General features: G+C 40.0%; 5 protein-coding genes across 13 annotated transcripts; all 5 read right to left on the bottom strand.

Annotated features, from left to right (window-relative positions):
* Window positions 1–4,231: 4,231 nt before the first annotated feature.
* Window positions 4,232–7,504, bottom strand: LOC9270400 (ABC transporter I family member 11, chloroplastic). 8 transcript variants are annotated; one of them, XR_003239556.2, is made up of 10 exons: window positions 7,175–7,504; window positions 6,656–6,735; window positions 6,528–6,579; window positions 6,310–6,443; window positions 6,079–6,193; window positions 5,839–5,925; window positions 5,687–5,735; window positions 5,155–5,326; window positions 4,810–4,949; window positions 4,232–4,671 (listed from the first exon to the last, which is right to left on the bottom strand). XR_003239556.2 is itself a non-coding variant. In XM_015760022.3 (10 exons), exons 1-10 carry the CDS (start codon window positions 7,322–7,324, stop codon window positions 4,421–4,423), a joined length of 1,179 nt encoding a protein of 392 aa, XP_015615508.1. In that variant the 5' UTR covers window positions 7,325–7,504; the 3' UTR covers window positions 4,232–4,420. The 8 variants fall into 8 exon arrangements, 4 of the variants coding, with proteins under 4 accessions (XP_015615508.1, XP_025877431.1, XP_015615510.1 ...); XR_010737852.1 differs by having other exon boundaries at window positions 4,232–4,685; window positions 5,155–5,239; XR_003239558.2 differs by having other exon boundaries at window positions 5,155–5,239.
* Window positions 7,505–12,677: 5,173 nt separating this feature from the next.
* Window positions 12,678–18,200, bottom strand: LOC4350543 (protein LAZY 1-like). The gene is made up of 5 exons (NM_001423387.1): window positions 18,168–18,200; window positions 17,732–17,801; window positions 14,897–15,765; window positions 13,234–13,519; window positions 12,678–13,017 (listed from the first exon to the last, which is right to left on the bottom strand). Exons 1-5 carry the CDS (start codon window positions 18,171–18,173, stop codon window positions 12,998–13,000), a joined length of 1,251 nt encoding a protein of 416 aa, NP_001410316.1. The 5' UTR covers window positions 18,174–18,200; the 3' UTR covers window positions 12,678–12,997.
* A 19,101-nt stretch (window positions 18,201–37,301) lies between these two features.
* Window positions 37,302–38,412, bottom strand: LOC4350542 (uncharacterized). Its single transcript, XM_015760439.3, has one exon. It carries the CDS (start codon window positions 38,369–38,371, stop codon window positions 37,646–37,648), a length of 726 nt encoding a protein of 241 aa, XP_015615925.1. The 5' UTR covers window positions 38,372–38,412; the 3' UTR covers window positions 37,302–37,645.
* A 4,049-nt stretch (window positions 38,413–42,461) lies between these two features.
* On the bottom strand, window positions 42,462–46,472 carry LOC4350541 (probable LRR receptor-like serine/threonine-protein kinase At3g47570). 2 transcript variants are annotated; one of them, XM_015759689.3, is made up of 3 exons: window positions 46,348–46,472; window positions 43,396–46,149; window positions 42,462–43,317 (listed from the first exon to the last, which is right to left on the bottom strand). In XM_015759689.3, coding segments are annotated over exons 1-3 (3,180 nt in total). In that variant the 5' UTR covers window positions 46,349–46,472; the 3' UTR covers window positions 42,462–42,892. The 2 variants fall into 2 exon arrangements, with proteins under 2 accessions (XP_015615175.1, XP_066161686.1); XM_066305589.1 differs by lacking the exon at window positions 46,348–46,472 and having other exon boundaries at window positions 43,396–46,164.
* A 5,295-nt stretch (window positions 46,473–51,767) lies between these two features.
* LOC4350540 (arabinogalactan O-methyltransferase 1) lies at window positions 51,768–53,153 on the bottom strand. The gene has a single exon (XM_015760920.3). It carries the CDS (start codon window positions 53,056–53,058, stop codon window positions 52,150–52,152), a length of 909 nt encoding a protein of 302 aa, XP_015616406.1. The 5' UTR covers window positions 53,059–53,153; the 3' UTR covers window positions 51,768–52,149.
* Between the last annotated feature and the right edge of the window lie 18,936 nt (window positions 53,154–72,089).

Below are 72,089 nucleotides of genomic sequence, written 5' to 3'. Positions count from 1 at the left end.
TACCGTCGTCAATGTTGCTCAATATAAATCCAAGAATATAATTACCTGAAACCTTGTCTACCAAAAATAACCAAAAGTGGAGCTAGAAACACTATAAGTTTTTAAGTTGAAGGGGCCAATAGTGTTAGTTTCTATGAAATTTACTAAATCTACAGTAAATTCAGTGCGAGATTTAAAGCCATGGGAGAGGCCAAGCCTGCTCACCTCCATCTAGATTAGGCTTATAACTTCATATCTAAACCCTTTGCAAAAATGAGAAAAAAACGATGGACCAGACGTGTGCAAACTAACTACAATTATAATATATTATAGGTATAATTTCAATTCCAATTTTCTCACCCCTATTCGGTGGGTGGGTTAACTATTTTGATTTGAGGGATTTTATATTGAAACTGCTTTGTTAAAAGTCTTACGGTGGTTCTCTTAACCAATACATCACTTTTGAGACAAAATCTAATAAAATGATCATGCATGGAATCAACCGAACCGATCAGCGAGACAGAAGCTTCGTTGGAATAATCCAAAAAAAAAGAAACCATACTGTTCCCAACAGGAAGTACACAGGGTTTCCTTCTCCTGCAGTTGTTGTTGTTCCATATGAACCCAAGGCTAGCTAAGATCATCTGAAGAACTATTCATCTAAAAAACCATAGATTTACTCTAGCTAAGCTGCTGTAGTTTCAGATCTAAGCACTTTGAAAAAAAAATGAAACAACAAAAACAAAAAGAGATGGACGAGGTCATGCGCAATCCTTAACGTGTGAACTAGTCATGGTGATCATGATATATTATACTCCTTCCTTTTTTAATATATGACACTGTTAGATTTTTAACATATGTTTGACCATTCGTCTTATTAAAAAATATTTAATTATCATTTGATTTATCGTGAGTTGATTTAAGCATGACTTAAATATTTTTATATTTGTATAAATATTTTGAATAAGACGAATGGTCAAATGCTTGTTAAAAAGTCTACGGCTTCATCTCTACTATTATAAAAATTGAAGATGTTTTTTGCCGGTATTTTGGTACATCATCCGTATTTGAGTCGGTTTTTAAGTTCTGTCGTTTTTGAAAATACGAATCCGTGTTTGAGTTGGATTTTAAGCTTGTTTCCTTTTGAAAGTATAAAAAGAGTCATATAAGAAATCTTTTGAAAAAACTCACATACTAACTTGAGATGAAATGCATACTCCTAATTGCAGCTGATGATTTTCTGAAAAAATATCCAAGCGAATTTTCACAGTGAATTTTACCCTAGCTAAACCGTGTAACAATAATAAAATTAAAATAGCAATTACCCGTTGCAATGCACGGGCATTTTTTATAGTATATTAAAAAGAGGTAGCATGTGCGTGATTTGAGTTCCGATCCTCTCGCCTATGCTTAATTGTTGGGTGGGTTAACTATACATATTTCTGGGATTTTACCTCGATGTCACTAGGTTAAAAGTCTTAAGATGGTTCTCTTAACCAATATGCCAATTTCAAGACAAAAACTAGTAAAATGTGATCATGAATGGAACGCAAAGTCGCTGCTTTTTCTCAATCCTCGTGAAGAAAGGGAGATTATGTATCTAAATTGAATTTGACAGCACAATGGTATCAATATAGAAGACAGTAATTTCACAAAGAAGGAATAGAGTTAACTGAAAAATAGCTATTCACTCGGTAAGATTAATTAAATCAATTCCGATTATGGATAATCTATTCAAAAGCATATTCGTAAACCAGAGTTGCTTCACTAGATCAAAGAGGCAGCGTATATATGCCCATGAACCCATCACATCATCAACATATCATATATAAAAGTCTAACTTTCCAATATTCAGGTAATTAAGTTTTATCCTACACGAAACTTCTATTTTGTTACAGCTCTCCTTTTCGGTGTGCTAAAAATGGTGCACCCTCGATACATAGGATAATTAATTCGGGTAATCAGTTTTCAAACATCACATCAACCGTTGGTATTAATTTTTTGGAATAACATCCAGAAAACAAATAAATCTCACAGAAGAAGAGAAAGAAAAAGACAAAAGTTAGGAACCAGATGCAGCTGGTATATATGGAAATTTCTCCAAGACATTTGCTTTTACCATGCATCTCTCTCTCTCTCTCTCTCTTTTCTTTCATCATAGACTGGAAATTGTTGGCACCTGTATGCGCAAGCAGACATGGTTGTGTTGGACTTGTAAAAATTACTGGTCTACTTAGGCATTAAGCAAGGATCAAAAAGTCATTGTCACCTAGATATGCCAGTGTTCATCTTTGCCATTGTGAGTCGACCATGTTAAGTAGATCCTGCATATCTTGTAGACTGGTATACGTGCTAACTCCGATCCAAATGTAAGTTTCATCAACTTGGAGAAAGGCGTTTTGTCGATCAGTACCGGATCTTTGATATTCTGTTTGATTTGTTGTTTGTTTGTCCAGCTACTTGGGTTTGTTCCAAGGTCATAGCAATTGAATTGTGTGTCCCTGTCAACTTTAGAAGATTTCAAATCATACCATACCAAAGTGTTGGATATATGCGTAGGTTTTGTAGGTAGGTAATTATACTCATACCATAACCGAAAACAAATTATTGTGATTTCACACATTCTATCATACTAATAGATGAAAAGCCTTGCTGTGGGAGTTTGCAAATTAAAAATAGTACAGTATATACAATGGAATGATGTCCTAAAAGTAGGGGCAATGGAGAGAAGTGAACAGGAACTCTTGAGGGCTAAGATGAAACAAATGGAAATTCGACCGGGTGTTCACAATTTTGGAATGAAATTTCTGGCCTACTGGTAGGATGTGCCTTTGGCCAAAAAAATTTGTTTGAGTTGAGCAAAAAAAAAAGGTTCAAATTTAGTGAAAATATATTGTAAATTTCAAATTTTCAGTACCACCCGAAGAGTTATTTGCATTCTGAAGTGTAAAACGCTGCTAGGGACAAATTAATGGGTGAACAAAGATCATCTTAATGATTTCTGTTTCCTCAGCAAACAGAGACAAATACATGTTAAGGTACATATAACCTAGGTATTGTTGAACATAGTCTCAGGCATAAATTGTAGTACTTTTTAGCTCTCTAGTATGGAGGTACTTCTACCGTAAAAAATCTTACTATATACAACGGTATATTTAATTAGCCTAATATACAATTGCAAAGATTGTCAGCTAGACATTAACACTGATCCAAATATAAGTAGTCGACCCCAGGGGCACGTTATTAGTGTCACATTAATGCTTTTCACCACCAAATATTACTGTCCAACATTAGCTGCACACAGAATGTCTGTTTCTACTGCAAGTATAGGAACATAAGAATTTTTTAAAAAGCAATTCAGTTCATGCAGGAATATGGGAAACGGCCTACAAACCTTCCAACAAAATAAATGCATGGACAGGAAATTCAGACATGCATTCCTACCCTCAGAAGTTCAGTCACCATTAGTGTTTCCCTTTGAGAAGGTCCAGGTCACCTACATAGCTCCATGTGTGATGACCGATGTCGACATATTGCAAGACTGATGAGCAGACAATAGGAAGAAGCAAAGGGGAAAAAAACCCATAAATTATACCAACAGGTAGATGGTCCTTTCATGATGGAAAAACTGACACCACAATTCAGATCAGAGAATGACCCCAACCTACCAAAATCCTTCCAACCTTCTCACCTTCCTGGAGCCTTCCTACAATACATTAATAATTAAGAACTAATTAGCAATGCCAAGAGTTGATAATTGTTAAAAGATTACTGGCCAGAAATGACATACTTTGGATAAGATCACTTGTTTAGCATTTTTGCAGCCTTGACTTGTTCTTGCATTGCATACATAAGTCCCTTCTGGCAGGTGGTGACAGGGACTCCAAACACGTGGGGTTTACAAAGGTTGGAATATATGAGTAAAGGGATGAGCTGTGAAAGTGACCATTGTAGTCTAGAAGGGATGGAAAAGTGATACTCCCTGACTTGAGAATTGCAAATGCTCATATATATATGTGGTCCATAAGTAGAGTAAATGCAATTTACAGTACAACAGAAATGTCAATTCTTTCCCAAAAACACGTTACATATAGCACACAAGATCAGGAATGGTATGCATGAATTCACAGTGGGAACAGAATTTGTTGACCACAAGGTGTACCTATTTCCTGGATTATGGTGGAAATATATTATGTTATGATATCCGTAACATCGTTGCATGAATGGGACATTTCAACAGACATCACACAAATGGAGGGAAGCACGAAAATAAGGATTCATGCATTATTTAGTACAATATAGAACAGATCAAAGAAATCTGGAGGAGAACGGGTTGTACATACGCGAATGGAATAGTCAGGCAGTAGAACAAGGTTTTTTATGTTTCCTAACAGTAGCACAATCAGTTAGCTCCTCTTCAGCATAAATGTCAGTGTGATGTTCAGTGTTGTTTTGCTCTGCATTCCAAATTATACAGGTTTTTATGCGAACCCTGCATTTTTTTGCAGAACCCTGTCCCGGAGGAATGGCTTATGCAGTTCTGGAGTTGGAATTCAGCTACCTGGCAGACAGGCATCTTACCCTTACCCAGGCAAAAATCTGCATCAGACATTGTTTCTTCGTTCCAGCGGTGGGAATTTGGAGAAAAATCAATTATCTCTCCATTGAAGTTCTGCTTGCATTTGCTTGCTCCTGAAATTCTCAAACTGCACAAGTCATACTTATGACCAAATAATTTAGTTACGACCATCCTTGATTTGTAACTGTGAAAAAAGTATTACAGACCAATATAACATAAGACTACAGATACAGCTGTCTAGTTGACCGAACCTGATCTGGAGACAGCTAGTATACAGTGCCAGCTTGATTGACAGTACAAACAGAAGCATCCTTACACAGATAAAGCTTCTTCCTTCAAAACTCCCCCCATTTCCATTCTCCATGAGCGGTCAACTAGTGGGTACAATTCCCTACAGAATGTTTGCAAGGCATTCAAAAACTTACTAGTCAAGATTATCAACAAGCCAACAAATAACTTGTAAAGTGCTCAAATATGATTCTGATGGAGCACAAAGGAAGAATATTTCTTTTTGAGTAGAGGGCAAATAAACTACCTACTTATCTGAAGAAAGTGGACAAAAACAACATATTTCATTTATGTAAGTTTTAAATTACCTTAGGTCATGACTTACAGCCAGTATAGTATGATCCTTCTTTAGGTCCTTGAGAAGATTCACAACGTCAGCACGAGCTTTCCAATCTGATATTGAGGGAAAAGTTTTGATATATGCCACAGTTATATAATACTTTCGCAGCAATACTTGGCTATCAACAATAATCACAGCAACTGTCAACAGAGATGATACGATGCCCACAAAGAAGTGCATTAGACAACAGATGGATGACCTCAACACACCATTAACAAATAGTATTTCACAAAAGAATTAACAAATGGTCGCTTTAATACTAAATAATGTCATTTCAGATATCAAAACATGACCATTGAATTTATGTAATATTTTGATGGTAAATTATTGAAAATACATCATCATTTATAATTATTTTAATAAAAACTACACGTATTGTTTCTAATATAATTATTTTTCTTTTTGGTAGCATCCTTGTGCTGCAAAGAAATGCATGTTTGGAAACAGACTATGAAATAGAGCAATACTGAATGCTTCAGTATAGGCATTCAATCACATACCAAGACCAGCAAGAGGCTCATCAAGCAATAATAGATCAGGAGTTTGGACCTATAAAATTATAAAATTAATAAAGGAGGCAGAAATATATGACATCTTGCTTTTTTAAAAAAGACACAAAAGAGTGTCATTAATAAACCACAACAAACAATACCAGTTGAATTGCCAAAGCAAGTCGCCGTTTAAACCCACCACTTAGAGATTGTGGATCTTCTTCCAATGAAATGCCATTCAGACCAACCTAGCATGTCATGCATAGCACAAATTATGTCAAGGGTAAATAGTTCGTGTTCCAAGCAAGAGCTCACTTAACAGTGGAAAGTATGATAAAATGTTCTATTAGGTACAAATCGAAATCCTAAAGAACTTTTGAAGGATAATCATTAGTCATTACCGAGTTAATGGCATTTTGAAGTTTTAAAGCAAGCTTCTCCCTAAAAAGAAAGTCTGTATTTTGCCGTGGCCATCCAAAAGTAATTTCCTCAAGCACAGTATCTGCTAAGAAGTACCTACATGAGATATGTAAACGATCTTATTGTTTACTGGAACAGTTTAAACATTTCAACTGACCATATACAAACTTATTGAGTTTATATTACTTAATGGTGAAAGTGGCAACTCAAACCTCTCAGGAAACTGAAACACGATACCAACTCTTTGAGCAGTTAATAATTCTGGTGGACCCATAGGATTTCCACTATCGTTGTACTTCTGTATGCAAATTGTCCCATGGGTAGGTTCCGATAGACCTGCCAAAAGCTGAGAAATCAAGAATCAAGATGTCACCTTAAGATGGAGGATAAGAGGGAATTCAACAAGGCATGCAGTATTTTTTATGCAAACCTGCAAAAGAGTAGTTTTTCCGCTCCCGCTTCGTCCAAAAAGTAATCCAAAACTGCATGAGCATGCAACATTCAGAAAAAGAGTCACCCCAGAAATAAAATTACTCTACAACAATTATACCTGCTTACCTTTTCTCCTTAAGATTGAGGCTAATTTCATTCAACAAGTTTTGTTCGGTTCCTGGAGGTCGATAGCTAACTCTTCTGACCTAAAATAAGGTGATGTTCAATACATTTCACAATGATAAAAAATGGTAAAAATGCATACACAGAGCAGAAAAGAGCACATGGATCATAGATAATCTACATGACTCGTAGAACGGCGAATCGGCAATAGCTCAAATAGCACACCAGCATGTAAATTTGTAATGAACGATCCTCATGAACATCATTTTTTTAATCCATCCATCATTTACTTTCTTCCTAAAACAAACACATTTGCTTTACTCCTACTACCAAACAGCAAACTGCAAAATATATATACAAACAATATAAACAACAACTAGACACCAAACAACGAAGATAGAACTTGCCGGTGCCACATCTCATTTCAAGCTGTTCTACACTTGTTACATAACAAAAATAAATAATTCTTAGCACCGAATTGTAAAATGGATAAGGGGGGAATAAAAAGAGAGAGCTTTGCACCTCCAATTGGGAGTACCCAACTGCTGAGACTGAAACTCTCCCCGACCGACAGCTTCGAGAAAACCTCCTCCCTGAATCCACGGCCCGCCTCCTCGCCGGAGACGGCGTCACCGCCGGCGAGAACGCGGCGGCCGTCCCCACCACCTGCATGGCCAGCTCAACGCGGAGCCTTCGGCCGGTCGGCGCGTCGCTCAGGCCGCCGCAGAGAACGCGGGGGCGGAGCGAGGGGGACGCCGCCGAGGACCCTAGATTTCCGCAGGGGCGCACGCGGCGGCGGCGGCGGCAACGGCGACGGCGGCGGTGAGGTTTGGGTCGGGTCGGCTGGACTCTGGAGTATGGGCAAGCGCAGCAGCGAAGTCGAGAGCTAGGTAGCTTGGGTGGGCCGGGCTTCAGGATTGGGCCGAGCCGTCGAGGTGGGCTGGATTGGGCTTGTTAATGGGCTTGTCAACCCATGGGCTAAATAAGCCGGCAGACTAAGGAAAAAGTACACCGAAGGTCCCTCAACTTGTCATCGAATTACAAAATCGTCCCCCAACCGTAAAACCAGGTATATGACATCCCTCAACTTACAAAACCGTTCAATTTAGGTCCTTCGGTGATTTTGGTCCCGGTTTTGTCCGACGTGGCGGCAAAGTCAGCGTGGAACCCACGTGGGTCCCACACGTCAATATGCCACATCATCATCATCTCTCTTTCCCCTCCTCTCTCTCTCGCCTCCTCGGTTCCTCCACTTTCTCACTCTTCTCTACCTCTGAATGTAGGGCGGCCAGTGGGGAGGCGGGAGAGAAGGAGGGCGGCGCTGCGGCAGTGGCGGGTGGCGGCAGCGGGGACGGTGATGGGGGAGAAGGGAGGCGTCGGTGTCAGCGACGACATGGGAGAAGGGGAGGGCGTCACCGCGCTAGTGAGGTCAAGGACGGAGACCCCGTCGGCGGCCCAATGGAGTTCCGCGATAACCGAAGATGGGCCCGGAGAGGCGGTAGCGAGGCGAGAACGACGTGGGCATGTAGCGGCCGTGCGCGTGCATCGTGGGCGGGTGCTGGGTAGTGGAGCTCGAGGAAGGCGAGCGCGCACCCGCCGCCGCCTTGTTACCCTCCCGCCGCATCGCCGGGCGCCGAATGTTCTCTCCCGCCTTGCTGCCGCCGCCGCCACCTCATCGCCTGATGCCGCGTCGCCGAGGGCTGGATCTCCTCTCCCGCCTCGCAGCCGCCGCATTGCGGGGTGCTGGATTTCTTCTCCCTCCTCGCAACCGCCGCCTCGTCGCCCGCTGCCGTGCGCCGGGTCTCCTCACCCGCCTCGCAGCCGCCGCCGGAGCAAAGTGACAGGAGAGAGAGAGGAGGAAGGGTTAGGAGGGGAAAGAGATATGGTGATGATGTGGTATATTGACATGTGGGACCCACATGGGTCCCACGCTGACTCAACCGCCACGTCGGATAAAACCTGGGTCAAAACCACCGAAGGACCGAAATTGAACGATTTTGTAAGTTGGGAGATGCCATATATCTGGTTTTACGGTTGAGGGACGATTTTGTAATTCGATGACAAGTTGAGGGATCTTCGGTGTACTTTTTCCACATAAGATTAATGATCTGCAATGTAAGGCCATACGTAGGCCATAACAAATACCTCTGCTACTACTTTGTTCTCCTTCGGTCCCCTTCTCAACATGCGCAAAGGTCTAGCCTTAATGATCTGAAATTGGTTGGTTGAATTTTTTTCTCAATAAATTTACTCAGCCAATTCCTAATTATATCAGCCTAGCCTAGCTATGATTTATTATCCTTAATCCATATAACAAACCAATTCATAATTATATATACCTGGCCTGTTGTAAATCATGTATATATTACCAGTGGATTGGAACATTCTCAGTGCCATACGTACGTTACAACTAAAGGAGCAAGCGGGCAAACCCGTGAACCCACTTATAGTATAAATAAGAAGGTTATCTGCCTGCTTACACCCCCTAGTTGCAACGGAGTATGTTTAGTTGATTTAGTTGAACATAATAACGATTTTCGTGGAGCAGTTGACCTGGTATATTGGCCAGAGGCCCTGGATGAACTCTTCTCCTGACCGAAATTCATCATGGCTCTGTACTAAGGGAGATGTAATGTAAAAGTGAACAGCTGTACGGAGATCTCTCACAATTAGTTGATTCTTGGCATCTTATGTTAAGCCTCTGTTACATCAAAGTTAATTCGCACTTACACATGCATCATACTGTTAAGTGTTAAATCCAAAAGGTCAAGGAGCTAGCTTTGATACTGAATTAATTGATCACCCAAAAAAAAACACAAGACTGCAGATAGATGCCTGCCAGGCCTCATCCCAAAATCCAAGGGCTATTGCCTGCCTGTTCGTTAGCACACAAGATTTACTTTAGCAACATGAGGAAACCAAACAAACTTAGGCCACAAGAGCTGATGAACACGTTGCACAATATATATCACGGAAAAGCACGGTCAGATGTGCTTCCCCACCGTTGTCGGCCTCATCTCACAAAATGCACAAAGTGGTTCATGTAGCAACGGATATAGATCAATGGAGATGGCATCATGCAATTAATGACAATGGTATCCTTCATTTAAGACCAAACTATACCAGATTGTATTTTTTGTTATTTTCTCTACTGTACTACTTTTATAGGAGATTGTTTTGTTTACTTTTCTCAACTAGTTAAAAGTGGAGTTGCAACTCCACTACCTAAAAAAAAAAGAAGAAGAAAAAAAGCAGTTAGTCAACAAATTGACCGTTGCACAGGCATGTTACTAGTATTGTATGTCTGAATGCGTGTTGCTAAAAAAAGATGGTCATGCCACTTTCGTGATAAGATTATTAGGAAAAAAACACATTTGTAATAAAGTGTGAGTAATTTTAGGTTCAAATTGTTGAGGCAAATATTAGCACCAATATATAAGACAACCTTTAGTCTCTACTATAATGTAACTAAAACTAATTAATACAGTTGCCACTACCAATCAAGCTAGTCTACAAAAGGCATCAAGCACATTAATAGTCTTCCCCCAACAATCCATATATATGGCATGTCAAATTTTTGGGTGAGTTGGAAGAGAGAGAGGAGAGGAAAGAGAACCGTATAGTCGGCGACTAAATTAACGTCGGCTATATATAGGCGCATGCTACGACACCGGGTAGACCCCACCTTTGTTCTCCCAAATCAGTTCGTGAAAGAAGATCTATGGTGGGCCCAACCTAGTAAATAAAATAGAGAAAATGTGTAGTGTATGTCTATAGATTCAAGCAAATCTATTGTAGCAATAATTAACCTCTAATCTATAGAGCAAGTTTATTTTCATCATAAACGCTTTCATGGAGTACTCCTCCAATCCTCTATTTTTTTTGAGAACTGATAAACTGATATGCCCCACCATAAATTGATAGCCTACCTACCAAACTAGAGAAACTTTTCTGAACGGTCTATTTGTGTTTCCCAGTGCCATATAATCATCAGAACCATCCTTTTGCAGACACTAACACCACCATGGTTTTAAAAACTCATGGTTACCGGTCGTCAGGTCGGTAGCTAGGTAGCCAGTTGAAAACCGGGGATCGGTTAGTAGGCGGCTAATGGCGGGAATGATAATGATACGAACCATGAATAAAAATTTTGAACCCTAAATTTAGAGTTATTCTAGCCTAATACTAATAAAAAAATATCCAAGTTGTTGTGCAAAACCGGTATTCATAACCCTTGGATAAAACCCAAGCAGCTGGGGTCAGCATGCTACCACAGCTGGAATCCTTGTTTGCTGGAGAAAAAGAAGGAACGATGGTCACACATGTTTTAGTCTCTTTCTGTGTACAGGGGATTTGCAGGGATGCATGTCTCCACTGATCATATCTTTAACTCAACCTATACATTGCCAGTAAGGACCAACAAATGTCCTGATAAATTCTTCCTGTTTGTGAGAAGTCATGTCGGGAACTGTACATCGATCGATCATCATAGTTCAGAGAGCTGTCACTAGCTCGTGAATCATTCAGAGTAACTGGATTGGATCTCGAGTGATGGTACTCAAATGAGCAGTGCGATTCATTGCTGGTGCAGAGTATCTTTTAATTTGTCCACTGCTGCAACAGTTAGGTTTATAGCTGTAGCTAATTTTGGTTCATGGTCTAAATTTTGAGATTGACATTCGTCCTAAATAAGATCGGGTTTAGGAGTATTTAACTTCTTCTGCTAATTAGGATTTGCCATTTTGAGAGTAGGCCGGGATTGTAAGAGCGATTAAACGAGTAGCCCTAGTGAGAAGAAAACGCGAAGACTATTATCATTATTTATTAATGATAATTAAGTTTCGTTTAATCTTGGATTAATAATTGGAAAGCATTAATTATCAGTATCATGGATTTTGGTCCTATTTATTTGTTGTAATTATATTTTAACGAACCTCTGATACGAATCAACACCTCCTTGCCTTCTTATTCCCCACACTGCATCAGCTGAGTGACGTACGGCTTTATTTTTTGTGTGTGTGGGGGAGGGTTGTTAGTTAGGATTCCTTTTAAATAATGAAAATCAATTCAGCATCTACATCAATTTATGTGCCCAGCCTACCTATGGAAGATAAACACACAAATACCATATAAATTTTCGCTCTCAATGGCATAGAATGAAGATTTCATTTAAAAAAAATGAAGAAACCTTCAATTCTCAAATGGTTGTTTTATAACAATTTCTTTTACTTGAAGACCATATCATTAAACTTCAGTACTCTCTACTACTTAAAAGACAAAGTCGTCAGTCCGCCCTCCCCCTCTTGTGCGCACAGCACGTAACTGCCATGAAAACCAAACCAATAAACTAAGCAGTTGTTTTTAAAAAAAAAAAATTGGTGCCATGATTTCTGCTAGATTCATAGCCCTAGACATATGAGTATGTTGTAATGCATATGCTAGTCTATGTAATCTAGAATTCGCAAGAGATATACTATTCCTACTACCACAAATATACTAGTCCATATGAAGTATTAAAAATATTAATTTAAATTTAGTCTACCAGAATCTCCCTAAACATGAGGCCAAAATGTAAGTGGCCAAAGTAAGCATCTGTATAAGGTGCCATGCTAGCCACAGTATTTGCCTTGAAATAGTTTGTGTACATGAGAGATGCATGCATGGTAGGCCTCAGTCCTAGCAGAACTACTACTCTACCAAACAGATCTTCAGTGGTCTACCTCTATCCTTCACTGTACAAGAACAAGATACATTTCAGACACTTGCACACATGTCCCAACTAAACACTGAACCTGATGAGTTGCTCCTCCCTAATCCAGCATGGACAACATACAACTGGCCAAATGGTGCCATATTAATTAACACATCTCCCAAATTCAAACAGGGCCCAAGGAATGATTCTAGCTAGAGGGCAATCTAATGAGGACAATGTCCATGTGTAGTTAGGGGCCATCACTGTCACTGGATCATCATCCCCTGCATGCAAGCTAAGCCACCAACAAGAGTTCAAGAACAAAGCATGATTAGGGGTGGACCCACACACAATATTGCCATCAGCTAGGCTCATAAACACCAATCACATCAAGAAAGCATACAATACATTAAGTTCTGATCTCTGTCATACATTCACAGAGCAATGTATATAAACACCACACACTTATGAGTTGATCTCATAGTAATCCTCTCCCCCCCAATATATAGTGACATATACAGCACATTCAAGCCCTTCTATACCAAACAGATAGAGATTATATTGTAACAGCAAGCACATATTCATATATATGAGATGCTCACTATTCAAGCTTTAATTCTTGATGAAACAAATAGCTCCTCTTCTTTTCCCCATTATAATTCCAGCACCAAGTCTGCATCAGATCAGAGAGACAGGGTTTCAGTGAAAAAGCACAATGTTTGCAGTGTGTGCATCAGCACACAGTAACTCAGAAACTAGTGATGGATAGCTCTTGGAAGATTCCCCAAAAATAGTATGGAAAGATGTAGCTGTCAAGACTGAATGCATGATTGCAAAGATAGATCCATTGAAGATGGATGGAGACACCAAGGTGTGCAGTGCTACTCACAGTCGGCATCAGTCTTGATCCAGTGGCCGCTCTTGTTGCCGTTCATCTCGGCGTTGCCTCCCGGTGACGATGCACCGAAGGCGCCATTGGTGCAGCAGCCGAAGCCCCTCATGGGATGGTCCTTCCGGCACCGGAGCACCGGCGAGGCCAGAGGCCCGTCGGGGTCTCCGGTGGCCACGGCGCCACCGCCATTATCGGTGGCGCCGCGGTTGCGGCTCTTCTTGGTCAGATTCCTTGTGAGGAGTGTGTTCTCGGGGTAGACTTTCCTGTGGAAGATTTGAAGGATCTGCAATGAGCAGATGTTTCCTCATTTCAGAACATTGTCAACTTTTGATCACTTTCTGAAACTCAGTTTCTTTCATTCGTTGTAACAAAATTAAATGTAAGTACCAAGTAGTAGCAAAAGGAATCTAGAATTTCTTTTGAGGGATATTTGGAGCATCTCTCCAAGGAAAAGAAATGCAAGAGAGCACCTAGAAGGATGTATAATATATCAAATCAAGAATCCCTTGTTGTTTATGGGGCAAACGAAAAATGACAAATGAAATGATCCATAAAGATAGCATTAGACAGGAGATTGCAAACAAATCGCATGTCAACTCACTGCCCCCAGTATCCCCACTCCTAACAACACCATTGACACACCAAGTTGGTCTACAGAAACTTAACTCGAATCTGACGACACAGTGAAAGATCTTCCGATTATGAGATGATAGTCAAAACTCGGGATTTGTGTCTACTTATGTCCCAGAGCAGGATACACATGTGAAATGGATTGGCTCCAAACTGTTATATATTCTTATCAGCAATCTTATTAACATTGCTGGCTATTTCCTTGGACTTACTATTAAAATTTATAATCTAAAGCTGTTTTTCTTAATTTTAGAATTTCATTTAGGATTAGTTTTGGGGTTTTCATTGTCAGCTTTGTTGCGGGACTAGAAAATATCTACCTAAAATTAATCTTAAACACCAAGAACAGCGTGAAATTCAGTGTAAACTTTGGAGTAATTTTGGATGTACCACGAAAAATCAGTATTTCTTTCTGAAGGGGAAAAATGATTTAATCATGAATATCTGTTTCTTACCATTACATATTACAGAGAGTTATATAGAATTATGGATTTGCTGTGATGAGCATTCCTTCATTAAACTCACCGTTGAGCAGTAATCTTTTTGTCTTTTTATAAAGTTGGAGATATTGAGTTCGAGATCATGTGAATCAGAGTTGAATCTTGAATGTTCCAACTGCAAGTTCAGAATTTTACCGGCAAACAATTGAACTCGGAAATATATAATTAGTCAAATGTTCAAATGTCGTCCGAGCTGAAACTTTGCATATTCAATCTATAGTTCTAATCTTGACCCTTAAATCAAATCACAATTAAGAAATGTCGACTGGCCTGGTTAATATTGAAGTTTCACTAGTAGAAAATGCACGTACTGAAGCAAAAATAATAAAAAAAAAACTCACAATAACTCTTGAGTTTTATTACAAATTAATTAAAGAAAAATGAACTAAAACTATAGCAATCGAACGAACTAATTAATCAAATGATCATATCCAAGGAAACCTCATGAAATAGTCAGCCAAAATTGCAGATATTTTATAGTTTTCTTCAAAGCAAATTAAAATGCTAGCAACAACAAAAAAAAAAGTTACCTTCTGAAACTTGCTCTTCGTCACCGTCGCCGGCATTCCACCGCCGGCGGCGCCGCCGCCGCCTTTCTCGTCCTTCACCTTCCTCTTCTTCATCGTCTTGTAGCCGCCGCCTTTCCCCGCTCTGTCTCCGCCGACGCCGGCAGCAGCAGCGCCGTCGTCGCCGGCGACGCCGTCCTCGCCCTCGGCGACGGCGACGAGCGCCACCTTCTCGTCGGCGAAGCGGGTGCGCATGAACAGCTCGCCGAGCGAGGTGCGCCGCCCGCCGCCGCCGCAGGAGCCGGACGAGTCCCGCGGCGCCTGCAGGTACTCCGGGCGCGACTCGACGTCGCTCACCGGGGAGCCGAACAGGAAGCCCTGGAGCGGGCAGTCGACGCCACCGCCCATGGCGAAGCTCACCCGCGCCGACGCCACGTCGACGCCGCCGAGCACCTTCTCCAGCTCGGCGCTCACCACCATCAGGTCGTCCTCCGTGGTGGTGTCGTCGTCCTTCTCCGCGATCGCCTCCACCGCGGCCACTGCCTTCTCCACGGTGGCGACGACCGCCTCCGCCGCCGTCGCCGCGGGGAAGGTGAAGGTGGGCGTGACGGCGCCGCCGACGTCGGCGTCGTCGTCCTCGACGGTGAAGCCGCCGTCGTCGTCGCTGGTGGCGTCCACCTCGAAGTCGATGTCGTAGTCGTCGTCGTCGCCGCCGCTGGGAATGGCGACGGCGGCGATGCCTAGCGTGCCGATGGTGAGAAGGCCGCTGCCGCCGAAGGTGAAGAGGTCGCCGGCGGTGACCGGCGGCGAGGCGTGGGCGGCGTCGTCGCCGGAGAAGTAGTCGTTGTCGTGGTCAGGCGAGGCAAGCCCGGTGATGCAGTTGCAGGCCCCACCTGCAGTCACACAGTGAATTACTCCCTCCGTTTCTAAATATCTGACACAGTTGACTTTTTAGCACATGTTTGACCGTCCGTCTTATCAAAAACTTTTGTGAAATACGTAAAATTATATGTATACATAAAAGTATATTTAACAATGAATCAAATGATAGGAAAATAATTAATAATTACTTAAAATTTTTGAATAAGACGAATGATTAAACATGTTTAAAAAATCAATGGTGTCAAATATTTAGAAACTGAGGGAGTATTAAATACTTTCTCCATTTTATATTATAAGACTTTTTGGCATTGTTCACATTCATATACATATTAATAAATCACATATATTTGTGTCTAGATTTATTATCTATATAAATTTGGGTAATGTAAGAAAGTCTTGTAACCTTAAAAAGGAAGGAGTACGATCATTTGCATGCAAAATTATGCAGGCTTTCATGTGTTTTCTTTTCTTTTTTTTGAGAAAGAAAAGTTTTGATGTGTTTCAGAAATTAAAAGGGTTACATTATATGTATTTTTTTTGTTTCAAATTTATGAAGTACAACACCATTTTAAAAAGAAATAGTTACATTCATGTGCGTTGCAACGGGATCAGGGTGATATAAAATATGATTAAGCTTTTTCTATGTAAGTTTTTCAAGATGTATTGGTTTTTGTCCTTTTTTATGTGTTCCTTTGGGAGGAGAAGGACCGGGTTAATTAAGATAATGTTTTGGACATTGACACATTTTTTAATGCAAAAGTTATATGATTACTTTCTCAAACTATATAGTTATAAAAAATTAACATATAACTATATGAAAGAGTTTTCATCAAAAAAAGTCTACTAATATAATTTTCACATTCCTACTATTTTTCATCAAAAAGTATATAATTTTCACGTTTTAAATTCTAATACTTTTCGTCTATTAAGAATTTAACATTTTAGATGTTTGACAGCACTTATTATAAGTCTTTTGTAAACCAAGGTAATAAAATAAAATTTTCATTTACTCAAAATATGTTTCTAACTAGTTAGTCCATGAAATTTCCCTTATTTTATCGTATTAATTTGTTGTAGCTCTTTTGGTATCTCACACTAAAAATACAATATCTCACCGTACCATATGCACCATATATAAAAATCTTTATTTGTTGAATTCTAGTTGTTGAATCGTCGAGAATGCTCTTGGACAATTTTTCTCGAGGAAACAGGCAGAGAGGTCCAGTTTATAAGGAAAACTGGACGCAAAAATCTTACAACGGCACAATTGATTTATGAAAAACGGGCGAAAACTCTGATATTAACATGCTGAGCCTAAGAGCAACAGTCCAACAAGGAGAAAACTCTCAAAGGAAGCCTTCAAAAGGAGAGAGAGAGAGTTTCACAAAAGATAGACATGCCCTCGTGATCTTTCCATGGCAATGTTACTACATGGAAAAGAAAATGTTATCTGCAAAATGATAATATAGGGTTCTTGCTATGCAATAGTTGGTCTAGCTAGCTAGCTAGTGCTGGAACTATAGATATTGAGGCTGGAAGAAAAGTGGCATGTGTGATATTATAGATAGATGTGCCATCTCCAATGTGACCAAGCGCAAGAGTGCAAAACTCCCATTGATGATTGCTAGTGTTCCATACAGTTCAGCACTTCAGACGGCTAATCTGGTCAATGACATGTGGGACCGGCCGGCCAACAATTTTGCAGTGGTTTTCTCATTATTGTGGGCATGCTTACAGATCTAAAACCAGAGACAAACTCTTTTTTTTTTCTGCATGTACCGATGAACTATTATACATATATACTAACTTCAATTTTTTATATGACGTTAGTTTAATATATAAAAACACTGGAGAGAGTACTAGAGGTGAGTGCGTTTGTGTTACGAGCTACTGTATTTTTCAAAACAATTATACTTCATCAATTAAACATAAGAAAAAAAGGACAAAAAATAGATTAATTAAGTTGTGCGTGCATACCTCCTCCGGTGTTGAACTCTTTGAACACGTCATTATTACTCCGTAGCTTTCGATGCATCCAACCTAAGAGCTGATCATATACACATATGAGGATCAGAAATTTTTATGAACTTCATCAATCATGAAAATGCATGGTCTATTACTTTTGATCAAGATCTGATGAAGATCGTCAAAAGGAGAAGATGATGATGACAATGAAAGATGATGACAACGGCAATGATGGAAAAACAAAATAAAGGATTAATAGTTGTAGCTACATTTATTCAACCCAGAAAGCATGATCAGCTAGGCCAGCAACGTAACCAAACCAAACAAAAAATATTTACAAAAAGAAATTAACAACTCAAGTTCCAAAAGAGAACTACATATACATAAACTTAGTATCTACATTACGAAACTAATAAGCATGGATATGTTCAATAGATGAAACACTAACCTTCATCTTGGAAGCCGGTTTAGCGTGCTAAGATGAGAGCCGAAGAGGGAAGGAGGGGGCACTAATATAATAGAGGAAGAAGGGAGAAGAGAAGGAGCATCCATCCATCCATCCATGGGTGCATTTCAGTCGGTAGATCAAAACACCGGGAAAGCTACAAATGGTCGATTAGTGGGCAGGGGCCCAACCGTGTCAGCCACACACATGCACGCATGGCATGACATACAATGCAGTGCACGCCCGTACTTTGTAGCCTAGCCAGCTGCAGCTGTGTGTGCATTAGATATATAATTATATTCTCCCTCCGTTTCAGGTTATAACACGTTTTGACTTTGGTCAAAGTCAAACTGATTTAAATTTAACTAAGTTTATAGACAAATATAATAACATTTATAATACTAAATTAGTTTCATCAAATCAATAATTATATATAATTTCATAGTAAATTTTTCTTGGGTTCAAAATATTACTATTTTTTTCTATAAACTTAGTCAAATTTGAAGCAGTTTGACTTTGACTAAAGTCGAAACGTTTTATAACCTGAAACGACAATTTGACTTTGACCAAAGCCAAAACATCTTATAACCTGAAACGGAGGAAGTATATACTACTACGTTTTCTTTCTTTTATACTATAAGATGTTTTAACTTTTTTCTTAATTAAAATTCTCTTAACCAAATTTATGAAAAAATAGAAATATTTTTTACAACAAACAAACATACTATTAAAATATATTCAATACTGATTTAACATGACTAATTTAGGGGTATAAGAATTATTATATTTTTTTCTACAATCTTAGTTAAGTTTGTAAAAGTTTCACTTAAAAAATAATTAAAGCGCCTTATAATATCAAACTGACACGGAGAGAGTCGTAATATACTAAGTACTCCCTCCGTTTCACAATGTAAGACTTTCTAGCATTGTCCATATACATATAGATGTTAATGAATCTAAATATATACACATGTCTAGATTCATTAACAACTAAATGAATGTGGGTAATGCTAGAAAGTCTTACATTGTGAAACGGAGGAAGTAATAATACAGTTATATACAACCAATGGTGATGGATAGCCCAATCCAGTGAGGTAGCGTAGCATATAACTCGTCCATATCATGCATCGTGTCGATCGATCCATCACCATTGGTTGTATATAAAGGCTAACTATTCAGCTACCATAATGCATGTGTGCGATCGATCGATGGATGATCACTTCATACTTCACATCAGCAGGTGCCCAATTAGGTACTTCCCCGATGTCGCGATAAATGTTATCATGTTATATGTGTCGTTTTGGACATCGATATGGGTTTGATATGGATGGACGAGAGGAGTGTTAATTCGTGTATTTATACAATTATACTGCATCATAATAATTAGGTGTTTTAATTTGTAAAACAACCATGGCATGGAAATGTAGTGAATCCATGTTGTGCAAGATCTATACAGGGATATATATTTATTCTAGTTGTTTTGGAATAATTGATATATATATATATATATATATATATATATATATATATATATATATATATATATATATATATATATATATATATATATATATATATATGTGCGTGTGTGTGTGTGTGTGAGTAACCAGTCAACCCAACTACTGTTTTACTACTTTCTTTTTAAAAAAATGGGCATAAGAAAAAAATCATAATGTGTCATAGCAAAATATTTTTTTTATCAAGGGAAAACACAAGCTTCCCTTACACACTCCGTGCACACCAGTTAACAAATGTCACAGAAAATTTTAGAAAAAAAATGGAGATCTAATTCTAAGAGTATTACACCTATGTGTGAAATCTTATCTACAAATTTATTATATTTTAGCCATAACAAAAAAGATAAAATTCTGACAAATTTTTTCACATTTTTGTTATAGCTAAAATATAATGAATTTGATTATGAGACTTTGTAGATATGTGTAATATTATTAGGAATACATGTCCATTTTTCTCTAGAATTTTTACGTAATATTTGTTAAATGGTGTGCACGGAAAATTTATGTGCATACGTTATGTTCTTTGTTATCAAATATCTCAGTATCACTTGCTAGCTTATTTCATTATCTGGTTTCCTCCCTCTATTCTGAAATATAAGGCACAATCACTTTTTATATATTTAATACTACAATGTGTGTATGCATGCATACAATTACCTAGTACTAGCTACTTAAAAAGGGATTTTCATAAGCGGTCAAACTGACTTTTGTAAACGATGGAGCCACCCACCTCTCCCGAGATGTATGTAAAAATCAACATTATTCCAAATAGGCGGCACACCCGTAGGCAATTTTTTTTTGCGGGTGGTCAGCTATGCCACCTGCATGTGAAAAGAAGAATCATGAAAAAAATAAAAATCCAAAAAATAAACCCTAACCCCATCTCCAATCCGCCGTCGATGATGACGTCGTCACCGCAGTCTGCCGCCACTCATCATCGTCGTCGTCGCTCCCAACGCCGACGACACTGGATCCACTCGTCGCGAGGCTGGCAGATCCACCCATTGTGGTGCTGCCAGCTGCAGATCCATCACGGCACCGCTGTCGACCCTCCCCGCACCTCCACGCCTTTGCCGCTGGGCCCTCCAGTGCTGCCCCTCCCCACCTCGATGCTGATGGTGGCGGATCTGCCTGTCGCGAGGCCCGTGATGACGGTCATTAGTGATCAGTTTCGACTGTCAATATTACCGAAATAGAGGAGAACTAGTTATACTTGCAATGCATATCCATGTTAGAATAATAATATTCCACTAGTATTAGGTTCACTAACCTTTTGCAGAGAATAATCATTAAATGGAGGAGAATCGACATCACATCAGACGATCGATCAATCGGACGATATCGAGAATCAGACTTATCAATGAACGGGCCAAGAACTCAAAAATGACACGACTAATTGGGCCAAAGTTCAGAAGTCTGCGGAGTGGAGAAGTCCAGGAGGCCACCAGACAAATTATGGGCTGGTTGGGCCGGCCCCTAGTTCGGCCGAACTCCCCTGATCGCCGTTGGATGCAGGGCTTCTTCTGGACGGTGTAGATTGGCTCCCAATGACGGTTGGAGGGTATTTCTGACCATTCCAACCGTCACAACCGTCATTGGGAGGCTATATAAACCCCTCACTCTCTCCATTTCAATACACACCTCAAGCAAAAGCTCTCTCATATTCTCTCAAGTTAGTTTAGTGTTCTCAAGCTAGTGGAATAGGAATAGAGTAGAAATCGGAATCCGGAAGCTTTCGGAAGAGTTCGGGTATGGCTCTAGTAGCTCTTCTATTCTCTTTTGTAAGCTTTGTACTATTATTAGAATACTCTTCTTTATACATTTATGGTATTGAAATACTTTCCTAGTATACGAATGCCAACTTTATAGTATGTTCAAGTTATACTGATTATACTGCTAGCTTAGCTAGGAGATGCATCGGTACGGGTATAGTGTTTGCTTATGCAATTACTCTATGTCATGATGATGATATTAGAGTAGTATCTGGTAGTTTAGGCGTGGTGTCTAGATTACGGGATATCATTATTTGGGGTTATATGCTACGGATGAGAGGTGGGCCGCTGATGGTGACAGCTTAGTACGGGTATTCCTCCGCGCGTGTATACAGTCCTAAGTTAATTTCTTGGGGAGGGTACTCCTCCATATTTAGCCCCGGTTGTATGGTCATGACGGGCAGTCGTAAGGAACTCGGCAGTCAGGGGTGGCTTCTCGAAGTACCAGGAGAGCATCGGATAAAGGGTATTAGCTAGTATGTCAGATAACTAAGATGTATGTATACTATGTATACTAGAAGTATAGGAATAGATTATCTTTCTCTTTTCTTTCCACTTAGCTTAGATATTTTAGTATGAGAATAAGTAGCTCCCTGCTTGTGTGTCACTCTACCCTTGGATTATCTTAACCCCTGCTTAGACTATGATTATTATAAGTAACATATAAATTATTAGTCAGGTTCTCTCTATTATGATCTTCCCACGGGATTAAATAAATACGATACCCTTGGAATACTCTCAGGTGAAATGATACAATGGTATATCCGTGCGCTTGCGGATGAACTCTGTAACCATAATATACCAGGAGTATTTTGCGCCATTGCTAGGAATTATATTTCTAGTAATGTCGTTAAGAAATACCAACAGCCCGCGGAAGATCCGCTCATCGTGGTGCTACCTGGCAGCGGATTCATTGAGGTGCCACATAGCGGTGGCTCCTGTTGTGGCGTCGCTATCACCCCTCCCCGTGCCTCCACACCTTCGCTACCGGGGCCTCCTCCATCACCCCTCCCCACACCCCGATGCCGACGACAACAAATCTACCCATTGCGGTGCTGCTCGGTGGTGGATCCGTCGTTACGCCGACCCGGCGGTGTCTCACTTCGCTTGCCGATCTCTAGAGGGGAGAAGTAAAGGAGGCGGAGGGGGAGAAGTGGAGAAGCTAAGGGATAGAGGGAGAGAAAAGTATAGGAGAAGAGGGAGAGAAGGGAGCTGGGAGGAGTTAAAAAAGAAAAAGGGAAAGGAGGCAGCTTGTGAAAATTATTTTTCGCATATGAACCTATGCAAAAATAAACATATTTTCGCAAAGAGATATGTAAAAATGGATTTCTGGCTTTTTTGCAAGCGGATCTTAACTAGGTAGTTTCTAAATCTTTTTACATGTGGATGTCCTTGTAGGCTGCCTATGAAATGAAAGTGAGTGTCCACGAAAATCCTTTTTTAGTAGTGGCCTCCCTCTCCTAAATTTTTTTTAATACTCAACTTTTAAGATATCTCTAGTCTCACTGGGTATATGCATTGTATTTATTGAGTTAATCCAAACAAGAATGTGATAATAATTCTTTGTTGGTTGTTGTGTTTAAAGGGGCATAGATATTAGAAAGATATCGAGGACCAATCTATAAAAAATGAAAAGGCAATAGTGGGGTGATAAGATTCACTGCCACTACCACTAGAGGCTTTTTAAGGGGCATAGATAATATGTGTTGTAATAGAGAATGTGGTTAATAGAAATCAGCTTAAGATGTTTATCATTTGATTAAAATCTTTTATTCTCTCTTTTTAATACTCTTGTTCTTCTCATACTTATTTTTCAGTTATTCTTGTGCTGATCTGTTGAGGGCCAGGAAGTAGCAGATGATTATCCTCTTGTCTATATATCCTATGATTCATTGATTCTCCTCTCTTAGGCCCCCTTTGAGAGAGACTATATGGATTTAGTCGTCACTTGCATTGACAATGCTGATTCTTGCTAGCTAGAGCTTATTGTATGGTTAAGTTTTGGAAATGACTAGAATGTCATGGATTCAATCATGATGGGTTGTTTTAGACTGCGTTTGGGACTCAGGGTTGAGAATTTCTCCCCTACACACATCGTGGCATAAAAAATGTGGTATCTCATTAATGCATGATTAATTAAAGTATTAGCTAAAAAAGTTAAATAGACAATTTTTGAAAAAGAACATGCTGTTTAGCATTGAAAACAAGGGAATAGAAATGTCGACGGGCTATACTTGCAGACGGTATTCGTAAAGTATGGGAATCATTGGAACCAGGATGTACACGATATTAGATCTACGAAATCTGAGACAAGAATTTATACTGGTTCAGGCCCTCAAGATGAGTAATAACACTAGTCCAGTTTATATGGATATATAGAATGAAAAGAGTACAATGTGGAATAAGATGACTAGACTAATCCGCTGACTAGAAGTTGTCGAGAACAACCCGACAAAATCTATTCGGCGAATATGCATGGCTCTAGCTTTCTCCGGATTGCTTCTATATGTAGCCCTCCCCGGACAAAGGGACCTTGTATATATAGCATAGATCTTCTTCTACAAGTAGAACTCAGAGAGATAAAACAGGACATGGGCCAAGGAGGACTCTAACACCTTCGTTCTATTCCGATAAGGTAATTTCTTTCTTTATCTGCTATATTTTCTTAATTAAAGGATATCTTCTCATGTATAATCAGGTATGTGGTATTAACGTATTCCATAAATCCATGTATAGAAGGGTATACCTTGACACTAACACGAGGATAAAAACTTATGGTTCCTGATGTAGCCTTAATTGTTTCAACTCTGTATGGACAAATGGAAATGTCTTTTGTTTTTCTGATGACGCATGTCAATAAATTAATTAAACATCTGATTTTTAATTTATATCAAACATTATTGATGGATCTGATTACTTTTTTCTGGCCCACACATGTACGTACAATATATTCAAGGTATCTACCTATACACATGATCTTATTTGCTAGATGACAGCAATGGCATATCACGTATCTGCAAAACTCTAGCTAGCAACCAGATTCACATTATACACACAGGTAACACAACTCAAAGTTTTCCTCTTGTTTTAGTACAATTTAAAATGAACATTTCTATCATGCAGCACAGCAATCTGGCTTTAAGCAACTGTATCAGGGTCAGACATTCCTACTCCTACCCTGTGTGGCCTAGCTAGCCTGTAATCGATAGTTGAGAAATGAAATTTTCACATGAGAGACGTGCAGGCTAGAATTAAATTCAGAAAACTCGATCAACAAATTAATTTTATGAAACTATCAGTCCATTAATGTGTTTTTTTAATAAACAAAGGAAGTGACGAACTCCAGCATCGTGCTCCATTATTAGTTTTCTGACATGTTCAATATTATCCGAAAATGTGATCATTTACCCAAATCAACAAAGGTACGTGGTACTTGTTAGAAAACCGCCAGCCCACGAAGGCCCAGCCCAGTTACCCACTAATTGAGCCCATCACTAAATATGGAAGGTGGAAGAGGGAATGGCTATAAATAGAGGAGTAGAGAGGAGGATTGTATACTTGAGAATGCAATGGATGAATAAGAAAGGATGTCACATCCTCATATCTTGTGTCTTCACTTTTATAGAATTACGGGATTCTCTTGAACTACTTCGTGTAGCAGGAGGGTTGTGTAATAGGACTTACAAAAACTGCCAACGATCTCACATGATTCTTGGCTGCCATGTATTAATCTTCTTGTTTCTCGATAATTTACCACCCTGTAACGCAAATTAATTTTATTTTGTAGCAGCAGGTACGTAGGAGCATAAAATGGGCATATATAGTCAAGGTGATGCAGCATTCTAATGATTTTTCCTAATTAAAATCCACATGTCAGAAAATGTCTATGTAAGGTGGACATCAAACTATGCATCAAAGTACTACGTACTCTGCAACCAAGAAAACCACAGCTAATTAACAGCCCGATCATGGTCATGTAGCAGTCATCCCCTGATGCTGTTCTTGCTCAACCGACCGATGTACCCACCGACATGACAAGGCATTATTATTACCATGTCAAAATCGACTGTCGAATAGTTTCAGATTGATTATGAGAGTACAAATGATCTAATATGTAATATAAGTGGGGAAGTTTCTCATATCATTAGTTAGCTTTTAGGATGAGAAAGACCATTTACGATCCTACAATTGTTATCTGATGGAGACTGTGGGTGTCTATAGGGTCTGTATATCTGAAGGACTGTCGATGTACGGTGAAGGGACGGTGAACGGCTAAGGGACACCAATGCATAAAGGAAGAGATTGTTGAATAGTCTTATATTGGTTGTGAAAGGACAATGGACTAGGAATATATAAGTGAAGAAACCTCTATCTTATTGGTTAACTTTTGGTGTAGAAAAGACTCTTTAGGATCCTACAGATTACATATATTATTCAAAGAGAGCTATGGATCGGACGTATGATATTTGACCAAATATCGGGCTCATGTCTAACGTCTCCTAGACTGTATGGCGCGTATGCTACACATTGAAAAAAAAATGGTCAGAGCAATTCTCTGACAACTGCTGCATGGATATGAGCTACCACGTACGAACCCCTCTCTCTCTCTTAGGACCTGTTTAGATCCCTGCCAAAAATTTTACTCCATGTCACAGTGAACGTTTGAACACATGTATGAAGTATTAAATATAGGCTAAAAAATAACTAATTGCACGGATTGCAACTAATTGGTGAGACGAATCTTTTAAGCATAATTGCTCCATCATTTGACAATGTGGTGCTACAGTAAACATTTGCTAATGATGGATTAATTAGGCTTAATAAATTTGTCTCGAAGTTTACTGACGGATTCTGTAATTAGTTTTTTATTAGTACCCGAACACCCCATGCGACCATATAATATCAGATGTGACATGACAAAACATTACACCCCAGGATCTAAACACCCCCTTACCAATATTTTTAATAAAACTTTAAACTATTTTTCCTTCTGAATTACATATCTTATCGACGATTTGATTTCACCATTATATTCATTACAATTAAATCCTTACAACAAGATCTCACGTGATTATATTTATAATAAAAAATACAAATATAAGTATATTCTTTACTGAAATATTTCTATATTATACATGAAACAATGAATTGTAATTGATGAAACATTAAAAAGTACTTAATGAAACATCCAAACAACACCCCGTTGAACAATTATAAATGAATTAGTGAAACATCATAAGATATTGAAACATCCAAATAACACGACATGCAATATTTGTAAATAAACTAGTAAAACAAAAAAATATGTATTATGTCGATGTTTGATGTCGCGATTCCGGTATTTACATCGTATGGGGATCGTTAGTCCTAGGGTATATACGAGACTAGGGTAAAAGAGACGGGGACGAGGATTTTTATACAGGTTCGAGCCCCTGAATTGTCAGGTAATAACCCTACATCCTGTTGGCCGAAGCCGGTATTGATCTTATTCACCATAATCACACGAGTACAATATTTGGGGTAGCCTATCTAACTGTTGTCGACATGGCGGTCTGAAGATCTGACTCATAGTCGACAACAGGGTAGTCTTCCTCCTCGAGTTCGTGCCCGGCGAGATCAGAGATAACGCTTTCATCTCTCGTGACAGTATCCGGAGACACCGTAGGAAACTAGCCGTGCTTATCCATGAAGTCGATATCCGGCGTCTTGTCTTGGCGTATGTTGGCTTGTATGTTGATCTTCTGTCTTGATCTATCTTTCCGTGTCATCTATGATGGGTGTGTGGATTATCATGTCCCCTCTCCTCCTAGGGGGCCTTGTATTTATACCCATAGGTGTCCCATTGTCCAAGTAGAACTAGGGAAACCAATATGGATACAATCCGAGTAGTCCTTGTTGTTTCCATGTAGAACTCTGGTTGTCTTTTCTTATCCGGAACTCCTCCTATATCCGCAGGTTGTTTCCGTATAGGACATGGTATGTGGTGGATCCTGCCGAGATTTAGTCAACTACTATTAGGTATGTGGCATCCATAACCCTGACAATAGCCCCCGACTTCAATGCAAATAAACGAGTTCATATTCTCAACCGCAGACCTTGGAGGAACTGTTATCGAGCTCATGTGACCATTCTCGGTGAGTTCAGAGATAACGTTAGACTTCCTTTATCAGCCTCGTGCGGGCACCTAAAGGGTTTGTCTGAGTCAATCTCCGATACCAACCAAGAAAGTACAGAACATGCAACTAAGTCTCCCGTCTTGCTGTAATCGAGAATTTAGATTGAAGTCAAGAAATTTTATCTCGGCGGGTACACCATTTCTTCATTCCGTATTCCTTGTCGAGATCCACCAACCGTTCTCGAGTGTCGAGAAAGCGCAGAATCTACGACGGAGCCTTGTCGACATTTGTCGTACTCGCCTTAGTCGATCATGGTGTAGAACCATAGAGACATGCGGTCTTCGATAATGTCGAATAGAATTTCCCTGAAATCAATACTCAGAAAAGAATATTAGATAGAAATAGCCCCCGAGCGAGTGCTCAAAGGGTAACATGTTATAGAATGTATGGAAAACTGAAAATGAATTAGGTTTACAAACCAATGTTTTGTATATGAGCGTCTACTCTTTTACCGACTTCGACCAGTCAGTTTGTTGAGTTATACACTCTCCCTAGCCCCCAGCCTTGTTGTCGGAGAATCGTTCTCGGATGATAAGGCTCTTGGACCTTTGACCTACCTTAGTTGAACAAGCACTGATTCTAGCCCCCAGCCGTGAAGTTGGAAAATTCATTTCCGATTACACGGCTTGTTTAATACGCACGGCGAGAACTCTTACACGACCAGATCTTACATGGTCTTTCGTCTCTAAAGGATCCGACAAAGACTTATCTGCTCTGGGCGTCCCCAGCCGAAGTTCTCTTAGGTTCCTCAGAGGCTTTGTCAAGACGGCATAAAGGGACATGAGGATAGGTTTCAACGCTAGGTGTCTTTTGTGGTAAGGGATCTCTGGGTAAAACACTTGGCGATATTGTGCACCTGATATCAACTTTGTTGAAGTAGAGGTAATGGGAGAATCGCTACACCACTGGTCAAGAACTAGGTAGTAGTCGTAACTCAACCACTAGAAGTAAATGTACGAGAGATCGCTACAATTGACTGGTTGAGAACCAGTGAGTAGGTGTCTCTTGATCATTTGAAGTCGTGGTGCGAGGACCGCTGCGTTATTGCTGTAGTCGTACCTCGACCATCTGAGGTTGCGGTGCAAGAGATTGCTACGTACTGGTTCGAGGACCAGCGAACGTGTAGAATGATATCTCGAACACCAATGGAGGTTGCGGTGCGAGAAATTGCTACGTACTGGTTCGAGGACCAGCGAATGTGTAGAATTATCTCTCGAACACCGATGGAGGTTGCGGTGCAAGAGATTGCTACGTACTGGTTCGAGGACCAGCGAACATGTAGAATGATCTCTCGAACACCAATGGAGGTTGTGGTGCGAGAGATTGCTACGTACTGGTTCGAGAACAAGCGAGCGAGTAGAATCATCTCTCGAACACCAATGGAGGTTGCGGTGCAAGAGATTGCTACGTACTGGTTCAAGGACCAGCGAACGTGTAGAATTATCTCTCGAACACCAATGGAGGTGCTAGAGTTGGTTTATTACATGTGCGTCTCATGTGGCCAGCATGACTCACACACCCAACTTGTAGCATATCCGGATGTCCGTTCGCAGTCATGTCGGCTGATCAAGCCGACGACGTTCGTGAGGAATTATCCGTTAATAACCTTTTCTCGAGTAGTCCAGCCATGACTGGTGTTATGAGATAGGTCATCGGTCTTCGTTGGCAGGTTGGGCGTGACGACTCTGCATTTGTCGAGATCGTTCTCAATAATGCGGTGTACTCGACCACAACCTACTCGAGTGCTCAATTGTTCCTGAAAAATATTTTCTAGAAGGCAAGATATATAGCAGATAATATCGAGTATATACTCAAAAAACGGCATGGATCTTCTAGCATTATCAGGATATAACGAGCAGATGTAAATATCAGGCATTATGTAGACCATAAACAAGCATGATTTATACAGAAGAAGACAGAGCGAGCCCCCAATGTTAGACCGTAGTCGATTTAACATCGGGGACACTCGCATAATAGATATTGTATAAAAAACATGCTCTAGGTAAACATAATAAATTATAGATCTGACAATGCTGTATAATCTGAATAGATACAATAAATTGCATATAAAATATTGTGTACCTTTGTAGATACATGTCGGATGTATCTACGAAATTAGTAGATCAATTTGAAAAACCAATCTACCAATTACCTCATTGCGTACTCGTTCGACGTCATATGATCTGACATCTTTTGGTACGCCGTGTATCTTGAGGCTTGGTTGATCTCAAGAGATCGAATTGTTGATGACGATGGTTCCGATCTTGTCGGGGGACATACTCCGGTCGGGTTAGATCTCTCCCTCAGCCGAAGTCGTCGAGTAGCTTGTTGTTGGAGAATCTGTCTCTTAAACCCATCTCGTCGAAACCTTGAAGCACCAAAAGCCCCCTACCTGGCGCGCCACTGTCGACGTTTGATGTCGCGATACCGGTATTTGCGTGGTATGGGAATCGTTGGTCCTAGGGTATATGCGAGACTGAGGTAAAAGAGACGGGGACGAGGATTTTTATACAGTTTCGGGCCCCTGAATTGTCAGGTTAATAACCCTACATCCTGTTGGCCGAAGCCGGTATTGCTCTTATTCACCAGAATCACACCAGTACAATATTTGGGGTAGCCTATCTAACTGTTGTTGACATGGCGGTCTGAAGATCTGACTCGTAGTCGACAACAGGGTAGTCTTCCTCCTCAAGTTCGTGCCCGGCGAGATCAGAGATAACGCTTTCGTCTCTCCTGACAGTATCCGGAGACACCGTAGGGAACTAGCCGTGCTTATCCATGAAGTCGATATCCGGCGTCTTGTCTTGGCGTATGTTGGCTTGTATGTTGATCTTCTGTCTTGATCTATCTTTCCGTGTCGTCTATGATGGGTGTGTGGATTGTCGTGTCCCCTCTCCTTCTAGGGGGTCTTGTATTTATACCCATAGGTGTCCCCTTGTCCAAGTAGAACTAGGGAAACCAATATGGATACAATCCGAGTAGTCCTTGTCGTTTTCATGTAAAACTCTGGTTGTCTTTCCTTATCCGGAACTCCTCCTATATCCGCAGGTTGTTTCCGTATAGGACATGGTATGTGGTGGGTCATGCCGAGATTTAGCCAACTACTATTAGGTATGTAGTATCCATAACCCTGACATATTAAATCACCCAAATAGCACAATGATATAGACTGAAACATACATACGTACGTACGTACATACATACATACATACATAGATACATACATACATACATACATATATATATATATATACATACATATATATATATATATATATATATATATATATACATATATATATATATATATACATACATATATATATATATATATACATACATATATATATATATATATACATACATATATATATATATATATACATACATATATATATATATATATATACATATATATATACATATACATATATATATATATATATATATATATATGTCATAATATAATCAAATAAAATGATATAATCGGATTATGAATCAGATAAACAATTTTGAAGAAAAAGATATTTAAAACTTGTAAATAGAGTAACATACATGCATGAGTAGATGCGTGGGAAGGAACATAAAGAGATAATATTATTTCTGCAAGCGTCGGTGTCCGATTTTCCGTTCTCCGCCGGACAACCGATAACAAGCTTTTCCGATATTATTCATGACATTATTGTTTAGAAAAAAAACCTGTGCTTCTAATTTTTAGCGTCTCTGTTAGCTAGGCTCCCACTTATTTAGGCGCTGTATGAATGTCTTCGTCGGTATTTCCCTTTTGGAAAAGTTAACCAATCAAAAACTACTAATAATATGTTGGTAATATACATGTATCACTGTGTTAAAAAGTTGTGGGGGAACAGTTCTCGGATCTATTGAGTATTGACCGATTTTACTCCCTCTTCTACATATCAAAAAGAGAGGACAGAGGTACGTGGTGTTGATGTGTTGTAGTACTAAGTACTCCCTCGTTAAGGATAGCGATGCAGTCTTCAAAACACAACTTTGACTTCTTGTTTTTATAAAAAATATTTATTAAAAAGTGATATATGTATACTTTTATAAAAGTATTTTCAAGACAAATCTATTTGTATAATTTTTATATTTTCAAACACAACAACTTGAAAGTTTTTAATGATTTATATTTCCAAGGTTTGACTTAATATTGTCCTAAACGACTTCCTTCCTTTACGAGTACGGAGGGAGTATGATAGATTGAAGTGATAAGAGAACGACAGGAACGGGTGGATATTTAATACTCAGTCCAGCCATAAATATTTCAATGTTTTAAGATATAATTCTACAACACAATTTCAAATATTAGAATGAATATCAAAACCGATAAGTTTATGATATTACAGTAGTGCTCGTATTTTTTTTTTCATTTGTCGGAGGTGTTAAAAACTATGGAATCTGATTCTTTTTTCTTTGTTTCTGAATTAAACTAAATATTTGAGAAATTACTGGCGTTCTTATTTTAGTTTACTTCAAACTTTATATGCCCGGATGGTGTAATAGGCTATGTGGGCTTGAAATCTTAATATTTATGGCTTATTCTTATATGCTTTCTTAACACATCACATTTTTACCTCTTCCCCTTTTAGCCATTGTGATATTTGAAAAATAATTAACCATTGTGATATTTGAAAAATATCTTCCCTTTTTTAATTTTAGAGGAGTATTAATGCAATCAACTTGAATTAATGGGTCAAGGCCTAGCTTTGTTCAACAGCACAACGAGGGAAAAGGGCCAATGTCGCATTATTTTATTTTAGATAAATTAACTTTGACTCCCTTAAATATAGGTCAAATCTGATGCGCATATCTCAAACACAATACCTTACCAACTATCTTCACAAATTTTAACAATTTGACCCTTTACAAAAACTTATTACAAAAATAAACCGTGTCAAAAACTTATTTCAAAAATGAACCGTGACCTCAGCGCCAATTCCAATGGCGCTAAGATCCAACATCTCAGCGCCACTAATTTTAGCACTAACCTCCGTCCGAGATGTTAGCCACATCATCAAGGGTCAGCGCCACTCTTATCGGCAATAACCTTTGCAAAGCCTAAAAGGTTGTATTGGTGATTCCTACTTGAAAATGTACTAGTGCAGTGGTTAGCTCATTTGGTTTTTAGTACTAGGTCTTGGGTTTGAAGCCTTGAGCATGTAAATTTTTTAGGCATATAACAGTTGGTAGGAAAAAATATAGTTCGAACCTTAGACCTTTGCGTTGAAGGAAACCACCTCAACCATTGAGCTATCATACCTTCTATATTTGAGGGAGCCCGATTGGACTTAATCCTTTTATGTTGGCTAAGATGGATGCATTAAGTGGGCTTTTTGGGCCCAAAGCCCATTCTAATTGTCCAACTGCTTCCCGTTTGGAAGCAATGCCCCGTCCAAAAGAAATAAGTTCACTTTGACTCCCTCAAGTAGTGGTCAAATCTAATTATATCACTGAACCACGATACCAGATATTTCGAACCCCCAACTATTAAAATTGGTGTAATATGACTCCCTCGACGATTTTGGAGGGTGGTTTTACTGATGTGACACTTATGTGTATTAGAATTAAAAAAATATGAGCGAGACCCATTTGTCATTCGCACATATATAATGTGAGCCCACTGACATGTGGGGCCCACATGTCAATCGTCTTAATTCTTCCTCCTCCCTCCCTCCCTCATCTTTCTCTTTCTCTCCCCCTTTCACCTCCCCTTTGGTGGGGCGGCGGTGGGTGGGCACTGCGACGACGACGTGCGGGCAAGGGCTGGAACAGCAGCTGTGGCGGGTGGCGGCAGCCTCAGCCCGCACGCCAAGAACGCTACCTGTGAGCTCAGCGCCTACGACATCCGCGTCAACTGCATCTTGGGCGGGGACCGGCGGGCGACGGCGGTGGGCGGGCAGCAAACGGTGTCGCTGCTCTGCGCTACCGCCAGGGGAAGAAAGCGGTTCGACCAGTGCATCCTCCCGACAATATAATTCCCAGTGATGGCATCGAAATATTCCCGATATATTTTACGATTACATATATAATCTGTAAGCACACGGATATACCTTGTAGTATTTCAACCGGAAGTATTCCAATGTTTCATATTTATTTAATCCTAAGAGAAGATACGATAAGAGAGTACCATGCTTATAATTTATATCACATATATAAATCAAAGTTTATGCATGGGTTAAACAATATTCAGGGGTAGAAATATGTGACACAGAAAAAGTAACCATATTTCTCTAATTAAAATAAAGTCATTTCTATACTTCTAGTATATAGCCATTTTAATATACACTTGTTAGTATACAATAATATAGTCGATACCCTCTGACTATGCCCTTCGGGTGTTTGGAGAGACCACCCCTAATTGTCTAGTTACTTACGATAAAGCCGTCATGACCATCCAACCGGTAATGAATATAGAGGAGTACCCCACACCAGAAATTTATCTTAGTACTATATACCCACGTGGACAAATACCCGTACTAGTATTGAGCTGTCACCATCAGCGGCCCACCTCTACTGTCCCGTGGCATATAATACCAATTCATGATATCTAATAATCTAAGCACCACACTTACATTATTAAATACAACTCCATATCACTGCACTTGCAGCTGACATAGAGCAATCATCAAAAGGGAGTGAGCCGGATTTGGCCTAGAGCTTTGGAAAGGGATTTTAATTGACTTTTTAATTTAAATAATTGCTGAAATGATGTTTCATTTATTCAAAATACTTTCAATGCTCAAATAAATCTAAGAAAAATCCTGAAAATACTTGGGCACACAATGTATTTAAGAAAAAATTATCTAGCTCAATTTGATGTTCAAATTTTTCATAGAGTTTATTCAAACACTTACTTTAATTATTAAATAACTTCTAAAAATTCCTTTTTCACAACAATTTATAATTTAGGCGATTTTCAGAGTGTGACAGTTTGTAAGCCCATCCACCCATAAGTCTACCTTTTGACAGATTCCAATTGATTGTTCAGTTGTTCTCCGTCGATTCTCTTCCATTTATGTAAAGATCTCTGCAAACAAATGCATTGCCAAGTACAAGTAGAACTAGATTATTTTTAATAAAATATGCATTGCAAGCATAGATAGATTGACAGTCGAAATCGGTCTATAACGACCATTGACACTCCCCCGCATGCTCCGTCGCCACCCGCCCGCCGCCACCTTAGCCAGGGAATGAAGCGGTTGTCCAAGGCGCCGCTCCTGCGAGCAGCGTGGATCGACCGAGCACAGCTGCCACGGCCAGCACACGGTGACATCGTTGGTGAGGATGCTCAACGGTGAGAACGGCGGGCCGTCCCCATCAAGGTTCGACCAGTCCATCCTCCTATTCCACACGCTCCGCCGCCGCCCCGACCCCGCCCGTCGCCATTGCTGATCTGGTCCCTGCTCGCCACGTACCTCTGATGGGGAGGAGAAAGAGGGAGAGAAAGAGAGAGAGATATGAGGGAGAGAGAAAGGAAGGAGGAAGAATGAAGAGGTCTGACATGTGGGCTCGCCATGTCAGTGGGGCCCACATTATATGTGTGAATGACAAATGGGTCCCACTCATATTTTTTTTAATTCTAATACACATAAGTGCTACGTCAACTCCAGGTGGAACAAAGACCGAGTCAACACCGCCACGTATGCGCTACGTCAGCAAAACTGTCCTCCAAAACCGCTAAGGGAGTCAAATTGCATCGATTTTAATAGTTGGGGGGTCGAAATATCCGGTATTGTGGTTCATGGATAAGAAACAGATTCAACCACTAGTTAAGGGAGTCAAAGTGAACTTAGGCTCTGTTTAGTTCCCACGCAAAAACTTTTCACCCTATCAGATCAAATAAACGGACACATGTATGGAGTATTAAATATAGACAACAAAAAAAAACTAATTACACAGATTGTGTGTAAATTGCGAAACGAATCTTTTAAGCCTGATTGCGCCAATGATTTGACAATATGGTGCTACAGTAAATATTTGCTAATGACGGATTAATTAGGCTTAATAAATTCGTCTCACGGTTTACAGGCGGAATCAGTAACTTGTTTTGTTATTAGTCTACGTTTAATACTTCAAATGTATGTCCGTATATCTGATGTGACACACCAAAACTTTTCACCCCTGATCTAAACACAGCCTTATTCCTGTCCAAAATGCTGGGAGCACACGGTACAAACATTAACAGCCACCACACAACCCAAATCCAGCATTAGCTGACGAACACACCTGATCAAGATCAATAAATGCAGGCACAAATCGGTACAACCGTACATACAGGCCAACAAACCGGAGCCATTTTCACGCAACTTTCCATCAAAACACAAACCACACATATAAAGTTAGCCAACACCGTCAAGTATACTTAAAAACGGAGCTAAGTACAAAAGCCAACAAACAAACCGTGGCCACACGTACAAACCTGCCGGCCTGAAGAACAACAACTTCCATTTTGGACGGTGCCACAGAGAAATTCAACGGGCGGCGAATAAGCACCAGAAAAAAAAGGGCATCCATCCAATCCATTCATCCAGTGATGAAAGCAACGACAGTAGACAGAGCACCACATAACTCAACACACCAGCATCCAAAGAAACCATGAAAGCGAAATTCCTCTTTGTGCTTAAGTAGCTCCCAAGAAAAGAGCATCTCACATTATTCTCATGTGCCAGTAGTAATAACCCCTCCTCCGGTTCCATGATTCTTGCGTTTCGGACAAGTTTTAATTTTAGTTTGAGGGCACTAGAACATTTTGGTTAAGAACATATACATTAATAAAATTAAATAATAGTTACCTATTTTTTTCATGCGTTATAATGAAAAATCATACTCAAATATACATTTTGAAGACGGTGTCTTTGTCCAAAATTATTGAACCAGAGGGAGTACCATACAAGTACTACTAGGAGTATCCAATTATAGGTCCTAACTAACCAACCAAATAAAGAAAGAGATCACCACAAAAGGAGATGACCACAAAAAGGTTTCCCAGCACAAAAAGAGATCACCGCAGAAAGGCTTCCTTCCCAGATAACCGAGACAGTTGATCTTTGATGATGACTAATTGATTATCCAACCAACCGGAACAAGAAAGAGATTATCACCAAAGCTTTCCTGGATAACCTAAGAGTCCCAAGACAGTTAACAGCCTGGTCCCTGATGACCAATGGATCTTTCCAATTGACCAAGTAAAATTTACCAACTTTGACGAGGGCATATGACCAAGAATGTATGCCTATCTAAAATTGGGAGGACTAGTCCAAAGAAGACTATCAAATATACTCGCTCCGTTTCAAAATGTTTGACACCGTTGACTTTTTAGCACATGTTTGACCGTTCGTCTTATTCAAAAACTTTTGTGAAATATGTAAAATTATATGCCTACATAAAAATATATTTAACAATGAATCAAATGATAGGAAAAGAATTAATAATTACTTAAATTTTTTTTGAATAAGACGAACGGTCAAACATGTGCTAAAAAGTCAAGAGCGTCAAACATTTCAAAACGGAGAGAGTATATGCCTCACGCAGCCGAAACTACAAACGAATAACATTTCTAGCTCGGATGTTAATTGTTTGGTTCAAATAGGGTAATAATCTCATTCTCATGTCCTGACCAAAGAAAAAAAATGTTGTGCTAAACAGAAGCAATTAAGACTTAAAGAGTTGTACTAAATATTCACATTGTTTCCACATGCCACACATATTTACACTAGACTGACATATATTTACATGGAACAAAACCAAACGCATGATCATCACATGGAGTCATGGAGTGATGGGCATACAAACATTAACATTATTGTTTTTTTATGATCATTATGCTAACTGGGCTGACTAAGCATATGTGTTGAGCATCTCCTAATCAACCTAAAACCCCTACTACAGAGAGAGAGAGAGAGAGAGTAAAAATGCATATGTAAACCTCACCAACTAAAAAAGCAGAATGACCTAACTGATGATGAAAAAAGAGGAGCCATTGGTTGTCTCACTGACTAGTGGGACCCCCACAGGTTCCACACCTTCCAGCTCAGCACTCCCCATCCCCGCCGCCTCCTCTCCTCCTCCACCACGCCGCCGTCGCCGGCGCCGGCGACGGCAGCGGCGGCGGTGTTCTTCATTTCTTCCTCTTCCTCCTCCTCCCCGTCGAGAATCGATTTTGGTGGTGAGGCGGCGGCGGCGGCGGCGGAGGTCTCCTCCTGGTTGGGCGGTGGCGGAGGTGGCTGACCGGCGGAGGCGGCGGGCGGCACCTTGGCCTTGGCCTTGTCCTTGCCGCTGCGCTTCTTGCGGCGGCGGGAGGAGGCGCCCTTGCCGCCGCCGACGACCTCCTCCTCCTCCTTGCGGGAGAGGTGGTCCTCGAACGCCTCGATGGCACGGTGGATCGCGTCGCGGTCGCGCTCGGGGGACCCGTCCCACCGCGACCAGTACGCCGTGTAGCACCCGAAGCAGCCGCACCCGAGCTCCGGCGCGTGGTGTCCCACCCTCCCACTCCCTCCTCCTCCTCCACCCTTCCCCACCTCCGCCTGCCCCCACCTCGCCGCCGACGACGACCGCATCGACGCGAGCACCAGGTACGCGAGCACCTCCTTCCCCTCCGCCCCGAGCCCCGCCGCCATCGCCACCACCGCCGCGGGCAGCAACCTCATCAGCACTGCCTCCGCCGTCTCCTCACCCGCCCCCGCCGCCGGCGACGGCGAGGGGTGCACCTTGCCCTTCCCCATTTCTCTCTCCCCCAGAAGCTTCTCGACTCTTCTTCTCTTCCGCTTTTCTTTTTTCTTTTTTCTTTTTTTTTTTGGCTCTCTCGCGTTTTTTTTGCGGGGTTTTTTCTGGTTGGTTTGCTTCGGTTTTAAGCGAGGTTAGTGGGGCCCACGCATTTTAAATGTGAGAGCTACTAGAGTGGATTAGGTGTGGCGGGATTTTCTGCGGCGGTGTGTACGGGGTGGGTTTTGGTGGGGTCGGTGGGGCGCGTGTGGGCCGTCGGATCGGAGATGGACGGACGGGATCGGATGGGAGGGAGGGGCGGGGGATTAGTTAATTGGAGTGATTAATTAATTAGTTATGGAGGGTTTAGTTAATTAGTGTTAGTCATGGCGCAGTTACTTGCTTTGGGCTTTCTTTTTGTTTTTTTTTCTGTTTGTTTGTTAATCGGGACCATTCATCACGAGTGGTTAAGTTTAAGTATGCGACGTGGTTAGGAGATCAAGGAGGTCTGTGTGATGTGAAATCATGTGATACGATTGGATTGGATTGGGCTTTGGCCGGAGATTTTTCTTTTTCTAATTTGGATTACGTTGATGGCTAGTTGTTTCAGATAATGTTTTGTTTTAGGCTGAGATTTAAACAGCTTCTCGGTTGGGAGCGTATCCTATACACACATGCCCTCGCGTGTACACACCGTGTACACCAACTAAAAATTATCCCAAAAAATTCTAGGAAAATTCATACATGTACTTTCAATAGTATTACATCTACGTGCAAAGTCGCATCTTCAAATTCATTCTACATAGAGAATAACAAAAAAGATAAAATTCTGACAAAATTGCAACCTTAAAACTGTCAGATTTTTTGTTTTTTTATGGCTAAAATATAATGAATTTGACGTTAAGATTTTAACTCTAGGTGTAATACAATTGAAAGTATGTGTATGATTTTTTCTAGATTTTTTGGTGACATTTTTTAGTTGGTGTGCACGTGTGTACACGTGAGGGCCTGTGTGCATAGGATATGTTGCCTTCTCGGTTAGGCTACTTTGTCTATCATGGGCATATTTATCGAGCAGCTAAGTTTTTTCTCAAAACATTTTATTACTTACATATTTTTCATAAAAAATAGAATTTCTCTATAAGTTTTCAATAGTTACCTAATATTTTTAATTTTATGTGGGCTAAAAATCTCAGCATTACCTCACAAACGAGCCTTAGTATTTTATTTTCTTTGCAGCTTTCTGTATTATGCAAAATCGGATCAGTTGTTTGATATAGTCATATCATATGAAATTTGTTGCGCATATGCTAGGAGTGGCCATCTAGACACATGAAAATTGGTGATGTCTATTATATTCCTCGTCTGCTATGAAATGAAATATTTTCTTTTAGCAATTTTATGGGAATTATTCTGACATCCGTGGAAATTATATTAAAAAAATACTCTTTTTGCGTTGTGCTCTATTGCTAATCGGGAATTCGGGATCACTTGTACGAGTTAAAAAAAACTTTCGACGTGATTAGGAGATCAAGCACTGGTATAATACGGTTCGATTATTGGCTTGGCCGGATATTTTCTAATTTGGATTATGTCTAGCTGTTCTGATCACTATTTTATTCTTAGCCTCTTTCTCGGCGTTTTGTATTAATTGCACAAAACCAGATAGTATGATATATAGTCATAAAATAGGAGGATTTTTTTTTGCAAACAATAAAATAGGAGATTGATTGTATATATGGGAGGTTGGCTACATACAATTAATAGTGTCTATTCTATTCTTCCCAACCTCCTTTAATTTGGACTTAGATTTAGATTATTGAGCAAATTATTATTACGACTATCAACTTGACTATATTCATAAATTTAATTTTTAATAAATAAACATAATATCAATGGAATAAAGTTTCTAGACAACATTTTCTTAAGGCTGGAACAAATAATCCATTAGTATAATTAGGTGAACAAGCTTAAATACATGCGCGGGTTTATATGTAGGGAAAAAAAGAGATTCCCTTATAATTTTCTGGTATTGTTTTCTACCCTCTCAATTTCATATTATAAGTCATTTATTTTTTTTCTGAATAAAATTTTTTTAAGTTTGACCAAATTTATAGAAAACTATATTTATATCTTTAATACAAGACAAACACATTATAAAATATATTTAATGTTAAATTTAATAAAATAAATTTGGTGTTGTAGATGTTGCTAATTTTTTTATAAGCATTGTCAAACATAAAGAAATTTTAAAAAAAATTCAAATGACTTATAATATAAAATAAAATGAAGAGAGTAGAAGCATAAATATTTATAGATTATTATCACGGAAACCAATGTCCCCAGAGCCAAATAAACCGGTTTTTTCTGTGCGGCCCATCATGGCCCAAGTTTCCCTCAGGTCTGTGTGTGAACCGGCCGAAATGCGCGCCGTCCATTCCTCATCCGACGGCCCACGCGCAGACCTCGCCACCCCACATCGACTCGTCGCCGCCGCCGGAGCCCCCGCCGTGGCACCACCGCCCTCCGCCGCGCTCGCCGGCCGGCCGGCCGGCCAGAATCACCACCCCCACCACCACTGCCGATCGCCACCGCTCGACCGCTACAGCTCGACCCCGCATCCAGGAATAGCCGGCGGCGCCTCGGGCTGCATGAACCCCCGCCACATCCGCCTCGGGCCGCTCCGCCGCCGCCGCCGCCGCCGCCAGTGCCATGGATGGCCTCGTCGTCGTGCCGTGGTCAGCTCGTCTTCTCGGTTGATCCGATCCGTGAGTATGCTATGCGCAGCAGCGCCCATTAGTTTTTCTTTTTTTCAGACGTTTTCTCCCTCCTGTTTAATAAGAAAACAGGTTCCGTACCAAGATTCTACAAGTAATTTGTGCGAATTAGAGGTTAACGTACCAAGATTCTACAAGTAGTTTGTGCGAATTAGAGGTTAATAATGGCGTATGGTTTTAGGTAATCCCTTCTGGAAAGTTGAAATTATAAACTTCCAGTTGAATATGAGACAGCCAGCTGCCCAGCTACGTCTTCCTGCTGGAATGCGTGGATATTCTGTTGCAGCAGAAGAGGGGAGGACTAGACAAAAGCAATATTGTTCACTCTTGCAACGAATAATGGTGAAATGAAATTTGTTTGTTTTACTTTTCTGTGTCTTAACTTTGTATGCCTGTCAAGTGTCAACTAACTCAGAACAAGGCAATAGGAGTTGAAGTATTTCCGAATATATGTATAGCCGAGTTTGGAGAATATTTGGTTCATCGTTTTATGATCTTGACATTGTGAGAGGTGATTCTATGCTTGTGCTGCACTTTCTTGCACTAATTGTAATTTGTAAAACAGCAGTAAGAGGAGGATGACTACTAATTTTAACCTCTTCAACTGCATTGAGATCTGTACAATTGGTTTTCCGGTGTAGCTTTTTGATGGAAGTATATATCAAAACACATAATGAGTCCATCTATGAAGATAATATAGCTAGGAAGGATAACTAAAGTTCACTGCAAGCGCTTTCAATTTCACTATTTCTTCTGTTGAGCCACTATTTATTAGTACTTATTAGATCGCTACTTATTATTTTTTGCAGCTTGGTGTCTCAATTGTACGTACAGATGATTTAGTTGGGATGTGAACTTCTGAGAAGCAAGGGGAAAAATTGTAAGCCAAGCTGGTCTTAATAGAGTTATGATGGATGATTTCCCCTTTTCTGAGTAGTAAATTTACTCTCTGCTTATAGTACACATCTATATTACCTTTTCCCCCCAAACAGGAATAGAGTTGGATTATTATTGTATCAAGGAAGGACATCAAGTATAGGTGTTGAAAGTTAGATGATTACATGATAACCTCCTTGTGGAGTGGCACTGCATTGCGGTACGTAAACATAACCATTTTCATTTTTTTCCCATCAAAATGTTTCCTTTTTCATCTTGTCCACAAATAATTTTTTCATTAACAGATATCCCTGTAACTCCTGGAAACAGCACGTTTTACCTACTGTTTTGTTATTAGCCATAATAAAATACATAAGCACATAGGAGCAATTTCTTCTGTGTTACGAATCAAAGTGATATCATTACTTTCTTTTTTGATTTTCAGTTTTGGTTTTTTTTTTTTTTGGTGGTGGGGGGAGGAACCATCCTGTGCTCAATTAAAAGTGCCTATACATTATCCGGTAGGTACTATGTGCTCGATTTCTCCATAATCAATACAACTACACCCTTCTAGCATTGTGGTCACCCATTTTGCCTGTACATTACAACACGTCCCAGGAAGCATGGTCACAAGGTCTGTCGAATGCATAACTCCATGGTAGTGAAAAAGACAAAAAGAATTGCACAAATTGCATCGATAAAGATTGAATTGCATACAGTATATTCCTGATTTGTTAATAAATCAAAAATCCAACAATGTTAAATCCAAATTCACTTTTGCGTTCGCCCCATGTGCCGGACCAATATTATTGAGATGAAATTTCTTTTCACCTTGTAGAGTAGGAAAAGAGATGCCGAAGCCCATTGGTAGGTGTGTTCTATGTTTTGTCAAGCACTGGCTAGATTAGTGACATCACTGCACAGTTCTAGATGCTCCTCATTTCCTCTTACATGGCTATCCCTTACCCTGCGCAAATCTGCTGCTGCATCTCTGATCCTCATCCTCTCTGTTGGTGCCTGTCTGCTGCATGAGAGAGCTATTTTCATGATAGACAATATGGCATGGTTCATATGTTCCATTGCATTTCTTCCAGGGGGCAAATTACTTGTATAAACTCCTTCAATAGACAGTAGTATTGGATCGACAATCTTCATAAGAATTCCTGGAAATACGTTCTTGACATGCTTCTGCAAGGTTAACCCATCTCTGAACATGTCATGAGTAGGTACCATGCCTGTAAACAGCTCGAGGATGACAATTCCAAAGCTGTACGCGTCTCCACAGGGAGAAACTTGCCCGCCTTCCCCATACTCTATGTTGCATAGACAAAAATAGTGATTATGCATGCATTTTCGTTGACAAGATTAAAATATTAGAGAAAATGAATTACCTGGAGCGACATATCCAATCGTTCCTCGTATTCCAATAGAGCTCTTTGAATTAATCGGTTGTTCACCTTCTGAATCAGCAAGAATCTTTGCAAGGCCGAAGTCACCAACATGAGCAACTAAATCTTCATCAAGAAGAATGTTACTTGGCTTCAAGTCACAGTGAACTATGGGTGGATCGCAGTTGTTGTGCAAATAATCTAGTGCATCAGCAACATCAACGGCAATGTTCAATCTCTGGATCAGTGTCAAACCTTGTGGTGGTTGTGATGCCGTCACATCTAGATGTAACCACCTATCCAGGCTCCCATTAGGCATGAACTCAAAAACAATGGCCTTGAAGTCATTCTGCTTTATATCAGTGCTTGAACAGCAAGTTATGACATTAATCAAATTACGATGGCGGATCTTACTTAGTGCCTCACACTCAGCTAGAAAACTTTTGGAAGAACCAGATTGTTGAAGATCAAACACTTTCACAGCAACCGTGGTCATCATACTTTTTAGCAGCAAACCACACTTATACACTGATCCGTATCTTCCTCTTCCCATCAAGCTGTCTGTGGCAAAGCCATTTGTTCCTTGGACCAACTCAGCATAAGAAACTCTAGGATACTTATCATCTATCAATTGAAATCCTATTGTCTTTTTAGATTGAGCTTTTGGTTTCTTTCTTAAGACAAAGATAGCAAGCATCAAACTTAAGAACAGAATGGTGCCAACAATTGGGATAACTACTCTGAAGACAAGATGACTTTTCCTTAGGCTGTGTCCCATGGACACTGGCGGACATGGGGGCAAGCCTAATTCTGGGATACCACCGCAGAGCCCCAAATTCCCATTAAATACGAACCCTGTCATGTTACTGAGCACTCCCTTTGATGGAACTTCACCATCAAGATGGTTGAAAGAGAGATCTAGACGGTTCAATGATGTCATGTTTCCAATGCTTACTGGGATATGACCAGATAAGTTGTTGTGTGCAAGATACAATTCTTTCATGCCATCCATGAGGCCCAACTCTTGAGGAATCACTCCTGAGAGTGTGTTTTTGGTTAAAGTCAGCGATGTCAAGCCCCGCAGTTTGCTGAGAGTTTCTGGGATGTTACCACTGAATAAGTTTTGGTCCAACCGGAGGTCTATCAAGCTTTGGCAATTACTAAGTTCGTTAGGTAGTGGCCCTGATAAGTTGTTGCTGGATATGTACAAGTATGCAAGATTTGTCAAGCTGCCAACTTCAGGAGGAAGAGGACCAACAAAATAGTTCCCTGACAAAACCAGAGCATATGACAGGGAAGATAAGTTAAAGATCTCTCTGGGCAATGGTCCTGTAAATTTATTGCGTGCAAATAAGGCTAGAGTTATCTTCTGCAGGTTCCCTATGCTTGTTGGGAGAGGTCCCTCAAGCATGTTGTTATCCATGGAAAGACGTAAGAGCTGTGTTAAATTCCCCACTGATGATGGAATGAACCCTGTCAATAGGTTATTTTCGATGCCCAAGAGATGTAGAAAACTTAGCCTTCCAATGTTATCAGGCAAGGTACCAGTAAATTGGTTATTAGCGAGTTGCAATTGATTTAGCCCAACCAGGTTGCTGATGCCAAATGGTATATTTCCTGAGATCTTGTTGAATCCAACATATAGTAGTTGGAGTTGTGCTGAAAGGTTGGAAACAGAGGTTGGCAGCACGCCACCTAGCATGTTGTCCTGGAGGTCAAGAATACGCAGGCGTGTGCAGTTTGTCAAGAATGTCATGAATTTCCAGTCTTCAGCAGTAGTTGCTATGAGCTGATTTGTATCAAATGAGAGGAAGTCTGGGCAAAGTGTTCCAATCTCTGGAGGTATGCTTCCACTGAAGTTGTTGAACGATATGTCGAGGGAATATATCTCAGTTGAATTGGCGATAGAGGCTGGAAGGCTTCCTGTAAAGTGGTTATAGCCTAGGAGGAGGTACTGGAGCTTTGGTAGGTGAATCCCCAAGTCAGAGGGGAGCAAACCATGCAACTGGTTCATGGGTACACCGAAGCAACTTAGCGAGGAAATATTAAAGATGCTTGTTGGGATCATGCCTGAGAGGTGGTTTACACCCAGATGAATGTTCTTGAGACCACTGAGCCTACCAAAACCCTCAGGGATGGTGCCCTCAAGTTGATTCATGGTGAGATAGATTTCTTGCAGCGACGAGAGGTTCGCAAGGGAGGTCGGGATGGATCCAGTGAAGCTGTTCTTCTGCAGGTATATGAGCTTGAGACTTGGTAGGGCTCCAAGCCAAGCAGGGATTTCTCCGGTGAGGTAGTTTGATTTAAGACTGATGCCCTGAAGACTGGTGCAGTTTTTCAAGTCAGAGGTTATGTCGCCATGGAGTGAGTTGTTGGACAAATCAAGAAATTGTAATCGAGCTAGACGGCCAATTGATGAAGGTATTTCACCATCCAAATTGTTCCCACTGAGGTCTAAAATTTTCAAGAATGTGAGGTTCCCAATGGAAGGGGAGATTGTGCCAGCAAGGCTCTCTGAGGAGAGGTTAAGCACTGTGACCCTGTGTTTATGCTTAAGGCTGCAAAGCACACCTGGCCACTGACAGAAATCTGTGCTTTTTTTCCATGAAGATAGGACATCACTCTGGTTGCTTAGGCCTGCCTTGAATGCTAGCAAGATGTTCTCATCAGTTGTGTTATGATATTCCATTGTCGATGTCGACACTGATTGGAGCACATGCAGCAGAATCAACAGAAGAGAGGCAAACATAGTTGACACTGGGAAGCATGGAGAAAATGTTAGTTTGAAGTGAATGCAGCATGCTGTATTCATATGCAGCAATTAACATCAGTCCGAATCTCGCTACATGAATGAAGATCGGAAGGCATGGGGTATACGTGCTTCAAAGTTAAAGAAATTCTACTTAAGACAAAATTACATGCAGAATTGCAATTTGCACAATATGGATCACATACTTGATTTCCTGAAGAAAGCCTAGCTTGCTTTCCTGGTTGCCTGAAACAATCCCCACGTTGCTGTGAAGAGGATGAACTGCAATTATACAAAGAACGAGGAAGTCTCTGTTCTTTTTTATTGCACTGTGATATGAACAGAAGACCTTGGTAGAGTGAATGAGTGATTGTAACATGTTTTGTCATTTCTGCCGACTGTGCAACATGAACAACGACGGAATGTAAGCTATCTTGTGAGTTGTGATGATAAGGATATGGATGTTTGAAGTACATAGTTGCCAGCTCACAGATGTGCTGATGCCTTTGATTGTTCAACCTTACCTTGTTAGCTCTTGCGATAATTTACCTGTTATTGTGACCAAATTCTTGACACCCTGTTACTGTGAGTACAGATGTGCAGGTTTCAGTACTTTGAAACCTCTAGAGGTACTGTCTGACATTGATTGACCAGGTGCCGTCCCAAATTGGTTATTACTCCGTATTTAAATGCAGTATCAGTGTATTCACATGGATCGTAATGAAGTGCATCCACAATGTTTTCAGAAAAGTAGGGAGTATTCAGTAGTCGGCACTTGGATCATTGTGATGCAGATGAACTTGTAGTAGTTGGGATTATTGGAGCCTTTCACATTAAACTAGCAGGACACGGCTTCTGTTTGTAGAAATATAAACATTTTCTGAATCTATTTTTGTACCCATTCATTATTTTCACGGCTTCTGTTTGTAGAAATTAAACATTTTCTGAATCTATTTTTGTACCCATTCATTATTTTCATTGGTTTCAGAGTTCTTTATTTCCAAGTGAGTTCCAGCATATTACTTGTATGAAATCTTCCTCTTTATTTTTACTGTTTCCGAAAAGCTATGCCTAGAGGTTTGAGATTCTTAGTCTAAATAATTTATTTTCTTTTGACACTAGGTACACCAGCCCCGGGAATGAATATGAATTTATGGATGATGTTGCCGAGAATAGAGAACGATGCAGAGACCAACAATTCTTTTCATCACTATACATGCTAGTGCAGCAAGATTCATACATACTCGATTTCCTGGAGAAAGGCACGTTGCTGTGAAGAGGGCATGCTGCAATTCTACAACTACTATCAGGTAGGCTCACGTCCTTATTGTTGCTCCGTGATATGTTCAGGAGAAGACCTTGGCAGGTCAAGAACGGTAACAACGTCCTTATTATTGCTCCATGATCTGTGCAGGAGAAGACCTTGGCGGGTAAAGAACGGTAGATTGATTGTAACATGTTCTCTCATTTCTTCTGATTGTCAAAGAAAAGGGACGGGGAGAGATTTAAGCCTTCTTGTTGATGTTTGGGAGATAGTCGTCCACTGAGAACATATGAATGTGACATTATCAGCATAATTATGTGTCACGGACCGTGCTAATGCTTTTTATTACATACTTCCTCCGTCCCAAAATACAAGTATTTCTAAAGGTTTTTACGGGAACTAAGAGAGCATATGAAAATGATTGAGAAAATGTTGTGATTAATTGAGAAGAGAAAGTATACGAAGAAATTAAATGGGGAATAATTGTTATTGGTTGAGACGAGGGCTGTCGGTAAAGAAATAGCTTTATTTTTAAAATAAAGCTTAATGGGGTAGAAATAGCTTTATTTATATGGGATGGATCGATTATTCATCTTTACCTTGTTCACTTATTACTCTGTGAGCTATTGCATAAAAATATACTCCCTCTGATCACTACGTTTCAGAAAAAAAAAATTGTTACTAAGTGCATCAGTTTTGCTATCTGAAGCGTAATGTTCTATGTCAGGAGGGAGTATATAATTATGACTGCTTTCTGACACCTGTTGCTATGAATGTGAATACAGGTGTACAAGCTTGTTTATTTTGTGTTGGAGGGAATACAAGTTTCATAGTCCCTTCAATTTGTAAGAAAAAAAATAGGAATTTTAGATTGATTCTATAGAAAAAATTTTCTTTGAAGGCTTTTAAAATAAAAGATTGAATCATACACTATCTTTGAAATTCCTATGGAATAAACAATCTTATAGAGATTTTAAAAAAAACTTAGTAAGAGCTTCAGTCTCTTGGAAAAAAAATTAGTCTATTTTGCTCATCTGATTTCTGCTCTTTTTTTTACAGTATTCTTTTTTTTTTGCGTTTTGCAATACTCTATTTTGGACTTGTATTTCTATGAGAATCATGTTTTTTTTTTCTGTTTCTCTTTTTTTTTCTTTCATGCAATTCAAAGGGGTCCTCGGTACTTTGAAACCTGAGTACTGGTACTATCTGACATTGCTTGACCAGGTGCCGTCCTAAATTGCTTGTGTATAATTCAATGTCAGCATATTCACATGGATCATGAATGCAGCATCTGCAATGTAGTATTTTCTCAAGGTATTGAGTAGTCGCCACATCACATGGATCATTAGTGTGGTGTAGGTGAACTTGTAAAAGTTGGTATTATAGGATTCTTTCACATTAATCTGGCAGGACCAGACTCTGGTGATTATAGGGGTACTGTATTTCGGAGGAATCTTGACAAGAATTTTAAGCCAGAATATCGTAGCAAACAATTTGATCCTCTTTTTAGAACCGCAGGGGAGAAATCTCTGTTTTCAGATTTTGTTTTTACAGAAAAAAAAAAGAAACCAACAAAGGTTTGCCAGAACATAGGTTTCAATGTTTTTCTTTTCATCCGTTGTAATTAAACATCCACAAAATGAAACTGAAATATGAACGTGTGGAGAAATATTATAACAGCCGCGAAAGCGAAAAAATCAGCTGTCGTATCCATTGAGGGGAATAAGTCTATTTACCTCCCTCTGCTCTTATCGTTGATTGAATCGTCTCTCTTAACCGCAATGCCGGATATAACGTCTCATCCATCATCGAAGACCGGAGCAAATCGAATCCCTCGACTGTTTGGATAGCGATTTAGTTCTATGTGGCATTCATGGAACACACATGTTAGTAAGAAAAAAATAAAATAAAAAACCAAACCCATATGTCAAGCCTTTCTTTTTCCGTGGTCGGAGATCCTCTGCTCCCCCCTCCTACCCTCCCCCCCCCCTCATCTCCCACCGCCCACGTGAAGCGAGCGTGACGCAACAAGAATGTGTCCCCGGATATATATCCTCTGCTTCGACTCCCCCCTCGCCTCCTGCGTTGTCCACGAGCAAATCTACGGCTCCATCGTTTGGCTTATTCAAGGAAATAAGCCAAACAACATATTTGCAAATGAAAAATAATTTGCGAATAAAAATTTTATTTGCTAAAAACTAAACCATGATAAAAAAACCCCAAAATCAACTCTAAATTTAAGGTTGAAAAATCAAATTTGGCCTATAAACATAAGCATAAGCATAAGTAGAAGATGTGGTTGCTAGCTCCTTGTCAGTCCCCTCTCCTCCCCTCGCTTCTTGATCCACTTCTCCTTCGTGCCCAATTCTTATTGGATCAAATTATTCCAGAATTCTCATAGTCTGTGATGTGATTAGATCAGGAGGAGACGCTGGATGACTTTGCCGAGAACGGCATCGATGATCTGGTGGCGTCACTCTACCAGATGGATCTCAACCGCACGCTCTTCCTCCCCCGCTCCTACCTCCGCCTCCGCCTACAAAAGGTTGATTCAATTTCCCTTCTCTGTAACTCCATCCACATTGGATCAACCAGTGGCTGAACTGGTTATTGGTGACACTGCCTGTTGCGTTGCTGGATGTAGATTGCGAAGTACATGATGCACATCTCCAAATCTAAAGATCTCTGGCAGTAGGAGTAGGGGTGAAAACGGTACGGAAACTTTCCGGATTCCAGACCTATTTTCGGAAACGGAATCTGTCGGTCGGAATTTTTCGGAAACGGAAACGGATTCGGAAATATTTTCTCGAAAACGGAATCGAAAATGATAATGGCAGTTTCCGTCAGAACTCGGAATCGGTCGGAAACTTTCCAGAAATTTTCTCAGAATTTCCAGAATTTTTCTCGGAATTTCCAGAAATCACAAAATACCTTGGTTTCTTTTTTTAAGCACTGAATAGTTAATATCATGGTGTTTGGCTGTTATTTTTTTAAAAAATATTTGTTAAGTAAATCTAAAATTACATAAGAATATTTTTTTTCCTGCATTGGGATTTATCAACAGCATTACTAATTTATTCCATAGATTGTGTTTTATGATGTACTGTTGATACTTAACAATTGGAATTATATGATTGTGTTTTATAATGAATTGTTGACCATTGAGACTTGAGAATTGAGTTTATTAGTTTAAGGGGTTTTTTTATTCCGATAAATTTTCGTTACCGTATTCGCGCCAGTTCGTTTTCGCTCAATTTTCGGTTTCGATAATATTCGATTCCGTTTTCGTATCCGGGGTTTCCGTTTCCAATTTCGATTCCGAAAAAAATATGAAAACGAAAACAATAAAGATGATTTCCATCCGTTTCCGTACCGTTTTCACCCCTATGTAGGAGTAGCAATTTCTGAAGATGAATTTTTCAATGCTGCCGTGGAGCTTGGGTGGTGATTCTGAAGGAAGGATCAATAGCTGGGGAGGAGTTCTATTGGTTCCGCTGCGACCGGCTGCACACAGGGGAGGAGTCACTGGCCATGACACGTGAAGGGAGGAGCTCTCCAGCCATGGGCTCCTGCTCGCCGGTACCGCCGCCTGACAAGAGAGAGAACATGAAAGAGATAGCGAGGAAAAAGAAAGAAATGACATGTGGGCTTTTTTTATCTCACTAACATGTGGGTCCCATAAGTATCACGTAGGATGGAATCACTATCCAAACGGCCGAAGAAACTCGATTTGCTTTGGTTTTTGAAGATGGAGGAGACGTTATATCCGGTATTGCGGTTAAGGGAGATGATTTAATTAGGGGCAAAAGTTGAGGGTGTTAAACAGACTTATTCCCCATTGAGGGCCATGGACACGGAAGCGATTCCTTTGACGTGAACTGCCCCGTGACGTGGTCACTGATAGGTGGGCCCGCGAGTGGTGAGGCCCACATGTCAGTCACCACGTCCCTCTGACTTCACGTCAAAGGATCCCAATCATGATCCAATCCCATAGACACACGGACGATGTCTACTGCAAAAATTTCCAGCTCTTCTCGTTTGTTGCAATGAAGAATTTTCCTTTTTATTTTTTGTGGATGGGAGTAATAACATATATAAACTAAATTTTCTTTTTTGTGGTCGTTTGCTTTCGTTTCCTTTTTCATGATTATAGCTTGTTTCATGGTTGTATGTGTGTAATAATATTAAAGCTTTTGTCACAATAAACATGGCTATGTTATTTTCATATTCTCAAAACCTACAATTTAAGTAATACTTATGATTCAATTGCAATTTGCACGTATCTTAAAAGTGGAATTCTTTTGTGACCGGCTGGAGGGAGAGCTGTAAGATAATGTATAAACAGACAACCACAAATGGTCATTTCAGTTCAAGGTTAACCTGATGTACCAATGTTATTCAAAAATTAGTATGTACTCATACCAAAAAAAAAAAACAAAATCACCTCATTGTTTCTATTATTACAAACTGAAAAGAGATACACACCGTGTTGTTGTTCACACCAACTTTAGTGATCTCGAGAGACTCAAATCACTCTCTAGCATCTATCTCTGTTCAGAATGTTTACCTCAAATTTAAAATATCCCAAGTTTTGAATTTGCAAGTGGCAGAGGATAGAGGAATCCGGAAATTTCCTACACGACGATCGTATTTTCGTAGTAGTAGTAGCAGTATTTGTATTTCACCCGCTTAATCGAGGCCATTTTGTAAAAAAGCCCCTCCAAAAATCGCAATCCTTACTTCCTTAGCAGAAGGGTCGCCGCCCATCGCCGGCGCCGGCGCCGCCGGCGGCCGCCGTGCCGTTCCCGCGGCGCGACGCCGGCGGGATCCTGAAATGCCAGAGGCGGCCGGTGGCGCCGACGCGGAACCTCTCGCAGAGGAACTCCTCGGCGTAGGCCTTCTCCACGCGGCGGTCGACGTCGTGGAGGAACACGTCGGTGTCGCCCTCGCCGCGCCGCCCGCGCGCCATGGCCGCCGCCGTCCACACCGCCGCCATCCTCCCCGGCGCCGACGCGAAGTACCCCTTGGGCGCGTCGATCATCACCATGTCCCACTCCTTCTCGTACACCTCCGCCGGCAGGTTGTGCAGCGCCAGCGGGCACTCCGCGTTCCCCCGCACGCGCGGCACGTCGCCGCCGCCATTGCCGCCGCCGCCGGGGAGGCAGGAGGGGTGGTCCTTGTAGGTGGCGAGGAGGCGGTCGGCGTGGTCGAGGCGCGTGCGGTAGGCGACGAGGTGGCCGCGGAGGAACGGCGACTGGCCCCGCACGACGCTGTACCAGGACGGGTCCTCCTCGAGGAACACGGTGGCGCCGCCCGGGTTGAGCGCGTGCCACAGCGGCGAGTCGTGGCCCAGGCCGAACACCAGCAGCCGCAGCGGCGCGCGGCGGCGGAGCACGGCCAGCGACAGCGAGATCTCGGCGCGCGACTGCTGCGGCACGGTCGGCGTCGTGGCGTACCTCACGGCGGCGTCGGCGAGGGCCGCGAGGCCCGGCGGCGAGTACCCGGACCCCGACGGCGCGGTCACCGCGGGCAGGCACGGCATCAGCGACGGCAGGAACGGCAGCGGCGCCGTCAGCAGCGTCGCCACCATCACCGACGCCGCCACCAGCAGCGCCGCCGCTCCGGCGGCGAGCAGGCGCCCCGGCATCTTCATCTCTCTTCTCTCTCTCCGACCTCCGGTCGCCGGAGCAAAGGTTGTCGGCGAGGTGTTCGTCCGGTGGCGTGCGAGGGGAGCGCGTGGGCGTGTGCGCGTTGGGCGGTGGTGATTGGTTGCTTTATTTAGAGGTTTGGTATTCTTTTTTTGTGTAATTGCTTCATTTTACCTTTGGTTTTTGTATGGTGATGAGGTGAATATATATTTTTTCACTCCTTTTTTGGGTAGTTGAGGTTAACCTTTTTTCCTCTTTTTGGAGCAAGTGTCCTTTCTTGACAAGTGTTAAGGATTGGTGTTGTTGGCACAAGTATAGCTAGTGGGATGATGGACACGTGTAAAGAGTAGAGAATTTTCAATTCTTATTGCAGGAGTTGTAAAGAAAAAGGTTACCTTTTGTAACTTTTGTGTGGTGAACATCAGGTTTAATTAAGGTGTAAATAGCATTGAAATTTTAATGTCGTAACGTACCCGCCCCCAACCACTCCATCAAAATTCTGGATTTGTCATATGTAATTTCAAAGTTATCATGTAATATTACCCTTAGTAGTTTGCTTGTTGACTCATCAGTCACAGCAAAACTTTGAATTTTAAAATTTAATTTAAAAGTTGATTTTAAGATTTTCTTTCCATTGTAGTGTAATTACAATCTTAACCTTTAAACCGCTAAAAATAAAGATGGAAAAGTTTTGCCTAAAATTGTTATTTTTTATTTGTTTATTTTTCTACGGTTTATCTGACGTAAATCAACCGACTGAAACGTTAGTTATTAGTTAGTTAATCCATTATTCAATAACAAGTTCGTCATCGGTAAGTTGACGGTTTGTCTTACTTGAGTGCAAATTAGCTATAAATTCGTCGATATTTTCTTGCTTGTAAAAATGGTGATGTATGTAGTTTTAGTTTGTTCCCCAGTTTCAATTTATAGGCAATTTTCATCTAGACATTGTTGTCAAAATATTTTTTCACAAGATTTTGCTTTCAAATTATTTGATAAAGTAGTATTTATAGTAAGCTTCCACACATCGGTAAAGATTTCTTACAGGGGAAAAAATATGGAACTAAAATTTCACCTCATGATGCAGCGCTGTCATCAACCTTTAACAGAGCCATTAACTGGTAAAGGCATTACCTAGGACAAGATGCAACTGAGGTGGTCAACATTGGTCCTATGTTGATCTAGGTTTTCCCCTATAAACATATATTTTATTTGAATATAATTAATATTATCGTCCGTACAAGAGGGTGGATTCTACAGTGTTTACAGCGTACATCCCTAGGTGTTTTTGTAGGAATATGGTTTGTAGTAGCACATGGTTTTGGTGTTGGAGTCTCCGTAGGTTTTATGGTGTCTTCTGATTGGAGTGTTGGTGGTGCTTTTGGAGTACTCTTCTGTTCTTTGTGAAATTAAATGAAACTGACCTCTTGTCAAATGGCCAATGTCATCAATTTCAAAAATAAAAAGAAAAGAGAAAAATATTGTATACAATCAGCTACCAAAAAGGCAAATGGCAAGCTGCAGGTTGTATTCAGGGTTGTATGTAGTAGAAATAAAAAAAATATATTTCGGTGGTACAGGTAGAGTGAAATTTCGGATACAAAAACTTGAAATTTCAATAAACCTGGATTAAAGTTAAAAAAATTTGGTTAATTAGTTTTCTTTTGAATTTGTGGATAAAACAATCCTATCGGCCAGGAACATATTAAATTTCAAAGATTTCATTCTAAAACATCGGATCTATTTGGAATGCATTTGTTACTTATAGTTTTCTTTTCAATTTGTCAGGTAACCAATTGAACTGATAATTTTTAAGAAAACTTTTCAATTCTATATTTTACTGTTTGAGAAGACAAGACAAATTGAAAAGAAAAAACTCCTAATTATATTCTTTCTTTTCAGTTACTTTAGGAGTGTCTAGATTTCAGGTATCTCATCCTTTTTACTAGGGACCGATGGGCATTTCTTGGGACCTAGACCGAGAAATTCAGCCACTCGTTGGGTCTAAGGTGTTGAAACACCGAATTTCATTTCGTCAATTCAGTCAGTATCTTCGGTTAATCGCATAGACTGAACAAACCGAATTTTAGCCCAATAGATCCATTGAGATTTAGTAGTCCAATTAAACCTAATTTTGGCCTTCAGCATGTTTCTATCTATGACCCATGAGAGTAAAGAGAGTCGATTTATTTATTAGGGAAAACCTAATAAGTGTAGATAATCGGTGAGATCGTGATAATATTTTACTCATAATCCGTGGAGTATCTTAAATTAGGATTCCCTGCCGTGATACATGTACAGTATATGTCACTGACATGCTATAGCGACTGATGTACAGTACAGTACATAGTAAACGCTAAACGCCTACTGTATTTGCAGTACTGTACTCCTTCTATCATATTTTAAGTGTAGTTGTGAGTTTTTGTTAGTGGTGAAAATTATACGGAAATTTCTGAGATATTCGGATGCTGTTTCTGGTTTGCATCGACCGTTTCAGTCGGTGTCAGAAATAGAAACGGTAATATCTTCCAGAAACGGTAGTGGAAATGGGATGAAGGTTTTTCCGATCGTTTTGTCGGTAACCAAATTTGTCCGGTAATTTCCATCAAAATTCCAAAAGTTCTTCAGTGGCCCAGCTAGCCCTACCCATCGGAAGTCCATGAATGAAAGAAGCATGGTAGGCCTGCAGGCCATTAGGAAGGGGAAGTGGTCAGGGAAAAATGCTTTTAACCCTAGGGTGTGTCAGGTGACTTTTGCTGAATTTTGATCTCCTCGACTTATCGATATTGACGTATTGCTGAAGTTTGTTTGAATTGTTCGTCGAACTTATTATCATATCGATAATCATCATATAACGGTGTTATCTTGAGTGTGATGATACAAAAATAAAGTTATAAAGTCATCTTCATGCATAGTTAAATGTGTGACTATGCCATACTTTGATGTTTCCAATATGAATTTTCAACTTTTGACCAATATTGGTAGATTCCGTTCCAATGGTCATGTTTCCAATATACCGATATTACCGATACGTTACCCTTTGAGTTAATTTGATCCATGCCATTACAAATGTGACTATTCAGAAAAATATCATTATAATTCGTTTATTCGTAACAGTGCCACTTCAATTTTTCAAAATTAGAACCATGTCACTGTCGTCATCTTTTCCATCCATCCTCTTCCTTTTCGTCATCTTCCTTCGTTCTCTTCTCCCGAACTCCTCCACACCGCTGCTGCCGCCGCACCGCCACTGCTCCGACCGGTCAAAGGTGAAACCTCTCATTGTCACAAATCCTCCTCTACCCCTTCCGGTTTCCGGTTGTGGTCGCCATTCTCACATCTTGGAAACGGCCATCGCATGTCGTCGGTGTCGCGGAGGGATGGGGGCAGCGGCGCAGGCTCCGGCACTCAGAGGAAGGAGGGGGCGGCGGCGCAGGCGAGTGGAGGGAGGGAGAGGACTGCGGTGACGGTGCCGGCGCGTGAAGGGATGGGGCGGTGTCGGTCTGCGCGCGGAGAGAGGGGACGGCGGTGGCACCGCCGGCCTGCGCGTGGCGTTGGTGCCGATGCGAGGAGGGAGGAGACGACGCGGTGGCTTTAGCTGCGGCGGCGCGAACGACGGTGGAGGGAGGGACGGCGCGGGCTCCGGCGCATGGAAGGAGCTGGGGTGCGTGGCGTTGGCGCCGTCTCGGCACGGAGAAGGAGCCGGGGCGCGGAGAGATGGGCCGACGGTGCTAGCTCCGGCGCTCAGAGAAAGGAGTGGGCGAAAGCGCGGAGGGAGGGGATGGCGATGCCGGCTTGGCTCCCTCTCCTCCGAGCTCACCGACTTGGCTCCGGGAGGCGACGCTATCGCCAGAGAGCGGCGACGGACAGGCTGGCCAGCACGCCGACTCTGTGGAAAGAAGATGGAGAAGGAAGGAAGAAGACGGAAAGGAAGAGGATGGATGGAAAAGGTGACGACAGTGGCATGGTTCTAATTTCATAAAATTAGAGTGATACGGTTACGAATAGACGAATTGTAATGATATTTTTCTGAGTAGCCACATTTGCAATGGCATGGATTAAATTAACCCTTACCCTTTTGGGTCTACCGTTCCGATTTCATTTTCAAGAAAAAAATTAAAATGAAAAATGGTAGAGGGTTTTTCCAACCGTTTTCACCCCTAATTTATGTGCCAACGTTTGACTGTTCGTCTTATTTAAGAGAAATTATTGTTAGTATTTTTTTATTATTAGATGATAAAACATGAATAATACTTTATACGTGAAAATTTCATAAATATTTCAAATAAGATAAACGGTTAAATGTTGGACATAGAAACCAACAGCTGCATTTAAAATTAGGCGGAGAGAGTAGGGGATTTGTGTTTTAAATGGGCTGACCGCCGATGAACTCATGGTAATTAAGCTTCCACCGGCCACAGCTGCCAGAGTTCTCAGTAATTCAGTACATATAGTACTTCGTCGCTTTATACCTTTTTTTTTAACGAGACGGTGCGAAGTTCTATTGATAGCATGAAAAAATTATAAGATTATAACCCTGGAGGGTCGTAAACAGGAAAAAGGAAAAAATACCACCACCCACACACCGACATCGTCAACACACAAGCCCAAGAGAAGGCTAGCACCGGACTGGCCGCCGCTAAGCGTGATCGGCCGCCACTAGACCAACAAAGGGACAACCGAGATTGCCCCATAGGGGATGCCAAAACGACGTCTTCAAGAAGAGAAGTCGCTGTATACCTTCTTGAGCGCCGGCCATGGGCGTCAGGGCGGCCGTCGGCGTCGCCGGTGTCAGCGACCTCTCATATCACCTCTCGTCTTCGGCCGTGTTTAGATTCAATTTTTTTTCCAAACTTTCAACTTTTCCGTCACATTAAATATTTGAACACATGCATAAAACATTAAATGTGGAAAAAAAAACTAATTGCACAGTTTGCATATAAATTGCGAGAGGAATCTTTTGAGCCTAATTATGCCATGATTTGACAATGTGATGCTACACTAAACATTTGCTAATGATAGATTAATTAGGCTTAATAAAATCATCTCGCAGTTTACATGCGGAATCTACGATTTATTTTGTTATTAGTCTATGTTTAATACTTCAAATATGTGTCCGTATACTTTAAAAAAGATTTAGCACATGAACTAAACACCGCCTTCGTCGATCTTCCTTCCTGCCTGTCTCTGTCTGGCTGTCTAGCTGAAATATTTACTTACTCTGTCCCATAAAAAATCTACCTAATACTGGATGTTACACATCACGATACAATGAATTTAAATATACATCTACTTATATTCGTTGTACTATAATGTATCATATTCAGTTCTAGATTTATTTTTTTTAATGTCCAGTTTTAGATTTATTTTTTTTATGAAGGGAGCAGGGAGTAGTCGGCAAAGCTCGCTCGGTCCGTGCTTGTATGTACGGTGGTCACATGGCGGCGGCAGGGCGTGCAGGTAGCGTCGGTGGTGGCGGCGACATCTGCTGACACTGACACTCTGCACACTAGGCCCATGCTTAGATCGACGACCGAGCTGTACCTAGGTCATGTTTGGATCGGAACTTCGGAAGGAAATTCGGCGATCCGGATCCGTTAGAAGGATCCCGGAATTTATTTAGAAGTATTTAATAAAATCTATTTACAAAACTATTTACAGAACCCTGTGCTAATTCGCAAGATGAATATAATGAGGCATATTAATCTATAATTAGTGAATAATTACTATAATATTACTGTAGCGAATCATAGATTAATTAGGTTTATTAGATTCGTCTCACAAATTAGCATAGAGGTTATGAAATAGATTTTTATCACTAATTTACGTTTAATACTTCTACGTACTCCATCAGAGTTTTCTTGTTTCCTAGCTACGCTACACGGCCCCATCAGATTCTTCTTGTTTCCTTCTGCTAGCTGCTGCTGCTGCTGCTGCGTATATAGGCCTTCTAGATGCGTCTGGAAACCATGGTGTTTACTCTTTGTTTACTTCACCGTCAGCAGTGGTGGAGCAGGAAATCTTCACTAGGAAGGGTGGATTAATAAAAGCCTAAATATTTTCATAAATTATATAGCACTTTTCAAGATAATAATAATGTGGATTGTGAAGCTAGGCATACAGCTCAAGCTCTAGCTGTCCATGCCTGTTTTCGCCATCCACCGTTAGCCAACTAGCTGATCGATGGAGCCTACTTATTGTTTAATCAGTCAATAGTAAAGCATGTTTGTCACATCTTCAGCTATTGGTTAAGCTTTTTAGTGGTATATATAATAAGATAAGTCATTAGCACATAAATAATTGAGTGTTTTATTAAACACGATACAAGCACAAACTGTTTATTTGATTTATTGAAGAAACTTTTATATAAAAAAAATTCTTCAAAATTATACCACTAATAGTTTAATGAACAAAATAACGAGGCCAAGTATTTATACTCTCTCCGTTATAAAATAGATCAACACTTATTTTTATATACAAATGCTCGCGTAGAAAAATTAACTTATGTTAGAACGGGTGTGTATGTATCTTTGATGAGGATCTAGCGTTGTAATGTGTCTTTAATAGGGATTTTGTTTTCCAGGGGTTACTGCTAATCGATGCTATCGCGATTACAATGAAAATCATGAGGTTAATGAGAAACATTACGAGATTTTAAAAACTGAGATGGTTATCGCAGCATGATAATTATGAGATAATTGTTCGACATTTATACCATAGACAATATAATATACTCCATCCGTCTCAAAATATAACAACTTTTAGCTAATCGTCTAAGTTTATTCCAAAATATAACAACTTATTCACCAACATTCTTTTATCAACCGATCACAATCCTCCATTATTCAATTTTCTCACATATCTTCACTTCTCAACCAATCACAACGTTCTCTCATTTAATTTTAACTATTTTTTTAATACCCGTGTCTAACTCTAAAAAATCTTTATATTTTAGAATGGAGAGAGTAGTTAACCATAACATAGCCTCCCCACTGTGTATTGTCGCCAAGTTCAATGGTTTAAGGTAGGCACTTTCGATCAGTAGTAGGATTTTGGCATGTAGTACTTGCGATTTTGAGTACTGTCATTAAGTAATGGACAAGGGTTTACTGGCATAAGCATCTGGGAACGAACGAGATCTTGGTTTATCTTTGGTCGATCTCGTTTGGATATACTCCAGATGCACATGCAGCGTGGGTAGCTATCTTAATTTGTTCGTTTCAATCTGGCTGACAAGACACGGCGTACATGACCACCATGACATTCTGCCGATAGATTTTAAAACTACACCGAACTAAACTATCTTGTTACAATTAATTTTGAGGCTCCGCGCGCTCTATATATCGTCAGTTTCAACCAACCCAAAACCATGAAAAATGATATCATATCAAAATTTATAGTTTCGAAAGTTCTCTCATGAAAACACTATCAAAATTTAAAAGGGTGTAGCTATATATAACAGGGGTGGGCCCAGCTCAATTTAAGGGTATTCAAATGAATACCCAAGATTTTTAGACAAAAAATATATATATGAGGTATATATTTCGTATGTATGCAGAGAAATAAAGAAAATAAACGTTATTGATTAAAAGAAGCCCAACAAGAAAGGCTAGCAGGCTAGCTCCCTCAAATTCGAACCCAATTTACATGGTTGCCTAATTTGTGCATTAACCATGCTGTGATGGCATGATATTAATCGATATATACTTGGTTGGTAGATTATACTGCATATGTTTTTTCACAAAGTATATCACAATAGATCAAGGAAATTGCTAAAAACCTTGTCGCAAGTTCTAATTCAATAAGCAGTACTAAAATACCATATTGTTGATCATACGTACCAAATATTATGCTCGTGTTATAAAACATTTTTTTATCCCCTTTCCATTTCGAATACCCAATCTCAAAATCCTAGGCCCGCCCCTGATATATAACATTGACATTTTTTAAAAAGACTTTTAAAGGTAACCATATTGTAACTTATATGTACATACTACATAATCAACTAAAATTTCATTGGGATAGTTGGCTAGTACAGCATACTTGTGCGCAAGAGGTCACAATTTGAAATTTTTCCACCTCTTTTGCATAAATCTCAATGCGAGCTAGTGGTCTATAATTTGAAAGTTTTAGGGAAAAAAACAGTCAACAGTTTTTTTTTTAGCAAATCCAATTTCAAAAAGCATCAAATAAATTAACACACATCTAACCAGGGTTTGAAATTTCCGAAATTTTGATAATTTCGGCCTCACTAGCAAACACAAATATCCCCGATTTTTTTTGTCAAATATATGTAAATTTCATCAAAATTTGATCAACTTCAGTCAAAATATGTTAAAATTCAAATAATTTTGGTCCGAAAAATCCGGAAATCATGAAGTTTTCAAAATTTTGGCAACCACCGAAATTTCTAAAATTTCGGTGGCAACCGAAATTGCAAACCCTGCATCCAACGCTACCAAAAATCCCTCTCGTGCATAAATCTCAATGCGATCTGATGGTCTACAATTTGAAAGTTTTAGGGGAAAAAACATCAACAGTTTTTTAGCAATCCAATTTAGAAAAGCATCAAACTAATTAGCACACATCCAACGCTACTTAAAAATTGGTATGCCAAAACATGCAAAAACTTTAGTGTTACCAAAATTTGGTAAGATTGATTTTGGCAATAAGCCCTCAATACCATCTCTCTCATATCATATCTTAGATATTGTATGGTGAAAGTGCATCTAGGACCCGGGTTACCCAAGGGTTATGGTGTTTGTTACTCTTGGAGGTTGAGGAGTCCTAGACAACTAGGCGTCGCTCTTAAGCCATCGATCTACTTGTGGTGAGCCAAGGGAATTTTGTGAAGGCCGGATCTCGCCCTCGCAAGGAAAGAGATACCTCTAGTGGAAAGAGGAGTGCGTTTGTGTAACCTCAAGAGAAAAGGGTTGGAAAAGATCCGGCTCTTTTTTTTGACTGGAAATACTGCCAGGACAAGACCCGGCTCTTCGCGAGCTTCTAAATAGAGAGTTGAATCCCCTCAAGGATTCGAACTCCAGGAAATACGTCAGCACAAAATCTTGGTAATATTCATTATTCCTCTTCATTTATTTGTTACTATATTGTGCCGTTGTAGCTTAGTCACCGTTTGTGCACATATCCTAGCTTGTGTACTAGATCTGGAGCTTGCCTTGTTTATGTGCTTCTCTATAGATTGGTAGTCTGATCCCATTTTAGACAATCTGATTTATATCGGATTGTCCGATAAAGTGTTAGACAATCGGACATGTTTTAGTTTATTAGCTTATGTGTTTTGTCTTAAATTGCCTATTCACCTCCCCTCTAGGCCTAAGTTTCCCTTTCAATTAGTATCGGAGCCTAATCTCCTTATTAGGCTCAACCGCTTAGAGAGATAATGTCGAGCCTAACAGGGGATGGGAAGGATGTTGACTCATGCGGAGCCAAAATTCCTTTCGATTATCCTCCCACTCCATCTACAACTTACGTGAGTACCTATAGTGGTAAGGCTCAGTACATCAATGGTACAAACTATGTCGCTTGGAAGCATAAGAAGAAGCTGCACTTGAAATCTATTAACCCATCTATTTGGAGAATAGTCGAAAATGTTATATTTTGCAGAAACCCGATGATCCCACCAAGGAAGACGATGAGAACGAGCACAAAAATGCTCAAGCCACTAATTCCATACTTAGCGCCTTAAGTGGATGCGAGTTCAACCGAGTAGATGATATTGAGAATGCCAAAGAGAAATGGGACACACTTTGGAAAATTCATGAATGCACGGATAGTGTCCACGAGTCCATGTTGGAGATCTCAAAGGGGCAATTCGAGAGGCTTGTCATGTTGGATGGTGAAAGCCCAAGCAACATGTATGGCCGATTGAGCAAGATCGTCCATAAGACCAAGAGTCTTAGTTCTAAGGGTATGACCGATGAAGTTGCGGTAAGAAAATGATCCGAGTCATCACACCAAGGAACTCTACCTTAGCGACAATCATACGTGAGCGTCTGGACTACAAGACACTCACGCCTCATGATTTGCTCAGGCATATTCTTGGCCATGACATGCCTGAACAAGAATCGAAAGATGTCATCTAATACATCAACCAAGGTCTACGTCAAGCCTCAAGAAAGAAGACTTGGCATTGAAGGCAAAAGAAGATGAGGAGGAGGAGGAAGAGGAGAGTCGCAAGAGCAAGAAAGACAATGAAGATGAAGAGATAGCGCTCTTTGTCAAGAAATTTGGAAGATTCATGAGAAGAAGCGGTTTCTTCAAAGGGAGCTCTTTTAAGAGGTCATTCGACAAGTCAAGCGGAAGGCATTCCGCAAGGAAATTCTACGAGTGTCATGAGCCCAGACATTTCATAGTTGATTGCCCGAATGTCAAGGAAGAAGAGAATGGTGATAAGAAGGAGAAACACAGGCATCACAAGCGCGAGCGAAAAGGCCATGCTCACATCGGGATGATATTCGAGACCGATGACTTCGGGTCAAGCTCAAGTGATGAAGAGGGAACGACCACCTTCGCCGTCAAGCCTACATCACCTCCTACACCTAGGCTCTTCAACTATTCAAGTGATGACGATGCTTCTATATGTCTCATGGCAAAGGAGTCTAAGGTACCTTCCTCGCTTAAGTCATTTAATATTGATCTTGTTAGCGATGGGGAAGAGGAGGTTGATAAGGCTATGGATGAGGACTTTCTCAAGTACATAATCAAGGATTCATTGCCACACTTGAGTGAGTTGCTTGAGAGAACTGAACAACAATACACAACTCTTGAGAGGTAAGAGGTCTTGATCATTCGTGAGAAAGAGCGGACTCGTGAACTCAAGAGTAAGCTTGCTAAGGAAAGAGAAAGTAGTGAAGCTTTGGTACGGTTCTATGAGCAAACAAAAGAGTCTCATGCTAATCGTGAGGTGACGAACTCACAACTTCAAGAGAGAGGATAGCTTGGATAAAGCTTACCTCTCACTTAAAGAAAAGTTCGAAACCTTAAAGGCTAGTGTCTCTCTCCCTAGCGAGGGATCTTGTTCCAAGATTGTCTTAGGCAATGAACCATGCTCAAGGTGTAAGGATGTTGATATTGATGCTTGTGTTACTAACTCTAATATTTGAGTGCTTTGACTAAGCAAAATAACAAGCTTATGTGACTCCTTCACAATGACCTTCTAAAATGCCACATGGGTAGTAAGGCCCTAAAGGAGTACCTAGACTATCAAAGAGACAACTTCAATCGTGAAAGACTTGGAGAGTGTCTAATGTGACTTCGGACTCTGAAATTTCTTGGAACTTCACTCTCTATCTTGAATTGAAATATTCTCCCAAGTGAAAATTTTCTCTAAAGTGCAAATCAGAGTATCTGAATTTGGATCAGATAGTCCAATGACTTAGAGACTCTGAAATTCCTTGGAACTGGAGTCTCTGTTTCAGAATGAAATCTTGCTCTCAAAAATATCGGATTGTTTGATATGAATTTGGACTATCCGATGGATTAGAATATCCAAAATTTCAAAGAACTTTGTTCTCTCTCTCGCTTGCTTGGGGGTTAAAAACATCGGACTATCCGATGTCATTTCATATTGTCCGACGTGGGATGAAAAGATTGCCCTCCAATACGAAATAATAATTAACCATAAATACGAGTTTATGGCTAAATAGAGTCTATGTCTGGTAAGGTTTCACCCTAAAGAATCTAATAAGCTGAACTATACTTAGTTTACGGTGTCACGTTATTTTTCATCCTTTAACATACTACTTAATGTTATGGACATCATCCTATCTTACAAGCTATTTAATGATAAAACATATGCTACATTATAGAGCTTATCACACTGTGGCGAGTTAATTAATTAATGGTGGTTGGTCTTTAAAATTTGTACTTCAACTAAATGATACGCCGCGTCTTGCTGCAGCATATGTAGTTGAAAGGTGAAGAACTCAATATATGAAATAACTGTAATGAATAGAGTCGCAGAAATACTTGAATTATACATAGTCATGATCACAAAGTGCTATAATACCTTGAAATATTATTTATTGGTAGGTAAGTACTCCCTCCGTCCAAGAATATAGGGGATTATTCTCAATTCAGCACAAATTAAGGAAAAGGAAAAAGTGCATGTAAAAATATCTAGAAGTACACCTCTTTAGTAGTAGAGGATTGAAGGCGAACAAAAGAAAAAGAAATAAAGACAAAAGAAAAAAATATGCACATTACAAATTTCTGTGAATCCAGAGCCACATCTGTAAGCAAGAGTTTGTATATAGTGTTGCACCATTCGCTGGTTAAGACCTAGCAGCTCTCCTGCTCCACATATATAGTTCAAATATGCTAAATTCTTTCTACTTACATCCTTCCAGCTTTGCTTGTAGATCATTGTGGCAAAGGCAGCAGCGTAAATCAGGCACTTTTGAGAAGAAGAAAACGAAACAGAAGTGTTATCCATCAAGTGAAAAATAAATATTTTTTATGAAAGTTCATCCAAGAGAGAGCAGGGGTTCAGTAATCAACATCAGTCAGCGACATAATATAGTGGACCTCCATTCAGTTATGAACGATCAGGGGTTCATAATATATTACAACCTCTGTTCCGAAATATAAATATTTCTTAAAATGTATGCATAAAAATGCTTCTATTTTGGAACAGAGCGAAGATGTGACAGAGTAGGGGATTATTTAATTAATTAATAGTTGGTCTTAAAAATTTGGTGTACTCATACTAGATTCTTTGGGCCTGTTCACTTTGGTGCCATTTTTAATCTTACCAAATTTTAGTAAAGTTGCCAAAAAAGTAGCTACATTTAGTTTGCTGCCAAATTTTGGTAGCTATATAAGAAATCCTGCCAAAATTTTGGCAACTATGCCAAAATTTTGGCAATGCCAAAATTTGGTAAGGTTTTTTTTTGGCAACAAAGTGAACAGCCCTTTTGTTTAAAATTGTACAACAAAGAAAATACCACTAGCATATTCTTCTCTTCACTTCACCTGCTCCCCTCACCACACACTCCATTCCCAATACTCCAATGTAACATAACCTGACATACGATGAGATTCTCATCCTATTAGTGCTAATCCATAATAATCTAAAGTTTCATTCATAATTTTACACTAGACGACACTACCTGTATGTAATTTATTTAATTTGTTGAAGCAGGCAAGGAAAACAAACTGCAAACCGCCAGCATTATTCGAATCCTATCTGTTTTTTATGTGCGGCCAACAATGGATAATGGGTTAAAATAATGTACTATCAGGCATCAAACAACAGGCGGTACTTGGAATTGTCATGACATACAAATGGCTCTCAAATTCCTTGGGCAGTTTCAACTCAGGCTCAAATTCACCCAGGGGAGCGATTAAGAATCGACTATATCTGCTGATACTTACTCGAGATCAAGGGGATCCCACTGCAAGAAGATAATTTTAGGGGAAAAAAGCAGTGCAGAGTATAATTTTTTTCCCTTTTGCAATTAACTGAAGAAAAAATGTACAACCAGCAAAGTAATTGACCTTTGGAGCCAAGTCCTTGCCCACGAGCAGTGCTCTAACGCCCTGCACAGGACAAGAAAAGCGGCATCTATCTATTATATACTAAAAGTCCATTAAACTTCCTATAAACGCTCCTAAACCGCTACGTGGCACTCTAAAAACGCTCCTAAGCCGCCACATGGCAGAAACACATATAACCCTTAATTTTCATTTAAATTGGTGGACCCGTTATTTTGGACCATTAGATTAGATGTAAAAAAAAAAGTAATCCACCCTTCTAAATATTCTTCCGTCTACGTACGATACGATAGAAACCCTCCTACCTAATCTACAGTATATGTAATTACGAGACAACTTCTGTGTGTTGGGACTTTTCCCCTTTTTTTTTTCTAATAATGTTTGTGCACGGGAAACGTAGCTCTCAGGAAGAGGAAGAACAAATCTGACATATTGCCATCATTTGAATATATATCTTATACATACAACAACTCAGCACGATACATAATCTGCACAATAATTTGTGCACCTATCGAAAATCATTCATCTATAATCACAGCACAAAACTTTACTAACGTGCCTGTCAAAGATTTCATCAGTAGATCAAAGGCAATATGTATCCATGTACGTACGTCAAGAAAAATACGTACGCAGTTCATAAACATATGTACATATACTACCTACGCACGTATGTAAGATTGGGAAAACAATAATCGTCTTTCCATCCTAATAGAAAAACGAGCACATGATTAATTAATTAAGTATTAGTTTTAAAAATATAAAAATGGATTCAAATGATTTTTTACAGCTACTTTTCTATAAAACATTGTTTTGCAAAAAAAAAAATACACCGTTTAGTAGTAGTGGGAAGTGTATGTGTGCGAAACGAGGATGGGAACCTAGACTTGCGAACACACAGGCAAAAGTTGTTATGTTTGTATATGTATCTACTATATCTGTCTGCCCAAACATAAGTACCCGTGGTACTCGCTATTCGCTGAAAAAAGCAAAAAAAATAAAACACGTAGATATAATCAAGAAAAAGAAAATCCATCATTCCCTCTTAATTCTCGGATTGTTAATTCTCAGATTGGAAGTTGTTATGTTTGTATACATGACCCGTTTATGGTCCGCACCTTCCTATACGGTTCCTTTTAGTCTCTTTTTTTTTTTTGGAAAAGTCCATTTTACACCCTCGAACTCTTATACTTGTCTAAAATACACCCCCGAACTACAAAACCGGATATAATACACCCTCGAACTGTCAATACCAGACACTTAACGTCCCCGGGCTGTTTTTACTGTGGTTTTTTACACGTCGGCTGCCACGGCGGCGGGGAGCTACTGTGAGGGCGTCGGCGCTGCCCCAGTTGCACGGACGGTCGCCGGTGGAAGCCTCTGCGCGTAGTCGTCAGCGGAAGGTCCGAGCATTGTCGCCGCACGCGCCTTTGGATTTGGCTTAGCAAGGAAGAAGCAGCTCGACGCGTGGTGGAAGCAACGACGAGCAGTGGTCTTGGTGTACAATCTGGGAAGTCTTCACAAGATACAGTCAATATAATGTAGGTTAATTACATCATCTGAATCTGAGACCTGAATTTGTGCATACTAATATTTTGCTCTTCTCTTTTTGCTTGACATCGGTAAGAGGAGAGTGATAAGGACATCTCCCTGCCACCGCCGCCGCCTCGCAGCTCCACGCCGATGCCGACGCCGCAGCCGCCGCGGCCCTGGCAGCTCGACGCAGCAGCCGCGACACTCGCAGCTCGACGCAGCCACTGTAGTCGTTGCCCTCGCAGCTCCGCGCTGACGCCGCCGACGCAGCCGCCGCCACCGGTCATGGGAGAGAGGAGAACAAACACGGCAAGGAGAGAGAGAGGGAGAGAGGGGGGAGAGAATATGGGCTTGGCCCATGTTATGTTGTGCGCTGACGTGGCAGCCGATGTGGCAAAAACCACGGTGAAAACAGCCCGGGGGGGGGGGGGTTATGTGTCCGGTATTGACAGTTCGAGGGTGTATTATATCTGGTTTTATAGTTCGGGGGTCTATTTTAGACAAGAGTAAGAGTTCGAGGGTGTAAAATGGACTTTTCCCTTTTTTTTTTTACCATAGTTGACTATTTAAACCATAGTTCATTATTTAAAATAGGATCTATCTACAATATAAACTAAATTTTTATATGAACTAAAAGTTAATTAAAAAATTGTTCACACATGGAATATTTTATTTATTTATTTTACAGTAGACGAACACACATACACATCACTACATACGCAACTCCACACTCACATCATGTGAATGCGCCTTCTAACACACGTTTATATAGATGGAACACAGCATCACATATTTGATCTCACTAATCCTATTGAAAGCCCACCTGCATGTGCGTAATATTCATTGTCGAAATATTTTATTATAGCCTTTCTTATTGACAATAGTATATAGTTGAATAACTAATAGTGCACACTATATTCATTTACGAATTTTGATTTACGAATTTTGACCTTAACATTTTCTGATAAATATATTGACATTTTTTCCCTTTGCACGTCCTCCTCATCCAAATAGTTGTAACAATTAGTACAAATAAATTTGACAACAATTAGCTCACCAACATGCATAGCTAACTTAGATCTATAATAACTGCGTAACACACGCGGTGAGTATTCTTAGATATAGCTTACCTTTACACATTCTTCAATATAGTGTGGGGTTATGATATAAGTATTAAGGAAAACATAGAAAACTATAAAAAAATATTAGATCTATATTAATATCGAAACCCGCTAACTCAAGTTAGTGAGATTATTACTTGAGTGAATATTTTTTCCATGTGTTTCTTGCTACCACTGAGTTTATTATTTTTTTAGGCATATTGTACTTAATTTGTTCAATATGATTGAATAGAATGCCAGCTTTTTCTTCAGAAAATATGTTAAGCACTATGTTTTTATTAAAAAAATGCACATGAAACTATGTTCTAACATTTTATATGTTATGCAAATAGTCTAAGAAAAGTAGCAAACTTAACGACATATTATACCATCATATATCACCGGTCTTTAAACGTCCATAACTTTTAAATTATACATGCAATTTACCATCATGTTGTATTCCTTTAATTAAAAAAATCATCAATGACTCATAATGGCTATAATATAGTGCTAAATACATCATGACATATGCATCGATATGTAATAATTGATGTTATGATATTTTTAAATAATTTCATATCATATTAGTATATTTGTATGGTTTCAAATATCAGTAGACAAATATTCAACGCTAATTTGAATCTATATATATGTAAAAATGAAAACAACAAATTTTAGCTATGTTTTTCATGCTTATCAAATTTAAATTTTAATTTCATGTATATTCTTAAAGTTTGTTTGGATGATTCAAAACTATTTGGATGGTATTTAAGGAGCAATAAGCATACATGGTACATAGATGTGAAAACGTTCAAAAATAATATTTACATCGGGAGAATTATGGTCGTACATATAAGTTTTTTCTTTGCCAAATATTTATTCAACGATTGAATAATCTGGTGATAACCGCATAAACTACTTATGTCGTTTTTTTTTATAGTTGATAGAAATTTCAGTATGTCAGATATAAGTGATTGATCTATATCATACACTCCACTGACACGAGTATAAACGCACTCCTACCATGCTCATTTTCAAAAGAAAATATTTGAGCAATACCACTAAAATTTAGTATAAACAAAATTTTGTTTACTCTATATCACAAATGGACTCAAAACTAAAAAAAAATATTTTCATCACCTCCATCTTCTTTCTTTCCTTCCCTCGAGGACACCAAGAATGAACAAATAAAAATTGCTATGCTGCCGTAAGTGTACAGGGATATGCATATGACTGAGTTGAGGTGGCCCAAGTGGAAGTCAACCGTTGGCAATATGGCTCATCTGGCCTACTTATCTTTGCAATCCTCTATGAGTGTACATGTTAATTCTAAAGTAGGCATAAAGTATTCGCGTTCCACATCGGTCATGAGGGGCACAACAACATCAATGTGGGATGCATATTTAAAGACATCAGAGAAGAAATCCCAAGCTGATATAGTCAGTTTCTTCATTAGCGGGGCATTCATATATAATTTTAATGGTGTTATTCTTTTAATTGCTAGAAATGGTATTTTTAGTGTATTTATACATAGATTTAAACATAAGTAAGACATGCACACTTATGTGTGAAGTGTGCATGATTTTTTTGATTGTATTAATGATATGTTAGGCTTATTTTGATGGTACAAATACAATTCCTTTCAAGACAATGATAATCTATAGTGGTGATAGACGAGTTTACATCCAAGCGGGACTAAGTGGTTTTTGTTTGAATTTGAGAGAGATTCTTATCGTTTATATCTACTATGTCACCATATTCAATATAACAGAGAACAAATAGTAGATTACCTTTTATTTGCAAAAAAAAGGAGTAAATTTCAGAAAACTACAATTTTAGTGACAAAACTATCAGTTTGCTGCAACATTAGCGACATATTTCAGTTTGCTACAACAATAGCGTGGAAAATTATCACAAAACTACAACTTTTACGTTATATGCTAGCATTCTTCTTATCATTAATAAGCAAAATGCCCGCGCATCAGCGCGGGCTTCCTTCCTAGTTTTAACAGAAAATGTAGATAACTGTGTCTAAAACCTATAAATTTTCAGGTCACAAACAGATTCTAATTACTTAGAACTTTGTACCATAGTTAGTTGGTCACTAATGTATAATATTCAATAAACTTGTGAGAACACAAAGACAGATGCAACATACCTCACGAAATTCATGAGAAAATTGCACTAAGATTGCATTGATGGACATGTCGTACTCAAGCACAAGGCATTACCTTCTCCAACAGCCGCCATACACAAACTCTCAGCCAACGGCAACGGCATTGTGAGATTTTCAATTTTTTTTTTACTTACCTTTCATGCAAGTGGTGAGGCCTCTTTCAATAGTTTCAAGGATAAGGTACACCAATCTTCATTTCATTTAACTCTCAACATCCATGCTGAAATACAGCTCGGTTTTTAAAAATAATATTGTTTTTTAGATAAACTAATAGAGCTTGATACAATTTTCGCTGTTTGACACTATGTTTTGACCTTCTGAATAATGTGTTGATTTAGAATATTGCTGTGATAACAATTATGCCTTAGCACCAAAAAGAAATAATTGGAGATTTTTCTCAATAATAAATATCAAGGAAATAGTTGGAGATACACTAAAATATTATTCTATTAATAGTTTTTTTTCACACGCAATCCTAATAGTGTGCCAAAAACAAAAATGAGTAAGTTGCACGTTGGGTTACTTAACCATTTTTTTTTCACTTTAGACCACCTTTATTTGCCTTTTGTTTTATTTTGGATTCATATTCTTATTCTCATCTAGCTCTGCTATGTCTTTCTTCTCATAGAGCTAGAGCCACTATGGGCATGAGCAAGAGCAACACAGGGTGCAGCCAACCAGTAACCCGAAGCTCCACTTAAGAAAAACTAAATGA

The sequence above is a fragment of the Oryza sativa genome, chromosome 11 (assembly GCF_034140825.1).
Source record: "Oryza sativa Japonica Group chromosome 11, ASM3414082v1".
NCBI lineage: Eukaryota > Viridiplantae > Streptophyta > Magnoliopsida > Poales > Poaceae > Oryza > Oryza sativa.
Note: the sequence above shows the minus strand (reverse complement) of the source record. Positions and strands in the feature narration are given on the sequence as shown.

Excerpts from the sequence above, each read along its gene's own strand:
- LOC9270400 (XM_015760022.3), bottom strand. The coding sequence starts at position 7,324 with ATGCAGGTGGTGGGGACGGCCGCCGCGTTCTCGCCGGCGGTGACGCCG. Across the intron at positions 5,736-5,838 it reads TTGCTTTGGCAATTCAACTG|GTCCAAACTCCTGATCTATT; the intron begins GTATTGTTTGTT and ends ATAATTTTATAG. Across the intron at positions 4,950-5,154 it reads GCTGTAAGTCATGACCTAAG|GGAATTGTACCCACTAGTTG; the intron begins GTAATTTAAAAC and ends AACATTCTGTAG.
- LOC4350540 (XM_015760920.3), bottom strand. The coding sequence starts at position 53,058 with ATGAAGATGCCGGGGCGCCTGCTCGCCGCCGGAGCGGCGGCGCTGCTG.
- LOC4350543 (NM_001423387.1), bottom strand. Across the intron at positions 13,520-14,896 it reads CGAAGAGCAAGTTTCAGAAG|ATCCTTCAAATCTTCCACAG; the intron begins GTAACTTTTTTT and ends TGCTCATTGCAG. Across the intron at positions 13,018-13,233 it reads GATCAAGACTGATGCCGACT|ACTTGGTGCTGGAATTATAA; the intron begins GTGAGTAGCACT and ends GATCTGATGCAG.
- LOC4350541 (XM_015759689.3), bottom strand. Across the intron at positions 43,318-43,395 it reads GATTGGATATGTCGCTCCAG|AGTATGGGGAAGGCGGGCAA; the intron begins GTAATTCATTTT and ends TATGCAACATAG.
- LOC4350542 (XM_015760439.3), bottom strand. The coding sequence starts at position 38,371 with ATGGGGAAGGGCAAGGTGCACCCCTCGCCGTCGCCGGCGGCGGGGGCG.